The 72,089-nt window shown below is 39.5% G+C and overlaps 5 protein-coding genes across 5 annotated transcripts; 4 read left to right on the forward strand and 1 right to left on the reverse strand.

Annotated features, from left to right (window-relative positions):
- Window positions 1-9,623: 9,623 nt before the first annotated feature.
- LOC115501693 (olfactory receptor 1A1-like) lies at window positions 9,624-10,553 on the forward strand. Its single transcript, XM_030296845.1, has one exon. It carries the CDS (start codon window positions 9,624-9,626, stop codon window positions 10,551-10,553), a length of 930 nt encoding a protein of 309 aa, XP_030152705.1.
- An 11,492-nt stretch (window positions 10,554-22,045) lies between these two features.
- LOC115501450 (olfactory receptor 1A1) lies at window positions 22,046-22,975 on the forward strand. The gene has a single exon (XM_030296529.1). It carries the CDS (start codon window positions 22,046-22,048, stop codon window positions 22,973-22,975), a length of 930 nt encoding a protein of 309 aa, XP_030152389.1.
- A 14,157-nt stretch (window positions 22,976-37,132) lies between these two features.
- LOC115501437 (olfactory receptor 1G1-like) lies at window positions 37,133-38,188 on the forward strand. The gene has a single exon (XM_030296517.1). It carries the CDS (start codon window positions 37,133-37,135, stop codon window positions 38,186-38,188), a length of 1,056 nt encoding a protein of 351 aa, XP_030152377.1.
- An 11,002-nt stretch (window positions 38,189-49,190) lies between these two features.
- LOC115501487 (olfactory receptor 1D2-like) lies at window positions 49,191-50,171 on the forward strand. Its single transcript, XM_030296568.1, has one exon. The coding sequence runs from the start codon at window positions 49,230-49,232 to the stop codon at window positions 50,169-50,171; it is 942 nt and encodes a 313-aa protein (XP_030152428.1). The 5' UTR covers window positions 49,191-49,229.
- A 4,108-nt stretch (window positions 50,172-54,279) lies between these two features.
- LOC115501354 (olfactory receptor-like protein DTMT) lies at window positions 54,280-55,228 on the reverse strand. The gene is given in 2 exon segments (XM_030296401.1): window positions 54,280-54,787; window positions 54,789-55,228. Coding segments are annotated over 2 exon segments (948 nt in total).
- Window positions 55,229-72,089: the final 16,861 nt, after the last annotated feature.

The raw sequence follows: 72,089 nt of genomic DNA on the forward strand, positions 1-72,089 counted from the left end.
ATCGGAAGCAGGCTCCAGGCTCTGAATGGTCAGCACAGAGCCCAATGTGGGGCTCGAACCCATGAACCACGAAATCATGGCCTGAGCTGAAGTTGGATGCCTAACCGACTGAGCCACCCAGGTGCCCCTATTTTTTATATTTAAATCTTTATTGAACCTAAAAAGCATTTTGACATATGGTGAGTTGGTACAAAGCTCATTTTCTATCCAGTTAACTAGACTGTTGTTCTACTGACATTTATTGAATCATTTCCTCATAAATTTCAAATGCTATCTTCAATATTTTCAAGTTTTTATGTATGGAACTATTCCTTTACTTCTCTTTTGTTTCATTGATTGCTCAGGTCCTTGTACTGATACCATATGGTCAATTATTTGAAAAATAAAAATAGCAAACAAAATAAAAATAAAACAAGGAATGCTTGCTTTAAAAGATACTAAGATGTGAGGTGCGTGGGTGGCTGAGTCGGTTAGCGTCCAACTTCAGCTCAGGTCATGAGTTTGAGCCCCGTATGGGTCTCTGCTGTCAGCACAGAGCCCACTTCAGATTCTCTATCCCCCTTTCTCTCTCTCCCTCCCCCGCTCATTCTCTCTCTCTCTCTTTTTCTCTCTCAAAATAAGTATATAAATTTAAAAATAAATAAATAAGTAAGTAAAAATACTAAGATGCATTATAAATCTAAAATATTTTTGGTTGTTCTTATATTCTCCTAGAGTGCCTTAAACTCATGATAAAATAGTTTTTTAAATCTATAAATTAAGAATTACATCTTTACCTTTAATATTCTCATTCAGGAACATGGTATTCTTTTTATTTGTTAAAGTTTTATGTTTCTCAGTTGATTTTTGCAATTTTCTTCATAAGGATTAATAGTATATGAAGTGTATATCATTATGTAATATGTGATTATGGACTTTAAAAAAAGAATAGTTGTTAAGAGAGTACATTTCCAGAGTCCTCATCACAAGGAGAAAGTTTTTCCTTGCTTTCTTCTTCGTTTTTGTTATATCTCTGTAAGAAGATGTTAGCTAAACCTATTGTAGAGATTTTACAATATATGTAAATCCTACCATCATGCTGTATGCTTTAAACTTACACAGTAATGTATATCAATTAATTCTCAATAAGACTGGAAAAAATTTTAATAATTAAAAATTGAATTTTTAAAAAATTGAAAAGATTAGGCAGATATAAAGTGAGATATTAGAGGGTTATCTCAGCTCAAACAAAAATGAAAGTGGACTCATTACTACCAATTTTATAGAGATAAAAAAGGATAGTAAGAGAGGATTATGCACAATTATATGCACAAATTTCTAGAAACACATAACCTACTAAGACTAAATTATGAAGAAACAAACAATCTAAATAGACCTATAACAAGTAAGGGCATTAAATCAGTAGTGAAAAATTTTCCAACAAAGAAAACCTGTGGACCTGAGGGCTTCACTGGTGAATTTTAACAAACATTTAAAGAAGAACTAATACCAATCATTCTCAAACTTTTCCAAGAATATGAAGAGGAGAGGAATTTCCTAACATTCTGTGAGAATACCAAAACAACCAAAGACACTACAAGAAAAAAAAAGAAAACTTCATACCAATATCCCTTATGAACAATGATCTAAAAATCCTCAACAAAACAGTAGCAAACAGAGTTCTGCAGCACATTAAAAGGTTTAGACACCATGACCAAGTGGAATTTACTCCTAAAATGCCAGGATCATTCCACACAGAAAAATTGATCTCCCTCTCTCCCACACCCCCAGGCCCTGATAAACGATCCTCTACTCTCTGTTACTATGACTGTGACTTTCCTGTAATACACATAGAAATGAGATCATTCACTATTTGTCTCTATGTCTGGCTAATTTCACTGAGATCCCTTAGGTTCACTATTGTTATGTAAATGGAAGAATTGGCTTCTTTCTTGTGACTGAATAATATTCCATTAAATGCAGTGTATATGTGTGTGTGTGTGTGTGTATATATACACACACGATATATATATGTTGGAACACCCAACAGGATGTTCCAATTGGTGCCAGGAGCCCATATGCCAACAAAGTGTCTAGAAAAGGTCAGCTCAGAGCTTGGACCCTGGAGACACATTCTCTAAGAAACCCTCTTGCCCATACTTCCTTCTAGAAAAGAACTCTGGGAAAGATTACTCTTGAGAACCACTGTCTCCTCAGGGCACAGCCATAGGAGTGTGTAATGAGTCTCAACAATTACTCTGACTACGGCCAGGATGAAGACCTGAGGGAGTCACGTTTCAAGAGATGTTATAATCTGGTAAAGAATTCCTAATTTTCTCTATTCTATGACCACCTTGCTTCCTGAGGAGGAAGCTAGAGTTCCCGTCTTCATGGCCCATCTAGAACAGTCATCCCTTCTGCTCTATCATTAGGAAACTCGAGGCTCTTTTGTCCAAACCATCCAAGTCCTAACTCCTTCACCTCAAGTACAGAGGACCAGAGACCCACTCTTCAGGCCTACTACTGACCTTTTCTGCAGCATGCCTGCCTCCCCAGGGAGGAATGTTCACAAGTGTTTCAGCAGCTGGCTGTGAACTTCCCACTTGTGGAAGAGGAGTGAAGGCCACAGGACCAAAACCCCTTTGACAGCATCTGAGCTGACTCCTCAATAGGAGGTGTGAATGTTGTGGAAAAGGGTCTTTATGACAGTGACAAATCAAGGATAGATAGCCAGCAACTGCACTACCTGCATTAGCTCCTTTGATCCTCACATAACCTCCAAAGGTAAGGTATTTTTGTCATTTTATCAGGTGAAAAATGGTGAGTTGAATTGCCTAAAGTCACACAGAGATGTAGTAGCAAAATTAGGACTCAAACCTTGGCTCCAGAACCCAAGTTCTCAAGGTCAGATGGCTAAAAAAAGCAAAGAGAAAAACAGCGACGCTTTCTCTCTGATAATTCTCCTTGGGCTTACTCCAAGAAAACAGGATGAGGAAGGGGCATTTGTTTGGTTATATTAGTTCTGCACTCTCTCCATCTCCTGAATTTATAGTGTGTATGTGCACTCATTATCACCAAGAAAAGCTACAAACCCTCCTTTTACTCCCACATACAATGGTGCATACTCATTGGCCCCTTCAGGAAATTATGTTATTTCATTGGCAAAGTAGCAAAGAGTTGAACTTTGAGGAGTCTCAAAGCACTTAGAGGATGTCCAGTTAGCATGTTTGCTGCTTCCAATGACCAGGGAAAGCATTTGGCCTCTTCTGTGCCTTCTAGACTCTCTTCACACCATTTTACTCATGTTACAGGCATTTCAGAGCACAAACATTTTCCAGAAAGGTGGTTTTAGTGACCCAACATTGCCCTCAACTCTGAGTTACTTCCTGTGAACTCAAGGCTCTTATTCTGCTTCTAGCATTCATGCTTTTGTACCTCCTAGCTCCTCGCCCTGGGGCCAAAAGTTTCTGTTACCTTTTTCTCCAAGAATTTTGCAGAAATCATTCTGCATTCTCTCCATGATGACACCCTGACATCCAGTTCTGAGTATCTCTATCCTCAGTCCCTGTGCTCAGAAACTTCTCTGCTCTAGTTCCCTGTTTCTCCAGTTCTCCCATTGATTATACCAACCACTTCTCTTCTGGTGTTACTTGCTCTTATGTTTTTTAGTCATTTTTCATTTTATTATGTTGTGGTTTTCCTTGTACCAGATTATCATTCAAAATGTTGTCTTGTTTATCATTTAATGTATATATTCAAATACTTATGTTTATATTAAACAAAAGTTTGCATTTCTCCAGTATCAGAAACAGTGCGATTCACATCCACTATACTAATTCTTAGTATCTAATGAATAAATTATAAAGTCCTTGCATTGGTTAGAATGCTCCACAATATAAACCCGAACTTCTTTCTGTATTGAACACTCCCTGTCTTGTGCCTGTATTCTCAGCTCCTGACAAAAATGTGTAACATATTTCTTCCTAAACCATTTGTTCTTGAGTTTTTCTCCATGATAAGGAACTTCAAGTTCATCAGTTGGATGATGGGTAGTCAATGAGTGGTTTCAGAGACAGACACAATCACATTTGCATTTTATAAATATAATTTTGATTTCAGTAAGCAGATGTCTATATACACAAGCAGGATGAGCATCATAATGGCCCCTGGATTCCCTTTCCAGTAGAAATAACTTCCATTTATTCTCAACCTCTTCACAAGGAACACATCTTATCTCCTCCATTCACTGAAAAATGGACTTGAGCCACCCCGTGCTATGGCCACCCTCTCGACCCAATTACCATCGAACATGCAAAAACTCATTTTAAATCAAAATTATTTATTACTGTTAAAACATCAGAATAATTAAGAATAACCTAACAAAAGTTCACCATCTGTATTTAGCAAATGTAATAACTTGGTCTATATGCTACAAAATTTTCTTAAAGCTTATTTATTTATTTTGAGAAAAGAGAGAGAGAGAGAGAGAGAGAGAATCTCAAGCAGCCTCTGTGCTGCCATGAACTGTGAGATCGTAACCTGAGCCAAGACCAAGAGTCAGACGCTTAATGGACTGAGCCACCCAGGCACCCCTATGCTACAAAACTTTTAATGAAAAAAGTATTACAGAAATAATTGAAACCTTTCTTTGTTCCCATCCAAAATTCATTTTTGTCCCTCTCACTCCAGAGATAACTACAATTCTAGACTTGTTAGTATATTCCAATTAGGACTTATACTTTCACCATGTATTAAATTGCGCACATAATGTGTGATACAGAATATATCATTCAGTGACTTCCTTTTTTCCAGCCTATTTTTAAAAATTTGTCAGGTGAATTCGTTCACTTTTACTGAGGCACAGAATTTATTCATAAGAAAATTGCATAATTTTCTTATCTACTCCTCCATGGGTAGGCCATTTCCAAGTTTTCTATTGACAATACATCCTCATGGATGTCTTCAGGAACACAAATGCCAGACTTTTTCTAGGGTCTAATCTAGAAGTGGAATTGCTAAATCACATGTGTATGAATTCCAGCTTTCCTAGAGGTTGGCTAATTGTTCTCCAATGGCAATATTAATCTTCCCATTTCTTCCCAACACTTGAAGTTGTCATAGTTTTACACATCCCAAGATTAAAGATGTTAAATTGTCTTTTAATTCAGTTAAACATCTTTTATTTTCTTTCTTGGCCATACCAGCTTCCTCCTCTATGGCTGGCCTGTTCCAGCCTTTTTGCCCATTACTTCTTACAGTATTTTTGGTCCTTTTCTTATCAGTGTATAGGAAACCTCTGTCATTCTGAATATTAATCCTTTCTTAATTATGTGTGCAGCAAATACCTGTTTGCAGTCCATGACTTGCCTTTCCCCCTTTCTTATAAATCTCTTTTTCATATAAATGCTTTAAATTTAAAATAGTCAACTTGAATAAATTTTCTTATGTTTTATATGCTTTGTGCCTGGTTTTAAAAAATCAATTCTTGGGGCACCCGGGTGGCTCAATCGGTTGGGCATTTGACTTTGGCTCAGGTCATGATCTCGCAGTCTGTGAGTTCAAGCCCTGCTTCGGGCTCTGTGCTGACAACTTAGAGCCTAGAGCTTGCTTCAGATTCTGTCTCCCTTTCTCTCTGCCCCTCCCCAGCTCGCACTCTGTTTCTCTCTCAAAAATAAAATAAAAACATAAAAAAATAAAATAAAAATAAAAAAACCAATTATTTTCCCCAAATCATAAACATATTTTCCTCTAAATATTTTTCCAGCTCTATTGAGATATGATTGACATACTACATTGTCTAAGTTTGAGCATAGCATGTTGATTTGATATGTTTACATATTCCTCTAAATACTTTGAAGTTTAGCTTTTTACAATTAATCTTTAGGAATTATTTTCAGTACTGTCTTCATTATATGGGTATCCCCATATACAAAATGGTCAGTCCATCCTTTCTCTGCCCATTTCTAAATCAACCTATGTTATATCCTAACTCCTAATAAACACTTGACCTATGTCTGGACTTTCTAGTCTGGCACATAGGTCTATTTTTCATTCCCTACACAAATACTACTCTTTGAATTATAATAGTAAATCATTTGATGACTGATATGGTAATTAATACCTTCTTATTCTATATACTCAAATTATATTTGCTCTTCATGCTTCCTTATTTTTCTGCATGCTAAATTCAAGTTTAACAGAAATCTGTGGTATTTTGATTAGGATTGCATCCTATTCATAGATTAATCAGAAGAGAACTGACATGTTTCTCATAGTTAAGTCTTGCCATTAACATTGCTTATCTTTCCATTTTCTTTAGGTATTCCTTTTTTGTTCTTCATAGTATTATAACTTTTTTCACTAGTTGGACTTCTTTTTTAGGATTATCTAGATTCCTTAATATTTTCTATTGCTGATTGTGAATGAGGAATCTTTTTTAAAATTATAAATTTAATTTATTACTATTTAAAAATAAGTAGAGGCGCCTGGGTGTCTCAGTCGGTTGAGCATCTGACTTTGGCTCACGTCACAATCTCATAGTTCATGGGTTTGAGCCTTGCATCGGGCTCTGTGCTGACAGCTCAGAGCCTGGAGCCTACTTCAGGTTCTGTGTCTCCCGCTCTCTGTGTCTCTGCTCCTCCCCTGCTCACACTCTGTCTCTCTCTCTCAAAAATAAACATTTTTTTAATTACAAAAAAATATGTATAGTATTGATTGTGTTTAATGTTGGTTTATACCAAGCAAACTTGTTGATAACTCTAGAGGTTCCCTTGGGAATCCTTGATTGATCCAGAGATTTCCATGGGTTTTCTTTGCAGACAATCAAATATGACATCACTGTAGTGTTTTATGCACAGGACTCAAATTAGCTCTCTACATTATGTTTATCTGTGACTGCATCTCCTGAACCAAAAGGGAATTAACACACCAGAATCCAGCCGTTGGGGCCTTATTTGTGGTTGGAAACCTGAAGGGGCTATAGTGGTTTCAACTATGACTTATAACACTTGTTCTGCGTTTTCTTCTTATTTCTCATACCTAACTATTCCCATTTATTCCCTTTAGATTTGGATATATACTTTTTTTTTTAAACTTATCTAGAATTTCTATGTGTTTTAACTGGAATGGGACTTGTCAACATTAGCTTAATCCTCCATGTTGCCAAAAGCCCCACCTCTGAAACGTTATAGGCCACATGAAATACCATAGTCTCTTAGCCCTTTAGCTTCATTGAAACCTCTGAACCCTTGTATATTATGTGTGAAGGTAGGGAAAGGCATTTCAAAAGAGAAAACCAACAAAGACTTTTTTAAGTACATCATATTTTGGGAACAATTAATGAGAACAGCTTTCCCTGTACCTAGCATATAATTCACACAGGCACTATAGGAGACATTAAGAATTAGTGGTTAAATTAAATATCGATTGAATTGGGTCACCTGAGTGGCTCAGTTGGTTGCCTGACTCTTGATTTCAGCTCAGGTCATAACCTCACATTTCGTGGGATCAAGCCCCACATCAGGCTCTGTGCTATTAGCACAGAGCCTGCTTGGGATTCTCTCTCATTCTCTCTCTGCCCCTACCTCCCCTCATGCTTGCTTTCACTCTCTCTCTCTCAAAATAAATAAATAAACTTTAAAAAAGATAGATAGATAGATTGATTGATTGACTTAATTCATTAATGGAGTAGAGTGCTCTTTAGAAAATTTAGTGATTTATTTAGGATATCTTGAACCACAATAACAAAGAGATCACAAAACATATAATGGTTTCAATGGAATAAAAGTTTATTTCTCTCCTACATAATAGTTCCTGTATGTTTCCTTGGTTCTCCACTGAATGTAGAGAACTAAGAACACAGGTTCATCCCACTGTGTGATACCACCAACCCATTCAGCCTACTGGCCATTTCCATCTAGTTGGAGGAAGTCCAGAACTGGAATGCATGGATTGTGATGCATTGGCTAAAATTCAGTCACATGAACCCACCTCAGTGCAAGGGAGAGTGGGAAATATAGTTTAATTTTGTGTCTATGAAGATGTGAACAACAAGGATTTGAACAAGAAACTAGTAGTCTCTGCCATCATCAGTATGCCTCAGTGCAAGCGACTCAAAGAACAGAGAATCTGTACTCAAGTAATTAAGACAGCATTACAAAGTTTCAGGTAGAAAATGATGACTATCTAAGCTGAAGCACTGAAAGTATACGTAGAAAAATTGAGTTATGTAAGAATTATTTCAAATGAAAAGTCAACAAGATGTAGAAGTGAGAGATAAACTGAGTGAGTGTGCTTCTGAATCTCCCATATGTGAGGAACCCCAAAAATAAACCTTGATTTAACCCAAGAAATATTGAGTGCACACAGTGAACAACTTTCTATAATGACCTCTCTAGGGTTATTGACATAAGCAAAGTATGATTTTCCTCCTCAGATAAGCTTGCAAACCACTTAGGTTGTAATGTGCAGAGTATAGTGTTTGGACAGACATGTTTGCAGGATAGCTGAGTGTAGAAATATGGGAAAGAGAGATCAAGCCTACAGGTATGGATCTGACAGTTTACTTACTAAGCAGTAGTTGAAATGAGTATGGAGTTGGATGGCTCAACAAAAGAAATAATAAAGGAAGAGAAGAGAAAAGCTTTGTGATTATCGATATTAGAGAATTTTCTAAAGAGATACATTCTTTCAAAAGAGGGGACGAAATTCTTCTCTGAAAATGGACAGTTGGGGAGAAAACTCACTAGGCTTGTTATTTCTAGGAGTGAAACCCCGTGATTCTGGTGATTTACAATCATCCAATGTCAGCATAGACACCTGCTACTTCCTGGGCTCTAGGATCACTATTAGTTTGGCCATTGGAACAATTCCTAATTTCATGGCTGGTCCTTGTAACAACACAAAGATTCCAAAATGCTTTACTTCCTTTGTCATGTGTAATTAAAAAAAAAAGCGGGGGCGCCTGGGTGGCTCAGTCTGTTAAGCGTCCGACTTCAGCGCAGGTCACGATCTCACACTCTGTGAGTTCGAGCCCCGCGTCGGGCTCTGGGCTGATGGCTCAGAGCCTGGAGCCTGCTTCTGATTCTTGTCTCCCTCTCTCTCTCTGCCCCTCCCCTGTTCATGCTCTGTCTCTCTCTGTCTCAAAAATAAATAAATGTTAAAAATTTTTTTAAAAATAAAAATAAAAATAAATGCGTGTGATTTTTGGCTTTTCCATTACATAAAGTCCCTGAGAGTGGACTATGTCTTACATGTTGAAGAAGTGGGTTTAAAAGTGTATTTTGCACATATTTGTGTTTTTCCATAAGCTTAGCAAAGTATCTAGCACATACAATATAAAAAGTTTTTGTGAAGTGATTAAATCCTAGGTGTTTGAGTGATGGTTCTGGGATAGAGGAGTATTGGTATCTTTGATTCACACAGTTCTCACTTCTTAAACATGAGTGTCAAGGGCTAAATGTTGATCGGTACCACTGAACAAAAAGGATATTTTCCCACAAATGTGGGCTGTCTCTGGGTTTAGTAAATTCATCATTAAGATTACTGGTCACTTAATCAAAACTGGTGGGTAAGAAAGATCATTACATTCGTGGCAACTCCAAAATAATTCTGAATTCGTCTTCCTCTTTCTTAACAAAGGAGCCATGAGGGAAAACAACCAGTCCTCTACCCTGGAATTCATCCTCCTGGGAGTTACTGGTCAGCAGGTACAGGAAGACTTCTTCTTCATCCTCTTCCTGTTCATTTACCCCATCACATTGATTGGAAACCTGTTCATCATCTTGGCCATTCACTCTGACATTCACCTTCACATCCCCATGTACTTTTTCCTTGCCAACCTCTCCTTTGTTGACATCTTATTCTCCTCTGTAACCATCCCCAAGATGCTAGCCAACCATCTCTTGCACAGTAAAGCCATCTCCTTTGGAGGATGCCTAGCACAGTTGTATTTTATGATTGCCTTAGGTAACACAGATAGCTATATCCTGGCTGCGATGGCATATGATCGTGCCGTGGCCATCAGCCGCCCACTTCATTACACAACAATTATGAGCCCACGGACTTGTGTCTTGCTAGTTGTTGTGTCCTGGGTGGTTGGAAATGCCAATGCCTTCACGCACACTCTGCTCACATCTAGTCTGTCCTTCTGTGGCAATAAAGAAGTAGCCAACTTCTACTGTGACACTATCCCTTTGCTCAAGCTTGCCTGTTCTGACATCCGTTTTAATGTGAAGGTGATGTACCTAGGGGCTGGTGTTTTCTCTGTACCCTTACTATTCATCATCATCTCCTATATTCAGGTCTTTTCCACAGTCCTGAGGTTTCCATCCACCAAGGGTGTGCTCAAAGCCTTCTCTACCTGTGGTTCCCACCTCACTGTTGTTACTCTATATTATGGGACAGTCATGGGCATGTATTTCCGCCCTCTGTCTAGTTACAGCCTAAAGGATGCAGTGGTAACTGTTATGTACATGACAGTGATCCCAATGTTAAATCCTTTCATTTATAGCCTGAGAAATCAGGACATGAAGGCTGCCCTGGGGAAACTCTTCAGAAAAAGACACTCCTCATAACCAATGTGAAGTCATATTGGACAGTCAATTAGAGTCACCAATTAGGTGCATTTGGAAATCTAGCTCCAATGTCTTACTCCACCAAGAAGCCACCTTTGTCCTTCCCACATGGAAATTCCTCTTCTCTGAAATCTTATGATACATCTTATAAAATTATCACTTTGTACACATTATTGTCCTTTTAGCAGCACAGGAATATTTGGGTCATGTCCCAGATAAGCTACAATGATCAGAGTAAAATTGAGAAAGTCTGAAGCTCTGCTTCTATGGGAACATGAACATGAACATGAACATGAACATGAACATATTAGGAATAATACTATCTGCCCCACCATGGTCACAGGGTGTGAGGATCACAATAGTCCATGATTTAAAAGCTATAAATCACTGGGGCACCTGGGTAGCTCCGTTGGTTAAGCGTCCAACTTCCGCTCAGGTCATGGTCTCATGGTTTGTGGGCTTGAGTCCCCCATCAGGGTCTCTGCTGTCAGCACAGGGCCCGCTTCCGATCCTCTGACCCACTCTCTCTCTGTCCCTCCCCTACTGGTTTTTCTCTCTCTCTCTCTCTCTCTCTCAAAATAAATTAATAAACTTAAAAAAAGTTTATAAATCACTATTCAAATGTCGGGTTTTTTTACTATTATGCTAATTGCCCCTACTATGCTTGTAAGCCTCTGAGGGAAAGAACGGTCTTAAAATACCACTGTACCTCTTTCACAGTCTTGTTCATATAAAGCATATACTGATTATACAAAGCTTATAATTATTCTTGGTGGAAAGTGAGATGAACAAATGAAAATATTGCTGTCAGAATTATGATCTGATAATAGAAATAATCAGACTAGACATTATTTACCCATCTGGTAAAATCTTTAAAGGAAATGACCTGGGTAGATGTTTTTGTTCTTATTGTGTTATTGATTAAACTAGACTGTGTCTAAAGAGCATAAGATTTTTCCTAAAATCATGCCAAAATGACACTCATTGAGTTCTTGTATTTTAACATAAAAAAATTCTGATTTAATTAATTATAGCATGAAATAAAGTTATCATAAAATTGTTCATCACTATTAATAATCAGGGTGCCAAATAAATGAAGAAAAAAGAGCAATATCAAAATATGTGACTTTTTTCTCCAGTACGGCCCAGGGAAGATGAGACTTTGATTCTGGATGATCAGCCCTGATATGTGTAGGTGATAGTTCCTAAACAGATAGTTAATCCAACAGGTCCTAAATAACCAATAAGGAACTCTCTTACCTATGATTTGATCCTGTTCATGAGGAAATTATAAATTTTTTTCAAAATATTAATAATTTATAAATGATTGTCCTTAAATATCGTATCTCCAAACAGGATAACTTTTTGAAGAGGTGAAATGAGTGTATCTTAGAACAGTGTGCAAGTTGTTTTATGATCTACTATTTTTAACTGCCAGTAAAAATATAAAATTATTGTTTTCTATAGATAATTCACATTGTCAGCTATTTATCCATGTTGGAAGAATTTGGATGTTGGAAGATGATGTTATTCACTGTTTAATGCTCTCTGGGTCTCTAAAACACCGAGGGTTAGAACTATCCTAATTATCTTCTTTTCAACCAAAAAGATTTTGATTACAAATGCATATGAATCTGTGTGAATGGCCGACCAAATCACAGAGGAAATGGAGGTATTTTATGTAGGGCATTTCAAGGTTGGCCAAGGAAAATGTTATACAAATTTGCTGTACTGTTGTACAAATTTATTGTCTCTACCCATGAGAATGTGAAGATTTGGGATCTGTTTTGTTCACTGTTGTATATTCAGAACTTAGACAGTGCTGGCATATAGTAATTACTTAATAAATTTGTGTGAAATGAATAAATGAACCCTGCAATATTATTTTTAAACAATGACTGCAACAAGGTTAATTTTGTTGTTATATGTAAGCTCAAATAGCGTGAGGTGTTTCAAATATTTCCCATAGTGAAATATTAAGTGCCAAAGAGGAGAGTATAAAAAAGGCCTAAGAATGTAGGTTCTTAGGAGAGCTCCATACCATTTAGCTGCTCTATATCAGGCTCATGTTATTCCTCCGTTTAACTTGGACATGGAAGTTAGCCTCCTCTACTGTATCCTACAGTAATCATAAGAATCTATGTGTATGATTATTATACAAATAAAAATTATTGTACCTGTATGTCAAGTCATTGTTTCAGCTGTTTCCCTTTGATCCTGTCAAACATGCTGTCCTAGAATAATTTTAACACTATAATTTAAATTTCTTCGTGTACCAATGTTCAGGTACATGTACAATGGATCAATTGACTAAGTCTGGAAAAGACTACAGTCTATGGCTGGTATGTCAGCTTGGGTCAGTTCAGGCCTATTCAGAAAACACAAATCACATCTGATTTTTTTTAGTGTTTATTTTTGAGAGAGAGAGAGAGAGAGAATGAGCAGGAGGGAGGGGCAGAGAGAGAGAGGGAGATAGAAGATATGAAGCAGGCTCTGCACTGACAGCAGAGAGCTCAGTGCAAGGCTCAAACTCACAGATCATGAGATACGACCTGAGCTGAAGTCAGACACCTAATTGACTGAGCCACCAATATGGCCCATATATGGTACTTTTTAAATTTTCTTTTATGTTTATTTATTTTTGAGAGAGAGAGAGTGTGAGCAGGGAAGGGGAAAGAGGGAGAGAGATACAGAATCTGAAGCAGGCTCCAGGCTCTGAGCTGTCAGCACAGAGCCTGACACGGGGCTCAAACCCAGGAACCACGAGATCATGACCTGAGCCAAAGGTGGATGCCTAACCAACTGAGCCACCCAGGTGTTTCCCACCCCCACCCCACCCCACCCCCATAATCTGGTATTTTTAAACCCAGAAGATTTAATACAGGGAAGTAGATATATAGGTGTGTCCTGAAAAAGACTGTAGGAGAAAGAGATGGATGTGAAGGTAGCCCGGAGATTAACCACAAGAATAAATCACTTCCCCTAGGTACAAAAGGGAAAGGTGATGTTACCAGAACCTAGGAACTCAGAAGAGGGATGACCACATGTCTGAGGGATGACCTCAAAAGCTCACGTCTCTGAGGGGAGCTGCCAAACAGCTGCCACTAGGTCTTCACCTGCTGAGATGACCCGGACCTTCATTCCTGAGGGGTCTCAGTCCACAATAGTACTGCCTTTATTATTATTATTATTATTATTATGCTGTAATTCCTTTTAATCTCTATTATTTGGCATGGAAACACAAAAATCACCCCATACATAGTTCTAGACATGGTCCTCCTTGCCCCCCCCCCCCGCCCATTGTGTGAAGGCAACAAAATGTCCTTAGTAATTGGCTTAGTCTCTCCAGCCAGTAGAAAAATTTCTTTTCCTGAATGGCTCACAGAAATATTTTACTGAATCGGAGCAACATAACAGTAATATTTAAAAATGTAAATCCCTTCCCTATATAGCCTCAGGATGGGGCTTGCCATTAGAAAAACCAAGAGATTACAGGATTGTGACTTCCAACCCTTCCCACAAGCCTCTGGGGAAGGGAGAGTTTGCTGGAGGTGAGCTCCACAAACACTCTCAAAGAACCAGTTTAGAAGACTTTCCAGGTTTGTGAAAGTTCCCATGGTCCTCAGTGGTAGCACATCCCACCTCCATGGGGTACTGCCCTCAGGACACAACTGGACCTCAACATATGTTCCTCTAAATCTGACTGCTAACTACTGTATCCTATATCCTATAAAGGATAGACCTAGGTAAAAAAAAAAAAAACAAACAAACAAACAAACACAAAAGTAAATCCCTAAAAATTATTATTGATAGTATTTTGTAAGGTTATAAATAACTAAGCAAAAAAACTGTCTGGGAATAGATATACGCAATAAAAATGTATTAAGAAAAAAAAGGCAGAGAATTCTGGAAAGATGGTGGAGTAGGGGTATCCTCATCTCACCTCGTCCCACAGACACACCTAGATAATAGCCACATCAAAGCGACCAACCCAGAAAATTACTTGAAGACTGGCAAAACAGACTTTCCACAGTTCACCTTAGAGATGAGGATACATTAAGAAGGGTAGAAGGGTGGAGATGGGGACAGGAACCAAACTCCCAGCAAGACTAACCACAAACAGGAAGGGCACCACAAACACAGAGAAGAGAGAAGAACAGACATCAGGGACCCCAGACATGGAAGTTGCACTAGATAGATGAGTTCCCATAATATTTGGCTTTGAAAACTAGTAAAGTTTAACTTCCCAGAGTTTTTACAGTTAGTGGGGCTTAAAAAGGGGTACTTTAAAAATCAGCAGGCCTAGTTATGGGAAACCTGGAAGGTAATAGGAAACTGAGTCCCCACCCTTAAAGACCCAGCATAACAAACCACCACACCAAGATGCAGCATAGAAGCAGTAGCTTGAAAACAGGTGGGCAATATGTGAGGGAAATTTATTTACTAATCTCAAAACATGCTGGAGGGGCAGACACCTTTAGGAGACTTCTTCAAAAACAAAAGACCTGATAGGCATCATTTATTTCCCCTTTCCCCAGTCTAGAGACACATACACTTGCAGGAACCAGTGCAAACACCCTTAACCTACCTTGGTAACACTCTGTGCCCTGCCCTTCTGTTCTGTAAATCTACCCAAACCAAAGCATGCCATTTGGCAAGCATCCTTCCAAAGGGGTTTCTACTGTGACACATCCTGCAAGCAGATCCAGGAGGGACAAGCAACAGTCCAAAGTGACTTCTTCCCTGGGGAAAGGGGAAGAAAACCACACACACCAGTTTGCCTGCAGCCGCAGCAGATGGAATGGGGTAAACACATGATCTGACTGTCAGCCCTGCCCACCAACAAAATCTTTTCAAGGGTCAGCACTGGAAGAGGGCCCTCCAGTTTGTGTTGACTGTAGCCCCAGCAGAAAGATTGGGGGCAGACATTTGATCTGACTGCAGACCCTGCTCACCAACTAAAGCCTCTTAAGGGACAACACAGGAAGAGAACTACACAGTTCAGTTTGCCTGCCACCTGGCACATGCACTGAGGACAGGCATCTGGTATGACTGCTGACACTGCCCAACTATAAGCCCACAGAGGTCCCAAACTGGCCCCTTAACGGCACAGGAACAAAACCCTGCCCACAAGAGACAAAGTTGGCCATTGCAGCTGACTGGACTGAAGGCAACCCTGACTCAGCCACAATAGTAAGGTGAAAACAACCTACATAGGGGACACCCCTGAAGTGCCTGGTTCTGGTAAACAGGGAACATTGTGCTACAGACCACCACGTGATCTGTTCTTCAGAAGGCCACTATTTTCAAGATCAGTAGACATAGCTGACTTTTCTAATACTCAGAAACAAACACAGAGAGTTAGATGAAATGAGGAGAAAAAGGAATGGGTCCCAAATGAAAGAAGAGGACAAAACCACAGCAAAGAGCTAAATGAAATGGATATAAGCAATATGCTTGGTAACAAATTCAAAGTAATAGTCATAAAGGTACTCACTGGACATGAGAAAAGAGTGGAGGCTCTCAGTGAGACCATCAACAAAAAGATATAAAATATAAAAAAATGATCTATCAGAGATAAAGGACTCAATAACTGAAGTTGAAATTTCACTGGAGGAAACCAAGAGCACATTACAGAGGCAGAAAAATGGATCAGTGAGCTGAAAGAATAATGGAAAGCAACCAACCTGAAGAGCAAAAAGAAAAAAGAATAATAGAATAATGAGAACAGGTTAAGGGAACTCTGAAGTATCATCAAGCATAATAATATTTACATTACAGGGATCCCAGAAGGAAAAGGGGAGAATAAAATTTATTTTAAAAGTAATAACTGAAAACCTCCCTAATCTGGGGAAGAAAACAAACATCCAGATCCAGGAGGCACAGAGAGGCTCCAACAAAATCAACCAGAATATGCCAAGATACATAATAATAAATATGGCAAAAAGTATTGATAGAGAGAATTTTAAAAGCAGCAAGAGAAAACAGTTGAATACAAGGGAAACCTCATAAAGCTATAAGCTGATTTCTCAGCAGAAACCTTGCAGGCCAGAAGGAAATGGCATGATACATTTGAAGTGCCAAAAGGAAAAAAAACATGCAACCAAAAATACCCTACCCAGTAAGGCTATCATTCAGAATAGAAGGAGAGATAGTTTCCAAGGCAAATCAATGTTAAAGGCATTCCTCTCCACCAAATCAGTGTTAAAAGAAATGTTAAAGGGAATTCTTTGAATGATAAGGAAAGGCCATTTTCAACACTAAGAAAATTATGAAAGGAAAAATTTCACAGGTAAAACCAAACATAATGAAAGTATTAGACTGATCACTTATAAAACCAGTATGGAACAAAAATAAACTCAAAGTGGATGTAAGACCTAAATGTAAGACAAGAAACCATCGAAGTCCTAGAGGACAAAACAGGCAACAACATCTTTGACCTCGGATACAGCAACTTCTTACTAGACATGTCTCTGGAGGCAAGGGAAACAAAAACAAAGTGAACTATTGGGACCTCATCAAGAATCTACACAGTGAAGGAAACAATGAACAAAACTAAAAGACAACAGACAGAATGGGCAAAGATACTTGCAAATGACCTATCAGATAAAGGGTTAGTATCCAAAATCTATAAAGAACGTACCAAACTTGGGGCATTCGGGTGGCTTAGTTGTTTAAGCGTCTGACTTCAGCTCAGATCATGAGCTCATGGTTCATGAGCTCAAGCTGCACATTGGGCTCTGTGCTGACAGCTCAGACCTGGAGCCTGCTTCGGATTCTGTGTTTCCCTCGCTCTCGCTCTCTCTCTCTCTCTGCCCCTCTTCCACTCATGCTCTGTCTCTCAGTCTCTCAAAAATAGATGAATATATATATATATATTCATTATATATATATATATATATATATATATATATATATACAGAGAGAGAGAGAGAGAGAGGAACTTATCAAACTCAACACCCCAAAAAAATTAATCCAGTGAAGAACTGGGCAGAAGAGATGAATAGACAACTTTCCAAAGAAGACATCTAGATGACTAACAGATACATGAAAAGATGCTCAATGTCACTCATCATCAAAGAAATAAAAATCAAAACCACGATGAGATACCATCTCACACCTGGCAGAATGACTACAATTGACAACTCAGGAAACAACAGATGTTGGTTAGGATGCAGAGATACGGGAACCCTTGTGCACTGCTGGTGGGAATGCAAACTTGTGCAACCAGTTTGGAAAACAGTATGGAAGTTCCTCAAAAATTTAAAAACAGAGCTACCCTACAACCCCACAATTGCACTACTAGGTATTTATCCTAAGAATACAATAATGCTGATTCAAAGGGGTACATGCATCCCAATGTTTATAGGAGGACTATCAACAAAAGCCAAATTATGGAAGAAACCCAAATGTCCACCAAATGATGTATGCATAAAGGAGAGGACACACACACACACACACACACACACACACACACACATTGAAATTTTACTCACGATCAAAAAAGAATGAAATATTGCCATTTGTAACAACGTGGATGGAAGTAGATATTTGGTTGGTTTGCAAATATCATATTACACTAAGTGAAATAAGTCAGTCAGAGAAATATATGATTCCACTCACATGTGGAATTTAAGAAACAAAACAGATAAGCATAGGGGATGGGAAGGAAAAAACATGATAAAAACACAGAGGAAGGTAAACCTTAAGAGACTCTTAAGTACAGAAAATGAACTGAGGTTTTCTACGAGGGTGTTGGGTGGGGTGATGGACTAAATGGATGATGGACATTAAGGAGGGCACTTGTTGGGATGAGCACTGAGCATTGTATGTAAGTGATGAATCATTAAATTCTATTCCTGAAACCATTATTACACTATATGTTAACTAACTTGGATTTAAATAATTAGAAATAAATAAATTAAATTAAATTAAATTAAATTAAACATAAGAATGATCTCCCATCAATAGCATAAATTTACAACCTAAGGAACTTAGAAAAAGAACACGCTAAAACCCAAAACTAGCAGAAGAAAGAAAATATAAAGATTAGAGAAAAATGAAATGGAGAATAGAAAAACATTAGAGGAAATCATAAACCCAAAAGTTAGTTTTTCAAAACCATCAACAAAATTGACAAAAAATTATCTGGATAGACTAAAGATAAAAAAGACTTAAATTACTAAAATCAGAAATTAAAGTGGGGACATTATTACCAATTCTATAGTTAAAAAAGGATAATAAGAGCATTATGAATGGTTATGTGCACAAATTCCTAGAAATGCACAACCTACCAAAACTAAATCATGAAGAAACAAACAATACGAATAGACCTATAACTAGTAAGGACATTAAATCAGTAATGAAAAATTTCCAACAAAGAAAATCCCTGGACCTACAGGCTTCACTGGTGAATTTTAACAAACATTTAAAGGGAACTAGTACCAATCCTTCTCAAACTTTTCCAAATATTGAAGAGGAAAAGAAATTCCTAACTCATTCTGTGAGGATACCAAATCAACCAAAGGCACTACAAGAAAAAAAAAAAAGAAAATTTCATACCAATATCCCTTATGAACAATGATCTAAAAATCCTCAACAAAACAGTAGCAAACAGAGTTCTGCAGCATATTAAAAGGTTTAGACACCATGACCAAGTGGAATTTACTCTTAAAATGCAAGGATCATTCCACACAGAAAAATTGATCTCCCTCTCTCCCACACCCCCAGGCCCTGATAAACCATCCTCTACTCTCTGTTACTATGACTGTGACTTTCCTATAATACACATAGAAGTGAGATCATTCACTATTTGTCTCTGCGTCTGGCTAATTTCACTGAGATCCCTTAGCTTCACTATTATTATGTAAATGGAAGAATTGGCTTCTTTCTTGTGACTGAATCATATTCCATTAAATGCATTGTATATGTGTGTGTATGTATACGTATGTATACATATATATAATATATATAATAGTCTCATAAAATGAGACTGAAGATATCTTTTCAATACCCTGTTTCATTTCCTTTGGATATATACCCAGAAGTTAATGAAATTGCTGGATCATATGGTAGTTCCATTTTTAATTGCTTGTGGAATCTCCATACTGTTTTCTATAGTGGCTGCACCAATTTACATTCTCACCAACAGTCCATACAAGTTTCCATTTCTCTACACCTACACCCTTGCCAACTTTATTACCGCACGTCTTCTTGATAATAGCCATTCCAACAGGTGTGAAGTGATATCTTATTGTGGTTTTCATTTGCATTTCCCTGGTGATTGATGACATTGATCATCTTTTCCTGTACCTGTTGGTCATTTGGGTGTCTTCTTGGAAAATGTCTATTTAGTTCTGCTGCCTATTTTTTCATTCAATTTGTTTGTATGTGTGTTTGTTTCATGAGTTCTTTAAATATTTTGGTTATAAACCCCTTATCAAATATATGGTTTGCAAATATCTTCTCCCTTTCCATAGGTTATTGTTTCACTTTGTTGATTATTTCTTTTACTCAGTTGTACCACAGTCTTTGCAGCACCCAACAGGATGTTCTAATTGGTGCCAGGAGCCCGTATGCCAACAAAGTGTTTAGAAGAGGTCAGCTCAGAGCTTGGACCCTGGAGACACATTCTCTAGGAAACCCTCTTGCCCATACTTCCTTCTAGAAAGGAACTCTGGGAAAGATTACTCTTGAGAACCACTGTCTCCTCAGGGCACAGCCATAGGAGTGTGTAATGAGTCTCAACAATTACTCTGACTATGGCCAGGATGAAGACCTGAGGGAGTCACGTTTCAAGAGATGTTATAACCTGGTAAAGAATTCCTAATTTTCTCTATTCTATGACCACCTTGCTTCCTGAGGAGGAAGCTAGAGTTCCCGTCTTCATGGCCCATCTAGAACAGTCATCCCTTCTGCTCTATCATTAGGAAACTCGAGGCTCTTTTGTCCAAACCATCCAAGTCCTAGCTCCTTCACCTCAAGTGCAGAGGACCAGAGACCCACTCTTCAGGCCTACTACTGACCCTTTCTGCAGCATGCCTGCCTCCCCAGGGAGGAATGTTCACAAGTGCTTCAGCAGCTGGCTGTGAACTTCCCACTTGTGGAAGAGGAGTGAAGGCCACAGGACCAAAACCCATTTGACAGCATCTGAGCTGACGCCTCAATAGGAGGTGTGAATGTTGTGGAAAAGGGTCTTTATGACAGTGACAAATCAAGGATAGATAGCCAGCAACTGCACTACCTGCATTAGCTCCTTTGAGCCTCGCAAAACCTCCAAAGGTAAGTAGAATTATTTTTGTCACTTTATCAAATGAAGAATGATGAATTGAATACTTAAGTTGACATAGAGTTGTAGTAGCAAAATTAGGACTCAAACCTTGGCTGCAGATCCCAAGTTCTCAAGATCAGCATCAACTATGGCTAACTGTTACTATGACTATGACTTTCCTAAAATACACATCGAAGTGAGATTATTCACTGTTTGTCTCTGTGTCTGGCTTATTTCATGTAATGAGAAGAGAGAGAGAGAGAATACAATATCCCTTCATCTCTTGGTGGACACTTATGTTGTTTCCATAGCTCAGTACGGTGAATAATGCTGCCATAAAAATGAGACTGAAGAAATCTTTTCAATACCCCATTTCATTTCCTTTGGCTATACACCCAGAAGTGAGAAAAATAATAATAAAGGAAGGGAAGTGAAAAGCTTTGTGATTATGGATATTAGAGAGTTTTTTAAAGAGATATACCTTGTAAAAGGACATGGTGAAATTCTTCTCTGAAAATGAGGTGCTTGGGGAGGAAATTCACTAGGCTTGTTGTTGCTAGGACAAAAACCCAGTGATCCTGGTGATTTACAATAATCCAATGTCAGCATAGACACCTGTTACTTCCTGGGTTCTAGGATCTCTATTAGTTTGGTCATTGGAACAATTTCTAATTTCATGGCTGGCCCTTGTAATGACACATCTTTTGTACTGGAGTATTTTATCAAGATTTCTAAGTGCTTTCCATTCCTTGTAGTGTGAAATTTTTTAAATGTGCTATTTTTGGCTTTCCTATTACATTGTAAAGTTCCTGAGAGCACAGACTTTGTCTTACATGTCGAATAAGTGAACTAAAAAATTGTATTTTTCACATATTTGTGCTTTTTTCCATTAGTCTAGCAAAATATCCAGCACATACAGTGTAAAGGCATTTGTGAATTTATTGAATCCTAGGTGTTTGAGTGATGGTTCTGAGATGGGGGAGGATGGCCACTTTTGATTCACAGATTGTTCACTTCTTAGACATGAGTGTCAAGAGTTAATTGTTGATCAGTTTCACTAATCAACAAGGATATTTCCCCAAAATGTTGGCTATCTCTGGATTTAGTAAACACATCGTAGAGATTGATAGTCACTTGAATCAAAACTGATGGATAAAGAAGATCATTACATAAAATCCATTAATAATTCTGGATTCTTCTCCCCTTTCTTAACAAAGGAACCATGAAAGAAGACAACCAATCTTCTACCCTGGAATTCATCCTCCTGGGAGTTACTGGTCAGCAGGTACAGGAAGACTTCTTCTTCATCTTCTTCCTGTTCATTTACCCCATCACATTGACTGGAAACCTGCTCATCATCTTGGCTATTCGCTCTGACATTCGCCTTCACAACCCCATGTATTTTTTCCTTGCCAACCTCTCCTCCGTTGACATCTTATTCTCCTCTGTAACCATCCCCAAGATGCTAGCCAACCATGTCTTGCACAGCAAATCCATCTCCTTTGGGGGATGTCTAACACAAATGTATTTTATGATTGCCTTGGGTAACACAGATAGCTATATCCTGGCTGTGATGGCATATGATCGTGCCATGGCCATCAGCCGCCCACTTCATTACACAACAATTATGAGCCCACAGACTTGTGTCCTTCTAGTTGTTGGATCTTGGGTGGTTGGAAACGCCAATGCCCTCCCCCATACTCTGCTCACAGCTAGTCTGTCCTTCTGTGGCAACAAGGAGGTAGCCAACTTCTACTGTGACATTACCCCTTTGCTTAAGCTGTCCTGTTCTGACATCCACTTCAATGTGAAGATGATGTACGTAGGGGTTGGTATTTTCTCTGTGCCATTACTATGCATCATCATCTCCTATGTCCGGGTCTTTTCCACAGTTTTATGGGTTCCTTCCACTAAGGGCATGCTCAAAGCCTTCTCCACCTGTGGCTCCCACCTCACTGTTGTTTCTCTGTATTATGGGACAGTCATGGGCATGTATTTCCGCCCTCTGTCTAGTTACAGCCTAAAGGATGCAATCATGACTGTTATGTACATGGCAGTGACTCCAATGCTAAATCCTTTCATTTATAGTCTGAGAAACAGAGACATGAAGGCTGCCCTGAGGATACTATTCAGCAAGAGAATTTCCTCATAACCAATGTGAGGTCATATTGAGGAATGCAGTCATCAATTAGGATGCACTTGGAAGTCCATCCCTTAATGTTCATCCCCTCCAAGAAGCAACCTTTGATCTTTCCAGCTACAAAATCCCCTTCTCTGAAATCTAGTAAGTTTATGACACACTTTATTGAAATCATCACTTTGTACCAATTATTGTCCTTTTGCCAGCACAGAAATTTTGGGTTCACGTCCTAGATAAGCTACTGATAATCAGAGTAAAGTTGAAAATATCTGACGCTCTGTTTCTATATCAACATATTAGGAATAATAATATCTGCTCCACCATGGTCACAGAGCATGAGGATTGCAAAAGTCCATGACTTGAAGGCTAAACATCACTATTCAAATGTCAGTTTTTCTTGGATATATGTTAATCACCCCTACAATGCTTACAAGCCTCTAAAGGCAAGAACTATCTTAAAACATCACTGTACCTCTCTCCCAGTCTTGTTCATGTAAAGTGTATCCAATGATTCTTGGTGGAAAATCAGATGAGCAAATGAAAATATCAGTCTCTGTACTGTAATCTGGTAATGTCAGACATAATTTGGACTAGACATTATTTACCCATCCAGTAAAATCTTTAAAGGCAATGACACAGCAGGTATTTTTGTTCTTGTTGTATTATTGATTAAACTAGACTGTTTCTAAAGAGCAGATGATGCTCCTTAAAATCATACCAAAATCATACTCATTGATAGTTATTGCATTTTAAAGTAATAAATATTCTAACTTAATTAATTACATCATGAAATAAAGTTACTGTGACAACAGATTGGAGTGCCAAATAAATGAAGAAAAAAAGAGCAGTATTGAAACTGATGTGATCTTGTTTCTCCAGTATGGCCCAGGGAAGATAAGACTGATTCTGCTTGCTCAGCCCTGATATGTAGGTGATATTTCCTAAACAGAGATAGTTAATCCAACAGGTCCTAAATAACCAATGAGGAACTCCTCTACCTATGATTTGATCCTGTTCATGAGGAAATTATAAAATTTTTTCAAAATATTAATAATTTATAAATGATTGTCCTTAAATATCATATTTCCAAACAGGATAACATTTTGAAGAGGTGAAATGACTGTATCTTGGAACAGTGTGCAAGTTGCTTTATGGTCTAGTATTTTTAACTGCCAGTAAAAATATAAAATTATTGTTTTCTATAGATAATTCACATTGTCAGCTATTTGTCCATGTTGGAAGAATTTGGATGTCAAAAGATGATGTTACTCACCTTTTAATGCTCTCTGGGTCTCTAAAACACCAAGGATGCGAACTATCCCAATTATCTTCTTTTCAACCAAAAAGATTTTGATTACAAATGCATATGAATCTGTGTGAATGGCTAACCAAATCACAGAGGAAATGGAGGTATTTTATGTAGGGAATTTCAAGGTTGGCCAAGGAAAAGGTTATACAAATTTATTGTTTGTTTCTACCCATGAGAATGTGAAGATTTGGGATCTGTTTTGTTCACTGTTGTATATTCAGAACTTAGACAGTGCTGGCATATAGTAATTACTTAATAAATTTGTGTGAGATGAATAAATGAAACTTGCAATCTTATTTTTAAACAATGACTGCAACAAGGTTAATTTTGTTGTTATGGGTAAGTTCAGATAGCATATGTTTCAAATATTTCCCCTAGTGAAATATTAAGTGCCAAAGAGGAGAGTATAAAAGAAGGCCTGAGAGGGGTGCCTGGGTGGCTCAGTCGGTTGAGCGTCCGGCTTCAGCTCAGGAGCCCTGTGTCGGGCTCTGTGCTAACAGCTCAGAGCCAGGAGCCTGCTTCGGATTCTGTGTCTCCCTCTTGCTGACCCTCCCCCACTCATGCTCTGTCTCTGTCTCAGAAATAAACATTAAAAAAAATTTTTTTAATAAAAAAATAAAAAATAAAAGAAGGCCTGAGAATGTAAAGCTCTTAGGAGAACTCCATACCATTTAACTGCTCTGTATCTGTCTCATGTTATTCCTCTGTTTAACTTGGACAAGGGAAGTTAGCCTCCTCTACTGTATCCTACAGTAATCATAAGAATCTATGTGTATGATTATAATACAAAAAAAAATCACTGATTATAATATAAATAAAAATCACTACACTGGTATGTCAAGTCATTGTCTCACTCATTTCCCTTTGATTTGGTCCTGGAATAATTTTAACACAATAATTTAAATTGCTTCACATACCAATGTCCAGGGATTGACTAAGTCTGGAAAAGACTACAGTCTATGACTGGTGTTTCAGTTTGGGTCACATCTAGTATTTTTAAACCCAGAAGATTTAATACAGGGAAGTAGATATATAGGTGTGTCCTGAAAAAGACTGTAGGAGAAAGAGATGGATGTGAAGGTAGCCTGGAGATTAACCACAAGAATAAATCACTTCCCCTAGGTACAAAAGGGAAAGGTGATGTTACCAGAACCTAGGAACTCAGAAGAGGGATGACCACATGTCTGAGGGATGACCTCAGAAGCTCACGTCTCTGAGGGGAGCTGCCAAACAGCTGCCACTAGGTCTTCACCTGCTGAGATGACCTGGACCTTCATTCCTGAGGGGTCTCAGTCCACAATAGTACTGCCTTGATGATGATGATGATGATGAAGATAATGTAATTATTATTACACCATACATACAGTATATTACAGCAACATAACAATAATATTTAAAAATGTAAATCCCGGGGTGCCAGGATGGCTCAGTCAGCTGAGTGATTAATTCTTAATTTCGGCTCAGGTCATTATCCGAGGGTCATGGGATCAAGCCCCATGTCGGGATCTGTGCTGAACATGGAGCCTGCTTAAGATTCTCTTTTTCGTCCCCTTCTGCTCCTCCCCCACGCGCTCTCTCTCTCTCTCTCTCTCTAACAAGCAAACAAACAAAAAAAAAAACAAACAAAAACAAGGCAAAGATAAGTGTAGGATTCAGTATGAGAGGAAATTCAAAAGGGGAGAGTCAGGAGACTGTAACTGGAGATACCATGTAGTTAGACATGAGTTATTACTAAAGACCTAACTACCAGGTTGCATGGTGTAGGAGTGTTTATGGTACTGTGTATACAGATAGATGATTGATAGATAGATAGATAGATAGATAGATAATAGGAACATAGATGGTAGGTGTAGATAGATAATAAAAGCTCTACATGTAGCAATGGTGAGAGTTTGTGTGGAACTAAGATTGGATAGACAGAGAGCAGTAAGGGAACAGAGAGGATTGGTGAGACCAGGAGGTTAATTAAACAGCTCAGAGCAATCTAAAGAAACAGTGAAGATATAGAAGAGGATCTACAGTTGACCCTTGAACAAACAGGGGTTTAAACTGCATGGGTCCACTTATACACAGATTTTTTATAGTACAGTACTGTCAATGTATTTTCTCTTCCTTATGATTCCCTTAACAAACATTTTCCTTTCTCGAGCTTACTTTATTGTAAGAATACAGTATATAATACATATAGTATACAAGATGTGTGTTAATAGATTATTTATGTTATTGGTAAGGCTTCCAGTCAATAGTAGACTATTAATAGTTAAGTTTTAGGGGAATCAAAAGCTATTTGCAGATTTTTGACTGTGTAGGGGGTTGATGCCCCTAACCCCAGCTGTTCAAGGGTCAAGTGCAAATGCAAAGGTAATGAAAATATGAACAATAGAATATGGTAATTATTATGTAAGTAGTAAGATATCTTCAAGGTTTTGAGGTTTCCGTAAAAAGTCAGTGATATGTTTAATGAAAATTGTTAACAAGAGAGTCATTTAAGAAAAATTAGTTCCACTTAGGTATGTTTTCAAGGGTTCTTTTGGGACATTTTCATGGAAGTATTCAATTAAATAGTAGAATGAAAGATACGAAACTTTGAAGTAAAATTAATAGCACATAGACCACTGTAAAGTGATAAGTAAAGTTATGGAAATAGATTAAATCATCTAAGAGTATAAGATTCCAGCCTGAGTGTCTTGCATTATTGTGTCACATATTATTGTGTTTTTTAATTTTCCAAATAGCCCTGTGGCATGAAAGAAAATAGCCCTCCTTTACAGATAAGAAAGCTGTATCTCCGAAAGGTGAAGTGATTTATTCAATGTCTTTCAATTAGTAAGATGCAGGTCTAGTAAGATGGGATTTGAGCCCAGTTTCCTTATGACAATGCTCTTCCCTCAGCTCCACAGCTGATCCACTTAGGAGCTATACAATTCTGAGGGATGTCTAAGTACGTCAGGATGTGTGCACCAGCAGGAGCCATGGCTAGAACTTTGACAAGCTCATGGATTGGAAGAATAAATATTGTCAAAATGTCAATACTACCCAAAGCTATCTACACATTCAATGCAATCCCAATCAAAATTGCACCAGCATTCTTCTCAAAACTAGAACAAGCAATCCTAAAATTCATATGGAACCACAAAAGGCCCCGAATAGCCAAAATAATTTTGAACAAGAAGACCAAAGCAGGAGGCATCACAATCCCAGACTTTAGCCTCTACTACAAAGCTGTCATCATCAAGACAGCATGGTATTGGCACAAAAACAGACACATAGACCAATGGAATAGAATAGAAACCCCAGAACTAGACCCACAAACGTATGGCCAACTCATCTTTGACAAAGCAGGAAAGAACATCCAATGGAAAAAAGACAGTCTCTTTAACAAATGGTGCTGGGAGAACTGGACAGCAACATGCAGAAGGTTGAAACTAGACCACTTTCTCACACCATTCACAAAAATAAACTCAAAATGGATAAAGGACCTGAATGTGAGACAGGAAACCATCAAAACCTTAGAGGAGAAAGCAGGAAAAGACCTCTCTGACCTCAGCCGTAGTAATCTCTTACTCGACACATCCCCAAAGGCAAGGGAATTAAAAGCAAAAGTGAATTACTGGGACCTTATGAAGATAAAAAGCTTCTGCACAGCAAAGGAAACAACCAACAAAACTAAAAGGCAACCAACGGAATGGGAAAAGATATTTGCAAATGACATATCGGACAAAGGGCTAGTATCCAAAATCTATAAAGAGCTCACCAAACTCCACACCCGAAAAACAAATAACCCAGTGAAGAAATGGGCAGAAAACATGAATAGACACTTCTCTAAAGAAGACATCCGGATGGCCAACAGGCACATGAAAAGATGTTCAACGTCGCTCCTTATCAGGGAAATACAAATCAAAACCACACTCACGCCAGTCAGAGTGGCCAAAATGAACAAATCAGGAGACTATAGATGCTGGTGAGGATGTGGAGAAACGGGAACCCTCTTGCACTGTTGGTGGGAATGCAAATTGGTGCAGCCGCTCTGGAAAGCAGTGTGGAGGTTCCTCAGAAAATTAAAAATAGACCTACCCTATGACCCAGCAATAGCACTGCTAGGAATTTATCCAAGGGATACAGGAGTGCTGATGCATAGGGGCACTTGTACCCCAATGTTCATAGCAGCACTCTCAACAATAGCCAAATTATGGAAAGAGCCTAAATGTCCATCAACTGATGAATGGATAAAGAAATTGTGGTTTATATACACAATGGAGTACTACATGGCAATGAGAAAGAATGAAATATGGCCTTTTGTAGCAACGTGGATGGAACTGGAGAGTGTGATGCTAAGTGAAATAAGCCATACAGAGAAAGACAGATACCATATGTTTTCACTCTTAGGTGGATCCTGAGAAACTTAACAGAAACCCATGGGGGAGGGGAAGGAAAAAAAAAAAGAGGAAAAAAAGAGGTTAGAGTGGGAGAGAGCCAAAGCATAAGAGACTGTTAAAAACTGAGAACAAACTGAGGGTTGATGGGGGGTGGGAGGGAGGGGAGGGTGGGTGATGGGTATTGAGGAGGGCACCTTTTGGGATGAGCACTGGGTGTTGTATGGAAACCAACTTGACAATAAATTTCATATATTAAAAAAAAAAAAGAACTTTGACAAGCAGAGAGAACTCTCTACTCTTGGTAGAGCATGAGCTATAGTGCAGAGATGGGAAACATGGGCTCATAGAAGTTATCACTTTGAAACAAAAGAGAGAAATGATCCTTCAATGTTTCTTTCTTTTTTTCTTCCTTTTTTTAATTTGAGAGAGAGAGCTTGAGCAGGGGAGAAGGGAAGAGGGGCAGAGGAAGAGAGAAAGAAAAATCTCAAGCAGGCTCCATGCTCAGCATGGAGCCCAACACGGGACTCGATCCCACAACCCTGGGTCCATGACCTGAGCTGAAATCAAGAGTCAGACACTCAACCAACTGAACCACCCAGGCATCCCTGATCCTTCACTGTCTCTATCCTCACTACTTTCAGTCAGTCAGTCCAAAATATCCAGTCCAGACTGAAGATGCCAAAGAACTCCACAAGTAGCCCATGACAGTGTTTAAGAAAAAAAAAAGTCCCAAATGGCGTCACTTAGAGTTCCCACACTGATGCCTAATACATAATCTAACTACAGTTTCAACTGCCCCACAAATGTAGTCTTAATTGGTCAGTCAGAAATTTTTCAGTCAGCACCAATGAGGCTGCTACATGGGCCCTAGCCATCCCCCAAAGAAAAATGAGGTCATCTGCATGATAAGACCCCTAGCCTTTCTCCCCTAGCAAACAGCCCTGCATCAAACAATCCTTTTCTTTTGCTAATAGCTTTCTTGCCCCATCCTCCTTCTATAAAAACCTTCCATTTTGTACAACTCCTTGGAGTACCTCTTTACTTGCTAGATGGGGTCTTGCAGATTCGTTAATCATTTAGTAAAGCCAGTTATATCTTCAAATTTACCTGGTTGAATTTTGTTATTTAACACTAGTGACATAAACCACAGCTGTCATACTGCATTCCTCCTCTGGTTTTCCAGGAAGTCATGGGAAAGTTTAAAGTATGTGGCATTGGGCTATGGGTTTAGGAAAACTCAAAGCAGATCAAGTATTTCTTCTCTAAAATTACTCCTTCTCTATTCCTGAAGAAAGGAATAGTGAGACCCATGTGTCCTCTGAGGACAGTTGCTCATTGTCTAGAGTTAATGAGCAGCACTGGGGCTGTAGTCTCTGATGGTTGCAGCAAGCCTTGAAAGATCTCCATGTGTTGCTGGCAAGTAAAATGCTAGGATCGTGCTCAGACCACAGAGGTGAATGGCAGGTCCTTAATGCCTTAGCCTCTCCCAGATCAGCTATGGCAAGGACACAACACTGAATTCTTAATCCTTTGGGGTTTGGGGTTCTTCACAGAATTAATTATCTTCAACTTAATGGGTCTTGAGATTGGTCCAACCTACAGCTAAGAAAAGCAGAATTTTAATTCCAAGGATGCTAATAAAGTTACTAGAACACATTTCTCATGGGTCCTATGAACAAGTAAAAGGGACAGACATTAGCAGCAAATTCTGAAATCAATAGAAAAGGGATGCTATGTGGTGGTTATTAGGCTCCATGTGGTGTTCTGTGAATGCAGCATCCCAGGATGACATATGTTGGCATAGTCATAGTCAACCTGGAAATCTTGTCCCTTTTTCTCAGAATGGACAAAAATTAAAAGGTTTCTAATATTGTGAGACAAAAAGGAGAAAATTGAGCAGATGCAGTGATGGCAAGAATCATTCAACACATCCAGAGCATGAAGCAAATTTCCTTTTGGTGCCTCTACCAGATGTTCCTGTCTCCCTCTTCTGACCACCCACAATGGGAAAGATGTATGCAAACCAGATGAAAGCCTGCTGGTAACACCCTCAGAGATTGTCAAGAACAACCAGGTAAGACCTAAGGGACTCCATTCTGCTTCTTTTCTCCCCCTTTCTTCTGCGCCCATCCCACACTGCGGTCAACTGGTTGTGCGTCTCTCACAAACAGCCCTGTAACAACAGTGATGATACTGCGTTAGAGGCAGATCCCCAGGTCCTTAGACTCTTACAGACAGTGGGAGTCATTGTGCTATAAGCAGAACAGAGCACAGGAACCAGCAGTGACTTGTCTCCAAATAATTCCGTGATGATCCCATGCACTCAACCTCTAGCCTCTGCAGGAGACACAAATGCACTCACACACCCACATACATGCACGAATACACAAACACACACATTCATGTCCACACACCACATTAAAGCATTAAACGGATATGGCTCCAACCAAACAAGTTTTTCTGCTATTTACAGAATCTCTAGCAAAGAGAGGCTGCATTATTCTGCATTATCTTTCATTTTATACATTTTATGAGCCCATTGTTTGGTTTTGGAGAAGGGAAATGTCAATTAATTTATTTTTCAATAAGTAGTACATTCACATGGTTTAAACTTTGAAATGAGCTAAAAAGTGTACATGAAAATCTCTCCCTCTCCTATGTCTCATCCACCCAATTCCCATACCTCTAATAAGTAATAACTATTATTGGTTTCCTGCTTATTCTTCTGGATTTTTTAATAAACACACTAGCCAACAAAATATAGATTATCCTGGGAGCTGGGATTAAATCGTTATATTTAGGAATAATATGGGAATAGAAGCTGGACATCATAGGAGTTGGATCAGGACTTGCTGATCAACCAACTACCATCTGATTCCCTGTTTCTAACCTTGTAACTTTTACTTCTTTCCACCCTGGATATTCCTTTCCTCACCTGTGGGGAGCACAGATTCTCTAAATTTCATTTCCATTTTCCAATGTGAACTTCTGTCCAGAGGGCTTCCAAGTTAAGTTCAAATTATAATCAATCAATCATAGAAAATGTATGTGTTAAAAAAAGTACACAGCTAATATGAGCTAATATGAGAACAAATTTGTTTCGAGTCGCAGGAGTTATATTTTATAACAAGCCTGGAGAAATGCCCACTGGCCCCATGTGACAAGGAAAGACTATATTCTGAATGAGTTTTACGTTTGGATGAAGTGTTGGGTCTTATACAGTAAGAGATAGCCCCAGAGTTGGGGGTAAACTATAGCAAACATGGAAAGAAAAGAAAAAGCCCAGTCTCAGATCTGTGACTTAGGGAGCTAAGGGGAAAAGTGATGGGGGAGTTAGGGCCTAGGTTTCTGTTTCTGCTGAGGCAGAAACCATCAAGAGACAAGACTGACAGGAGTGGAGATTCTGAGGCCCTTTCGATCTGCCTTAAGCCAATGAGCAACTTCTGTCCTGAGTGAGGGAGAGGTGAGGTCAGCTCCAAGCAGTGGAAAAAGCAACAGGTATGGGGGCCAGGGAACACAGAAGTTGCTGTGGTTAGAAGGGGCCAACCACTGCCGCTATGCACAAATATGCACTGAGCCCCACTACTCCCCCCCACTACACGGAGAACTCTAAGGGTGTGGTGAATAAAGAATCTAGTAAACATAGGCCCTGAGAAGTGTGGGAACTCTCGGGAAAGAGTGGAGGGAACACCAGCTGTCAGGATCACATTTTGGCCAATGGCACACAAGCAGACGACCTTGCAGATGTCACCTGCGAGCAGACAAATTCTGGTGACTTAAGACCATGAGTGGAGTGGAAGAACAGGTCTTGGAATTAAACACTGAGGCTAGGTCCAGTCTCTGCCCCTTCTGGATGTGACTTAAGGGTTATTCATTTTTCTTAGGGGGAGGGTGTTGTCTCTTACCTAGTTATTAAAATTAATGATTGTGCTTTTAAGAATATACTTTCGGGGCGCCTGGGTGGCGCAGTCGGTTAAGCGTCCGACTTCAGCCGGGTCACGATCTCGCGGTCCGTGAGTTCGAGCCCCGCGTCAGGCTCTGGGCTGATGGCTCAGAGCCTGGAGCCTGTTTCCGATTCTGTGTCTCCCTCTCTCTCTGCCCCTCCCCCATTCATGCTCTGTCTCTCTCTGTCCCAAAAATAAATAAACGTTGAAAAAAAAAATTTAAAAAAAAAAAAAAAAAAGAATATACTTTCTAGGGGCGCCTGGGTGGCGCAGTCGGTTAAGCATCCGACTTCAGCCAGGTCACGATCTCGCGGTCCGTGAGTTCGAGCCCCGCGTCAGGCTCTGGGCTGATGGCTCGGAGCCTGGAGCCTGTTTCCGATTCTGTGTCTCCCTCTCTCTCTGCCCCTCCCCCATTCATGCTCTGTCTCTCTCTGTCCCAAAAAGAAATAAACGTTGAAAAAAAAAAAAAAGAATATACTTTCTATAATATATGCTGAAAATAGCTCCCCACGTTTTGCTTGCCTTTTTTACTCTGCATGTGACCTTTTTCTTTAATAGGAGAATTTTTAATTTTAATTTGATTCAACCTATTTTCTTTTCCTTTATTGTTGCTTCCATTGCTTTTTACCTAGGCCACCCTTGTCCCAAGATCAAACAACTATCGTGCTGTATGTTCTGCTGGTTGCCTTAAGTTGTATCTATGTAAAATGCTTTAACAACCTGACATGTTTTCAGTCAACACTGTGAGGTGTGAATCTAAATTCACTGACCCCATAGAGTCAACAAGCCTACTCCCAGTCCATCTGTCCAATCCCCCTTTCCTTTCTTGCCAGTCGGCACTGCCACATTTAGCAGACCAAAATCTGACCTTTACGGTGCCATTTCTGGGCTTTCTATTTTCCCCTTTGATGGATATTTGTAATGGGGGGGGGAGCAGCATGCAACATGCCCCGCAGTACCTGCATAAAAGAGAAAGAGAGTGTGGTGGGGAATATCCATGGTCAGGGAGGTGCCACCAATGCCAGCTGAACAGTAATTCCGGTGGGTGGCGCCAGGGCTGACAAATTCATAGGACAAACTTCACTTCGGAGGGAAAATGAAGCCTGGTGGGAAACTGTTTCTGTGATGTAATTCCTCTGATAAAACAGTGTTCCATTCCCAGAATTTTACCTAGAAAGAGCACATTTGCTTTGTTTGACATCTTTATGTTTCTGTAACCATGTTTCCTACATATTCCCATGGCCAAAACTTTATCAACTCAAAGCTATGTATGAAACTACTAATAAAAATATGCAGGCTGTTCCCTCCACCTGATATTACTTCTATCCAATCTCCCTGTCAACTCTTTCTATTCCTTGAAATATAGACATAGATATAGATATAGATATAGATATAGATATAGTTTACAGCATACAGATCTATTATATTATAGATTATGTAAGATATATATTTGGTTTATTGTCCAATTGGTTTCCATACAACACCCAGTGCTCATCCCAACAGGTGCCCTCCTCAATGCCCGTCAGCCACTTTCCCCTCTCCCCCACCCCCCATCAACCCTCAGTTTGTTCTCAGTATTTAAGAGTCTCTTATGGTTTGCCTCCTTCCCTCTCTGATCCTCTATTGTTCAGGATCCACATATGAGTGAAAACATATGGTATCTGTCTTTCTCTGCCTGGCTTATTTCACTTAGCATAATACTCTCCAGTTCCATCCACATTGTTGCAAATGGCAGGATTTCATTCTTTCTCGTTGCCAAGTAGTATCCCATTGTATATATAAACCACATCTTCTTTATCCATTCATCAGTTGATGGACATTTAGGCTCTTCCCATAATTTGGCCATTGTTGAAAGTGCTGCTATAAACATTGGAGTACAAGTGCCCCTATGCATCAGCACTTCTTTGAGACTTATTCATTCACATGATAGATATTACTGAGTACCTATCTTGTATCAGGCTCAGGGCTAATGCTACATTTCCAAGATGAACAAGATAGACATTTTCTTGGGCTACTCACAAAGATACAGTAGAATGGAGAACACAGACAAGTAAATAGTTGGTCACAGTCCAGAGTGACACATGCTGTGATGGGGGAGGCACAGGGCCAGAAGGGGCGTGAACCTGAGTTTGCCGTCAAGAGAATAAGTCAGGAAAGTCTTCCTCAAAAAAGACTAATGAATAGATAAAGAAGATGTTATGTGTGTGTGTGTGTGTGTGTGGCCATCAAAAGAATGAAACCTTGCCATTTGCAACAATGTAGATGGAGCTAGAGTGTATTACATTAAGCTAACTGAGTCTGAGAAAGACAATATCATAAGATTTCACTCATATGTGGAATTTACAAAACAAAACAGATGAACATATGGGAAGGAAAAAGGGGGGGAGGGAGCAAACCATAAGAGACTTTTAACTATGAGAACAAACTGAGGGTTGATGGAGGGAGGTGGGTGGGGTGTGGGCTAAATGGGTAATGGGTGTTGAGGAGGGCACTTGTGAGGATTGCTGGACACTATATGTAAGTGATGAATCACTAAAATATATGCCTGAAACCAAGTTTACCATATATTTTAACTAGAACTTAAATTAAAACTTGAAAAGAAAAAAAAAATGACATCTAAGCTGAAACCCGAGGGAAGACTATTCCAGCACAAGAAAATAAGATGGGCGAAAGCCCAAAGGTGAAAAAGTATCTAGATCTTCTAAATAATTGTAAGTATAAGTGGGGCATAGGATGTAGAATGGAGAGGAAGGTCCATGAATCAGGGGAGACATCAAGGGTCTTCAGGCCCTATGAAGATGTGTAGAGTTTATCCTGAAAGGAATGAGAAACCCCTGAAGGATTTTTCAGGTGGAGTGACAAAATCAGATATGGTTTGTAGAAAGCCCATTCTCTCTGGAGTGAAACCAGAGGGCAGGTGGGTATGCCTGTAGGCAAGAATGACTGCCCATATTTAAGTGATAAATGAGTATCGTGAATGAAGGTAGTGGCAGCTGGGACTGAGGACAGTGGGTAAATAAAGAGAAATGGGTAAATTTTAGTTACATCGACAAAGTAAAATCACCAGGATTTGGTAGTATTGGATGCATGTGAGGAGGAAGAAAAATGGGTCTATAATGGCACCCAGATTTCTCACCAGACCAGCTGGTGGCGATAATGATTTCAGCATTAGATATGCTTTTCACCAATTCCACATCCTTTTTTCCAATAGCCATGCTTTTCAAGATATTGGGGAAATATGCTAAAGATTTACTTGACCTGTGAAATCTTTGGATGGATTAATGTCACAATGTCCACATGAATACCACAAGAGTTTTGTGAAGAAACAACTTCAACCTAGCTTCAAAGTATATGTATTGGTATACAGTTATGGTATTGTTGCTCAAATTATATGTTTAAATGAATGGCTTTAAGATGCAGCTGTAACACATGATTGATCCTGCTACTGCTACATGCAAACACTTCATAACATACTATGATTTGTGTGTGTGTGTGTGTGTGTGTATGCATGTTATACTTTGGTTGCTCTTCAAATACAGCAAGCTGAAGAAAAAAGATAAATCCCTCATTCACTCAAATAAGAGCTGGTCACATGTCCACACCTAGATGTCAATTTGGCTAGGGAAGTAGTCTTAGCTAGCAAGCCACTTTCGAGAACGACTTCATATTAAGGATTAAAGGGACGTATGAATTTTGTCAGTATGATATCTATTTTGCCACAGCCCATGCTCAAGTCTCTTCCCACAAGGTGCTGGTAATTGCCTCTTCAGAACTCCTTAAATAGCTAGAACATTAGTTCCAGACTTGATATGACTCCTCCATACCAGTGAACACCAAGTAATTTTTTGTAAATTCAACAAATTTATTGATCACTTATTATGTGTCAGCAAGCATGTATTAGTCTAAGGGTGTAAAGGTGAATAGTGTTTGCATCATGATGTCCAAGAACTTACAGTCTGGCAGAGGGGATGGCCAGGTTGTAACGGTTTTAGGTTTTGTGGGGGTCACGTATGGCCTTTGTTGCATCTGCCTCTTTAAGGTTTGTGGGGGGGGTTTACCACCCTTAAAAACGTAAACTACATTCTTAGCTTGAGGTCCATGCCCAAAAAAAATGTGTGAGGAGGATCTGGCTCTGGTTTTCTGGTTTGCTGACTCCTGGTCTAGTTAACACAGTCGGAGAAAGGCAAGACTGGGAAAAGTGCACAGAAATCGGCGACAATGATTGACTAAAATCTCCTCACTGCTTAAGAACAAGCAAAGGCAAGCTTTTGTTTATATTTGATGAGTTTTGTAAACAGTTCATTATGTAGGTCAAAGCTTTATATCATGAATTTTAAAAAGTATGTTACTTAAAATATTAAAAAAGTATATGTATTGGATTCGTGCTTATATAATAAAACTTTTTAAAAAGAAACCTCTCCCCCCCCCACCGTTGCAGACAAATCTTTGGTATCCCATGGCAGAAAGCACAGGCATTTGCAAATATTCAGTTGAAACTGCCATTTTTGTGCATCGTAAGCAGTTAAATATTGGATATTTCATGATTCCATCTTACACTAGAAGATCAACGTTGGAATACTGCATCATTTTCAAAGTCCACAAACCAGGGCTTACCAATTTCATTCAATTAATCCATCTTTCTGCTTACCGACAAATGGAGTGGGAAAACCTGACCAGCATCTCAGCATTTGTCCTCCTGGGGCTTTCCAAGCAGCCAGAGCAGCAGGAAGTCCTCTTTGGGCTCTTTCTGTTCACGTACCTGGTCACAGTGGGCGGCAACCTCCTCATCATTCTGGCCATCATTGCCGATGCCCACCTCCACACGCCCATGTACTTCTTCCTGGCCAACCTCTCTCTTGCTGATGCCTGCTTTGTGTCCACCACAGTCCCCAAGATGCTGGCAAACATATGGATCCAGAATCAGGCCATCTCCTATGCAGGGTGTCTATCGCAACTGTATTTTTTCATGCTGTTTGTGATGCTGGAGGCATTCCTCTTGGCCGTCATGGCCTACGACCGCTATGTGGCCATATGCTACCCGCTCCATTACGTCATGGTCATGAGCCCTGGGCTCTGTGTCTTCCTAGTTTCTGCATCCTGGATTATGAATGCCCTCCACTCCCTCCTACACACACTCTTGATGAACAATCTGTCCTTCTGTGCCGAACGCAAGATCCCACACTTCTTCTGTGACATCAACCCACTTCTGAGTCTGTCCTGCACGGATCCCTTCATTAATGAGCTGGTGATTTTCACTGTTGGGGGCCTTGCAGGACTGGTTTGTGTGCTTTGCCTGATAATCTCTTATGCACATATTTTCTCGACCATCCTGAAGATCCCCTCAATTCAGGGGAAGCAGAAAGCCTTTTCCACCTGCAGCTCTCATCTCTCTGTGGTTTCTCTATTCTTTGGGACTTCCTTTTGTGTTTACTTCAGTCCCCCCTCGACCCGCTCAGCACAGAAGGGCACAGTTGCATCAGTGATGTACACAGTAGTAACCCCAGTGCTGAATCCCTTTATCTATAGCTTGAGGAACAGAGACATCAAGTCTTCCTTGAGAAAGCTAATTTGGGTTAGCAAAATCCCTTCCCCTTAGCAGTGGTGACTTCACATCCAATATGGGGATCTCCACTTAACGGCATTCACCATATAAGCACTAAAGATGAGAGAAAATGGAGACCTCACTTTCAGGACCTGTGATCTGAACTTGAAATCTTCATGCCTAACCTACAGGACTTTCTCCAAACATACCCATCATCAGGCCAATATCATTCATTAACTTAATTTCTTACAATCATAATGCCCTAAAATCACAGCGATTCAGATTTATAATATAATAAAGGATGTACTTGAATACTTTTGAAACAACTCGTGACCAAAATAAGGAAATACTGGTTGCGCTATTGTATGTGTCCAAGAATAAGCTTCAGGGAAAGATAACTTTCCCCCACCATCACTGTGACCTTGGTGACTTGGATTCCTACCAACAGTGTTTTTGACACTGGGAATCCCCATATCTGTGAAGTCCCCATGCTGAGATAATAGAACCCGGGACTGGAAAGGAAGGGTTTGACAGGGTGGAGTCCTTAGGTAGACCTACTGTAACATTTTACCAGGCATCCGAGACCCCCATCCCTCTTAACATCTTAAATTATGAAAATTGTTACTTTCATGAAGATTTAATTTTTATCTTTGGGGAACGTTTTTCCAAGTCAATTTCATCTTTGCAATACCAATGCTTACCATTTGGCACAACGCCTGGCACCATTAATATGTGCTAAACCCCAATGCCATGGTTGCACTCATAAAGTTAGGGATCAGGAAAGAATGATCTTATGGACAGTTCATAGTCTCTTAGCTGAATGATTGAAACCCCCTCCTAGATATTCCTCAGTCCCTAATCTCTCCCCATTCCATCTATTCTGCACACCACAATCATATTAACCTTCATTGAATATGACTACCACCCTATTAGAAATCTCCAGGGGCCTTATACTGCCTGCAGAATAAAGTTCAAACTTATTTATTGTAGCATTCAGGACCACCTTCACCAGTTCATAACAAATATGGTTTGCAGCCCACACTGTTCTATATTGCTCCCAAGATCAACTCAGGCCAATATTTTCATAACTTACTGATTACTGTTGAAGTTTACCAAAAAGGACTTGGAGAGCTAAGTCACCAAGAGTTTTGACAAATACATGTATAATAAGGTACACCCTAACCAATTAGACGCCATAAGAAAATAAAAAGCTACCATGGGGTACTATTTTTTATTCTTGCCTATTTCCCTTTAGGTATCTTGCTGCATGCTTAATGACATAGGTTGTGTTTACTGTAGATAATATCTCCTCCAGTAGAAGTCAATTTCTGATGGCCAGCTCCCTTGATCCCCATTTGTCTTACAGTAAGCTTACATACTATCTTCTGACAATAAAAGTTAGTACAGCAAAGTGGTAAACATTGGCTCTACAGTTAGATAGATAGACTGCAGCAAGTTCAAATCTTAGCTCTGCTGCTTGTAAGCTGTGTGACCCTGGGAAATTACTTAACCTTTCAAAGCAGATATAAACTACCTTATTGTGTTGTCAGGAAGTTTAAATACGGTAATGTATGTTAAAGCATTGTTTGTGATATTTAAGTGAGATATTCATATAAGTATATAAAGGGTGAATGCCTAGTACATGGTTTTGTTTGTTTGTTGTTGTTGTTGTTGCTGTTGTTTTAGTAGGCTCCACGCCCAACATGGGGCTTGAATGTGATGACTCTGAGATTAAGAGTCACACGCTCTAGTGACTGAGCCAACCAGGTGCCCCTAGGATATATAGTATGTTGTCAATAAATGTTAACTGCCGTGGCAGTAGTCCTTATTAAAATTAAAGCTGAGCAGCAGTAGTTAATGCAAATTCACTCACAAGAACTTAAGGGGTCACCCATGGCCTGCTCTGTGAAACTAGATGGGATCCTGTATTTCAACCATCCTTTTTAAGAACATTTTGGGTTTAATGTAGAATCACCTACTTGCTGGGATTCATGTGCAGGGATGATTTCAGTCTACCTTTGAAACCATGCTTACCAGCTACTTAAACTTAGAGTAAAATTTTACCAGCTAACTTAAAATACATAAGTTTGTACTATCTCATATGCTCTCCTAATTCATTGACAGACGTGCGTCTTCCACTGCTTAAATATTCACCAATATTTTTAGTTCCAGCTTTTAACTTAAATTATGTTACTCTTCCATATTTATATTTTGTCTGTGAATGTCTTTGTAACAACACAGTTTACACATTTGTCATAATTATACCTTCTGAGGTACGTCAATACACCCTCACACCATAGTTTTGTCAAATGTTGCCCTACTATGCTGTTTGAGGATTAATTCAAAATTTTGAATATTAAAAAATATCATTTCCACAAGCATTACTTTCTCATATGATTTACTCTCTTAGCCTACATTCTTAAAAATAAATCCATCCACGTGCACATATGGATAGTTTTAAAGTTCTGTCCTATACTGCCCATTTGCCATGAAACTATAACTGTTTACCCATCATCCCACCAATAATGTTTCACTATTGTTATTCATTTTACTAGCTTGGTAAATATGTAATAACATAGTATAATTGTGGGTATGGATTATTATTCTTCTGTAAGTATTGAAATCTGAGAATTATTTAATAAAAGGCAATAAACGCTTGGGAATAAATCTAGCAAAGATGTGAAAGACTTCTACTCTGAAGACTACCCCACCTTATTATTTGTTTGAAGTAAATAGGTGTCTCTTAGCCCTCTGTATGCCTTCTTTGGAAAATGTCATCATGTCCTCTGCCCACTTTTTAACTGGATTATTTGTTTTTGGATATTAAGTTTTAAACTTCTTTATATATTTTGATACTAACCCTTTATCAGGTATGCCATTTACAAACATCTTCTCCTATTCATATATTGTTTCCTTCACTGTGTGGAAGCTTTTTATTTATGTATTGAATATTTTTGATATTCAAATATTGAATATTGAATATTGAACTTATTTTTTTAAGTTTATTGATTTACTTTGAGAGAGACAGAGACAGCATGAGCAGGGGAGGGCCAGAGTGAGGGGGAGAGAGAGAATCCCAAGCAGGCTCCACACTGTCAGCACAGATCCTGATGCGGGGCTCAAACTCACAAAATCGTGAGATCATGACCCGAGCCAAAACTGAGAGTCAGACACTTGACGGACTGAGCCACCCAGGCGCCCCAGAAGCTTTTTATTTTGATGAAGTCCCAATAGTTTATTTTGTTTTTGTTTCCCTTGCGTCAGGAGACATATCTACAAAAAAGTTACTATGGTCAATGTCAAAGAGGTTACTGCCTGCATTTTCTTCTAGAATTTGATGGTTTCCTGTCTCCCATTTAGGTCTAATGAACATAGGGCAGAAATAAAAGAGAGGCAAACCAAAAAACAGACTCTTAACTATAGAGAACAAACTGATGGTTGCTGGAGGGGAGGTGGGCAGGGGGATGGGTTAAATAGGTGATGGGTATTAAGGAAGGCACTTGTGATAACCACTGGGTGTTGTGTGTAAGTGATGAATCACTAAATTCTACACTTGAAATAAATATTACACTGTATGTCAACTAACAGGAATTTAAATAAAATTTGGAGAAAGAAAAAAATAATAGTTAAAAGAATAATAAATAAAAATAAAGTGAGCCAAAAAAAAAAAAAAATGGAGAAACACAGCATGTTTAAGATTCAGTTGGAGGGGCGCCTGGGTGGCTCAGTCAGCTGAGCGTCCGACTTCGGCTCAGGTCATGATCTCGCAGTCTACGAGTTTGAGTCCCGTGTAGGGCTCTGTGCTGAGAGCTCAGAGCCTGGAGCCTCCTTCAAATTCTGTCTCCCTCTCTCTCTGCCCCTCCCCCGCTCGTGCTCTGTCTCTCTCTCCGTGTCAAAAATAAATAAAAACATTTAAAAAAAATTTTTTTAAAGATTTAGTTGGATATCCACACTTGTGGGAAAAAATATATCTTGACTTCTACCTCACCAGATATTATAATCCATTCTAGATTACTAACAGATCTAAATGATAAAGTCAAAACAACAAATCACTTCACATAAAGTATAGATGCCCAGGAAGTATGTGTAGCTGCACTATTCACAGTAGCCAGAAATAGAGACTACTAGAACTCATCAAGGTAGAATGGATTTCTTTCAATGGCATAGTCACACAACAGAGCATTTTACAGCAATGAGCAATCTACAACCACGTGCAGCAATATGGATGAACGTCACATACAATGCTGAGTAAAAGAAACGGACACAAAAGAGTACAACTACGTGCTTTCACTTACATAAAGTACAAATACGGGCAAAACTAAATTATGCTATTAGGAGTGGTTACTCTTTGCAGAAACAGTGACTGCAAGAGAGCATGAGGCGTGCAAAGTGCTGACAATGTGTTTTTTTATGCAAGTTCTGGTTTTTCATATTTTGTCAGTTTGTCAAAATTCCTACAGAAATTTTCAAATATTGGTAAATAAGACTCATTTCCCAAGACCCTTCCTAACAGATACAAACATTGGAGCAATTATCCAGGTTCATCTCAACAAGCTGTCATGGGATCGCCTCCCCAAGGCCTCTCCAAAACAGATAGGTAGGCCTGGTGCTCTCCCAGTACACCCCCTTCCTTCATGAACCTGAGACACAGGCTTCAATTCCCAGATGCCGAATTGTCATCAGGGCGTCCACGGCCTTCCATAATGTCTCCTCTTTTACAGGGACTGAAGGTCCAGGCACCAATATCCTCCTTCCCACTTTAGCCAACGGGACAAATTGCCAAGTCCTACTCAGAAAGCAATGTTTTAGGGTCCTTTATGTCTTGATCGAATTGATATCCTACGTGAGAGGAAACGAGGCAGCAGAACCAGAAAATTCTGAGAGCAGCACAGGACAGTGGGTAAGGTCTGCATGTCACAGGTTCATGTTCTCTGTTTTTCCCTCCTTTCTTATCTTCCCTCTTCTCTATTTTTCTCTCACAAACAGACTCACAAACTTTGACAGAATCTTCATAGAATCAAACCTCTTAGTGTTTAAAGGTAACTAATAACCCCTCCAATCTTTTCAGTGCTCTCCAGTTTTCAAAGTGCTGTCATAAGCTCTGTTGCATGTCATTCCCGAGCCTGCAAGGAAGGCTTCACGGGTGGGACAGAGAGGCTCGGGGAGGTTGCATGCCCTCCTCAAGGTCCTGCAGCTGGGGAGCAACAGAAGAGGTACCAAAGGCCAGTTTTCCAACATCAAGGAGGGACTACTTTTCCATACCACCCCTACACCCTTCCCCTCCCTGCAGAGCTATCCTGGAAAGGGGTTTCTGTCTCTGAGGTCAGCTGACCATACAAGTGAGAACCCACAGACTCAGAACAGCATTTCTGCACAATCAGAATCACCAGATGATTGCTAAAAAGGACTTGGTTCTCAAACCAGAACCAGTCTTTCCAGGAAGGGGACCGAAAAGCAGCTGTTTGTTTTAAAGTATCACAGGAGATTCTGATGCAGACTCAAGTGTCCGGGGGAACTTTCCTTCAGCGCTAGAAAGCAAAAATAGTATTCCCTCTGGGTGTCCTCTGACTTTCCCCTGCGCTCCTCCCTGCTTCCTTCCTTCCCCCCTGTGGGGCAGATATCCCAGAGGGCCCCAAATCCAGGCAAATAGGCTGTGGAGGGACATTGTTTCTGATGAGGTCTAAGGAGATGGGAGGCCTTTGTCTCCACGGCAGAAACAGAGGGGGTAGCTGGTGTGCTCAGGGTTGGGGTCACTCAGGGAGTTACCACTGTGCTCTTTTTCATTTTAGGCCATTTGGGGGTTCTTGGAGGGATCTCTGGAATGAGCCCATCAGTTTCCCATTATCGGTCAACCGTTTTTCTAAGAGGAAAGCAGTCTTTCTTTTGCTAGCCCCAAGTTTCCAGGCTTTCTACCTTCTCCCACTTCTAGGCTAACAAAGCAAACATGTGACTTGAACTCCTGGTCAAAGCCTCGTCCCTGCCACCAAATCACTCCATGACCTTGGGCAGATCTTTTCAGCGAAAACTCTCCCTTAAGTACTAGGAGAACAAACTATCTCATTCATGGTATTGAACCATAGGTGAATTATATGGTAATAAACCACAGATATGGGAAGTTGTATATACGGAAAGTCTCTAGAGCCTGTGCTAAGAGTACTTCCATTTTCACGCAAATGCCGAAGGACCACCGTATGATTACTCTATGGTTTGGAATCTTAGAGTTAAAAGAGATCTTAACCTTCACCTACTTCCACAAAAGCTGAATCAGCTCTGAAACAACCACTCCACCTGCATGATAATGTCTAAATGCCTTCTGTGATAGGGAATCCACTCCCCCTTCCCCCCCCAACCCCTGCACCCCACCCCTCTTCACTGGCAGAGCACTAGCTTCTCTGGGAGATAGCCTGGCTCTTCTCTTTGTCTCTGGTTTACTCCCTAGCTGCTGACTTGGACAAATAACACCCCGTGTATGGGAAGCCCAAGACGATACATTCTGGCACTCATTTCTCCCCCATGTAGACAGCACCGAGGGGCTGGCCACTAACAAGTCTGCCTGTGAGTCACTCTCTGCAGACATAGGTGGGCTGAGACTGCTCTGTTTGAGGTGGGGGGAGAGCCAGGCCCAGGATGGGGAAGAGACTAGGGCCCCTGATGCCTCTTTGTCCTGAGAGCAGGGTTTCCTACTGGAGGAGGTAGGAGATAGAAGTTTGAGAAAATTGTTCAGAATAGAGCTCCCTTTACAATCACTTCCAGTTAGGCTGAAGAAGTGCTTCCATGTACAGCATTTCATCTCTTTCTCCAAACCTCCATTCGGGTGGGCATTATTCGTCTTCTTCCAAGTGTGGCAAACTGCTTGGGATGTGGGCTTTGGAGACAGAAGAAGGGGGCTCGCATTTCCACTTGATCAGTTCCTGGTTGTAACTTGGTAAACTCATTAACCTAAGTCTTAGCCACCTTATCAAGAAATTGGAATATTAGAGTCAATTTGTGATTTTGTGTGTGAACTAAATACAAAATTTTACAACACGTTTTCTAGCCAGTGCTCAGTAGGAGGTAGTTGTTGGCTCATACGTGTTAAGCTAGCACTTGGACCCAAACTTCTGACTCAAAATATCCTCCCGCTGTACCACCCACACTGGATATGTGGGGATCCGATTTTGTGAAGATAACAAATCTGTTCATTTGCTAAATGCTGGGCCTTCTCCCTTACCCTTCAACTGGAGCTCCAAGCTATTTTAATCCCCTGGGTTACTCCCTGTCCGCACATCTGCATGTGCTTGTTTAGCTGCTTCTTTGAATTCATCGTATTCCAGATTGAAATTCCAGAACAGGCCCACTTACCCTGGCACGCTGGTTGATTTTTCGAACAACTGCATTTTATCTGTAGTGTTACTGAAAAGCTCTTGGCGCCGATCACTATACTTCATTCATTCATTTCAAATGCATGGAATGCCTAATACTCCATACAGTTCAGTTCCACCTTCATACGTTGAGCCTGTGCTGTGTCTGGTGCCATGCAAGGCCCTGGGATACAATGATGAAAATGTCCCTGTTCTTGAGGCACTCACAGTCTTGTGGGAAACAGACATTTAAGCAAAATGTAGGATAGGGCAACTATAAAAGCACAAAGACCAGAAGGTAATAATGTTTCCTACATGTCTCATGTCTTGTCGTGCCTCTATTCCTCCTTTAACTGATTTCTTTTCCATTAAATGAATAGTGTCTAATGTAGAATTTTAATTTCTGTAATGATTTTGAAGCCATGTTCTTTGAGAGTTGGATTTTTTTTTAGTGGCTGCTCTAGGGTCTCCTATATACACCTTAACATATGAGAAGCAGCTTCAGATCTGTACTAGCTTAATTCTAGTGATCTATAGAAACAATTCTTGTGGAGATCTATTCCCTTTCCCCTCTTTTTTGTACTATTATTGTTATAGGTATAACATCTATTAATGTTAGATGTGGTATCTATATATAGAGAGAGAGATATGTAACCCAGTATATATATAAGCATATATATACACATATTTATATAAGCATATAACCCAACAATATATTGTCATAATTATGAATTTACCTTTCTATAGTCATTTCCTTAGTCAATACAGCTTTGATCCCACTGACATCCCTTGTCCTGTTATTGACAATATGTTGTATATCTATGCACTATAAGCTTGACAATATACTATTACCTATTATTTCATATACTTGGTTCATAAATCAGTTAAGACAAGAAAGGAGAAAATAAGCACTTAAGCTGTATTGTATATTTACCTAACTGCCTTTACCGCTATTCTTTGTTGCTTGTGTGTGTGCAAATTACCAACTGGGGTCATTTACTTTCAGCTCAAAAACCTCCTTCAGTATTTTTTGTAAGTAAGGCAGGACTGGTAAGAACAAATTCTCTCAGTTTTGTTGACCTGAGAAATATTTTATACTGTCTTCATTTTGAAAAAGAGCTTTACTGGACATGGGATTCTTGTTTTATGGGATTTGGGGGTTTTATTGTTTTGTTTTAACTTTAAATATATTATCCCAGTGCCTTCTGGCCCCCATTGTTTCTGCTAGGTCAACTGTTAATGTCATCAGAATTTCTGTATAAATAGATATTTGTTTCTTTCAGCTTTCAGGATTTCTCCTTGTCTTCACCTTTCAGATTTTTTATGGTGGTGAGTCTGTTTGTGGGTCTCTCTCTGTTTATCCTACTCGGAATTTGTTGAGCTTCTAGATGTGTAAGTATTTTTCAATAAATTTGGGAAGTTTTCACTAATTATGTCTTCAAACATTTTTCTGCTCCTCCCTTTTGCTCTCTCTCCTCTTTCCAGTACTCCCGCCACGTATATGTTGGTGTGCTTAATGGTGTCCCACATTTCCCTGAGGCTCTCTTCATTTTTCTTCATTTTCTCTCTTTTTTCAGCTTGCATCAATCTATCTATAGGATTACTAATTCTTCTGCCATTCGAACTCACTGTTGAGCCCCTCCAGGGACTTTTTTGTTTTAATTATGACACTTTTCAACTCCACAATTTCCCTGTGATTATGTTTTAAAATTCCTTCCTCCTATTGATAGTCTTGATTTGATAGGCATTGTCATAATACCTTCTTTTACTCCTTTATTGTTTTTAATTTTTTAATGAGTATTTATTTTTGAGAGAGAGAGAGAGAGAGAGCATGAGCAGGGGAGGGGGAGAGAAAGAGGGAGACACAGAATCCGAAGCAGGCTCCAGGGTCTGAGCTGTCAGCACAGGGCCCGACGTGGGGCTGGAACTCAGGAACGGTGTGATCATGACTTGAGACGAAGTTGGACACTTAACTGACTGAGCCACCCAGACGCCCCTTCTTTTACTTCTTTAAACACATTTTCCTTTAGTTCTATGGACATGTGTTTTTTTTGAAGTTGCCTTTTAATTTTTTTTAAGTTTTATTTTAATTCCATTTAGTAAACATACAGTGTATTATTAGTTTCAGGTATACAATATAGTGATTCAACATTTCCATACCACCCCTGGTGCTCACCACAAGTGCATTCCTTAATCCCCATCACCTATTTCAACCATCGCCCCATCTACCTCCCCTTTGCTTATCAGCAGTTCTCTATAATTAAGGGTCTGTCTTCTAATTTGTCTCTTTCTCTCTCTCTTCTTTTCCTTTTGCTCATTTGTCTGGTTTCTTAAATTCCACATATGAGTGAAATCATATAGTATTTGTCTTTCTCTGACTGACTTATTTCACTTAGCATATATTCTCTAGCTCCATCCACATGGTTGCAAATGGCAAGATTTCATTCTTTTTTATGGAGGAATAATATTCCATTGCGTATATATATATATATATATATATACACGCCACATCTTCTTTAACTATTCATCAGTCAATGACACTATTCATCTTTCATTCTAGCCTTAATACACTCTTTTATTTTTAGAGTCCTGGATATTTCACAGAGCAAGTGTCTCCTCACTCTGTTTTTTTCTACATTTTCTTAGCTTATTTTCATGCTTATTTGTAGATGACATTTAGATTATCTTTTATTTCTTAAAAATTTTATGTTTCAATACATTAAATTTTATGTTAGAATTTTATGTTTCAATACATTAAATTTAGATTAATTCAAGGGAATATGCACCAGTGCCACAAATTTATCTTTCTGCTTGGTACCATGGTATATCTATTCTTAAATGTACACATCATGCCTCACCGGAGATGGTGAAGGTCCAGTCTGATTCCTGTTAACATCTCAATGCATAGATCTGTTTGGTGATAGTGTGGATGCAATTGTTTCACCTCAGCTTCTATCCTACTTCTGATGATTGTCTACATGTAATGACAATAGGCAATGTTTCTTGACTGCTCACTGCAGACAAGCGCTCTGTGTTAAGCACATTGTGACTTAATTTTCACATGAAGAAATGGGCTATTAAAGAGCACGAATGATTTACCAGACAACTGACCGGTGGTAGCACTTGGGCTGGAATTCAAGTGTTCTGACAATGCAATCTTACTAACTACATGAGATGACTACGCGAGTGCCATTAGTTTGGGGTCCACGTATTGTGTGATTGTCCAGTCCAATGTAAACCCTTTTTATTCCTAATGGCCTATCCATTGATTGTCTTAGATTTCCCAGATAAATTCTCATTTTAGCAAATAATTACTTTTCTTTCTCTTTTCCAATACTCTTACTTACTCTTTTTTGTTCTCTTGTGTAATGCCCATTTTTATAATGTATATAAAATATCATTGAAACACCTATGCAATATGCACTACATATCATCTTTAAGCACTGCAAGAGTATTTAAGACAATAGGATTTCATATATGACATAGACATAATTCCTAGAACATTGAGTATGCCAAATTAGCAGTTGCTGGAATGATTAAGGTTCATAAACATTTTCCATGTTCTGTTTCTGTGTCTGTTATTTCTTTCTTGTTTAAAAAAAGTATAAAGTTGAGTCTATTTTAATGATTTTTTATAAAATTAAGATAATTTTAGTGCTAAGAAAATAATTTATTTTGCTCATCTGAATGTACTTATTCAATAGAGGACACTTAGCAGACATTTGGTGGTACTGATATTGTAGACAGTTGGGGAAATGGATGGAGGCAACCAGACTAGAATCTCTGACTTCCTACTCCTGGGGATTTCAGAGAGTCCTGAGCAGCAGCAAGTCCTGTTCTGGATGTTCTTATCCATGTACCTGGTCACAGTTGTGGGAAATGTGCTCATCATCCTGGCCATCAGCTTTGATCCCCGCTTGCACACTCCCATGTACTTCTTCCTGGCCAACCTCTCCTTCACCGACCTTTTCTTTGTCACCAACACAATCCCCAAGATGTTGGTGAACCTTCAGTCCCAGAACAAAGCCATCTCCTATGCGGGGTGTCTGACACAGCTCTACTTCCTGGTCTCCTTGGTGACACTGGACAATCTCATCCTGGCTACAATGGCCTATGACCGCTATGTGGCCATCTGCCGCCCCCTCCACTATGTCACAGCCATGAGCCCTGCACTCTGTATTTTGCTCCTCACCTTGTGTTGGTCACTTTCTCTCCTCTATGGCCTCACCCTCACCCTCTTCATGACCAAGGTGACATTCTGTGGTTCCCAGAAGATCCACTACATCTTCTGTGAGATGTATGTTCTGCTGAGGTTGGCCTGTTCCAACACCCAGATCATTCACATAGTGCTGATTACCACAGGCATCTTTATCTTCCTCACCCCCTTTGGGTTCATGATGATATCCTACATTCGTATCGTCAGAACCATCCTCCAAATACCTTCAGCCTCTAGTAAATACAAAGCCTTCTCCACCTGTGCCTCTCATTTGGCTGTGGTCTCTCTTTTCTATGGGACACTTTGTATGGTATATCTGCAGCCTCTCCAATCCTACTCCATGAAGGATTCAGTAGCCACAGTGATGTATGCTGTGGTGACCCCCATGATGAACCCTTTCATCTACAGCCTGAGGAACAAGGACATGCATGGGGCTCTGGGAAGACTGCTTCTAGGTAAAGCCTTCCAGAAGGTGACATGAGGTAATTTTGGAGACTGAAATGGAGACTGGGAATTTTCTACCACATGCAAGGCATTATCTCATGGGAGACACAGGAGTGATTAGGACATAGCTCCAGCTCAGAATGAATTTATGTATCCGTGGTATGTATGTGTAACGCAAGATCCCCTGACCAAAAAACCTTCAAAATAAATAAGGTAACACTAACACTAATACCAGAATTTTGCAAATAAGAACCTTCAACTTATGTGGCCACGGCATCATATTGCCACCATGCTGTGGAATCCATGTAAATGGATAAACTCACCAACTAAAAGATATACAATGTCTGAATGGATAAAATAAATATTCCCAACTGTATGCTACCTATAAGACATAACACTAGAAGTTGAAAGATTGTCATAAAAATCCAAATCTATAGTTAATAGTTTAATAATTATGCTTAACAGAATGTCCTCCTAAGAATTGGACAATGCTTTGCTTAATAAATTGGATACACAAAATGTTGGGCATCTATACTAACAGAGATCAGACATGGGGCCAAACAGCTGGGAGGTATTGTGGTCCTGGGCCTACATTCCCACCCAAAAGCAACCTCCTGTGCTTGGTAGCACTTTGTCCTTTCAGACACGGCATAAACTCTCCAGTTCGTCAGCATGTATCATTGCCTTCTTGGCACTGCTTTTCTCAGAAGAAGGTAATATTTTCTGGATTCACTGCAGATACCAAAAATGGAAAAATAATTGTATTTTGGGGGGAAAAACCCGAGTGTTTCTTCCTGGAATATACTGTATCCCAACACGTTTAATTAGCAAGCAAAGAGCACCTGTGTCAAACCTATTTTACATTAAATGAATCTTACAATGATCAGTGTAGAAAAAAAGTTATGAGATGAAAAGTTTAAGAAGCAAAAAGAAGCCTGAAGTTTTTCATTCATTTTTCAATATGATTATAAAATCAACAATGATATTGTGCAATGCTGTTGTATTCAATGAAATAATTGGGCTTCACACTTTTTAGAGATTTTGAGTAGTAAATGATGGTCTTTGGGATTTAGCAAAAATTATGTGCTTCAAACAGAAAGCAGCATTCGTGCTTTGCCACATGAGAATATAAACATTAATAATACCACTGAATTCACTATATTTAATTGTGATGCTGATAAAAGGTTTGATCCTTCCAAAGAAACTTTGGAAAAGATTCCCTATTTGACACAATATCAAGAAATTAGTTATATATTTATTAGAGGAAAAAAAACTTCAAAATTTTAATGTTAGCTGGTCAAAATTAGTAAGTCTACTACAAACTGCACTCTGATAGTATTAGTGATAATATCAAACTTGTTTTTAAAAATTAAACCCAGGGTGTCTTGCTGACTCAGTTGGTAGAGTATGTGACTCTTGGTCTCAGGGTTGTGAGTTTGAGCCTCACGTTGGGTGTAGAGATTACTTAAAATAAATAAATAAAATTTAAAAAAAAATAAATCTGAAGTGACAATATTTTCCATGACACCTAACGTGAGTCATTTATTATAATATTTTTCAATGCTAAAATTTCAAAACTAAAAGGCTTAATAGAATAGTAATTATATCATAAACTGAATACGTTCCCATGAATTGAACCAGCTGGCCAGTGCTCCACTTTAAAAATTGACTAAACAATATGGTAGTCTTTGGCACTATGTGGAGGTCAGACATGGGACCAAAAAAGGTTTTGGAAATGTTTAAAGAAAATGAGTTACTCATGTTACACAATAATTTTTTAAAAACCTCTCCTATCACTCGTGAAGATTGGATTCAATACATGGGGTTATCTTGATATGCAAATCATGTCTGAATACATTGTGAATACTTCTCTGAAAATACAGTCACAAATAATTGCACAAATATATTATTCAACTGACTGATTCCTTTTGAAAAAACTGTACTTTGAAAAAATAATTTGGCAAAGAATAATGTGAACTACTCATCATAGTTAAAATACATTTACAGGAATGAAAATAATGACTGGTCTATATATACAAAATTAAGGAGCTGAATGATGAGTTCTTGTAAAATGTTCATTTATTCCCAATTTTATGACAATAAAATAACATTATATGTTATATGAACATATTAGTTTACCTTTCCCAATTAATACACTAAATGAAGAGCAAAAATTCAAGTTAATGGAACACTGTGCAATATAATACTGAAAAATATTATGACAACATTGGAATATTAGAATTCTACTTATGCCTCCAGAAAAGTGATCTTAATTATATAAATGTTTGTGCAAAGATTTGATCCATATTCAAAGTGCATGTGGTTGTGAACAGATCTTGTATTATTATTTTTTTTAATTTTTTTTCAACGTTTATTTTATTTTTTGGGGGGACAGAGAGAGACAGAGCATGAACGGGGGAGGGGCAGAGAGAGGGGGAGACACAGAATCGGAAACAGGCTCCAGGCTCCGAGCCATCAGCCCAGAGCCTGACGCGGGGCTCGAACTCACGGACCGCGAGATCGTGACCTGGCTGAAGTCGGACGCTTAACCGACTGCGCCACCCAGGCGCCCCCAGATCTTGTATTATTAAACAGGAAAAAAAAATCTAAATATCATTCCCAGTTAATGGACCCAATCCTAAATTCTCCACTAAACAATTCAAGATAAAACAAAGGACTTCACACTGACATCTTGGTCAGAAGAAAAGATGCCAGGTTTTGCTTCCAAATCAAAGGAGTTACAAAATACAATAATGTATTTAATAATTAAGTATTTCTATTTTCATTTATAATTTATTCAATATCAAAGTTAAAATATCATCTCCAGTGGCATATATTTTTGAGCTATGATAGAGGCATATTCCATATATTAATAAAATAAAAAATCTTTGATCATATTTCTGCAGTTGATTATTTATTTATTTATTTATTTGAGAGAGTGTGTGTGTATGTGTGAGAGGGTGAGAGAGAGAGAGGGAGAGAGAGAGAAACCCAAGCAGGCTCTGCATTGTCAGCACGGAGCCTGATGCAGGGCCCAAACTCACAAACCATGAGATCATGACCTGAGCCAAAATCAAGAGTCAGATGCTTAACCAACTGAGCCACGCAAGCATCCTTGCAGTAAGCGTCTGGCTTACTTAACACTCATGTACATTACCTGCTTGGCCACTGGAATATGGGCTTACAATTCTTGTTCTATACTTTATGATTATGTATTAGCATAATTCAATGAGAAAAATGAAGACATGAAAGAAATATGTGAAAGCATGATCTACTGACAAATGACTAAAACTGGACAGAATGCACCACTACAATGGAGGGAGTACAGTTTGGCAGTTTCAAGATGCAGTATAATGTAGTCATGAGGATCTTGGGCTACACACCAAACTGCCTGGGTTCCAATCTTAACTTCTTATGTGATGTTGGGCAGTAAATTAACCTTTCTATCATTTTACCTATAGAATGAGGATGACCATAGGACCAGCATCATAGAGGTGGTAGACTAATAGATTGGAAAAGTGCCTGACACATTCAAAAGCACGCAACAAGTGTTTGCTACTTATTCTCTTTTGTAAAGAACAATTTTTCTGATCTGGCTCAAAAAATAAAATTAAAATCAAAGGATAGAATGAGGTGAGCATATGGATGGAGAGAAGGAAATAAGAAGTGCTTTTATTCATAGTGGAGAGTGAGGTGTATAGAGAAGTTGAGAACTCCAGGATTCTCTGTGTTCTGTGAGAAAGAAAGGTTGGATTTTATTCTTTCTTCACTTGAGTGCATCACTGAGGATTTTTGAGCAGGAAGAAAAGCAATGATGACAGTGATGTTGGAAGAAGACAATTTCGGAATTGAAATGAATAATAGATGTTTTGCACAAAGGTATATAAGTCTTATTTTCAAACTTCAATTCCACCTGGCAAAAGGGAAATATGGATTCACATCAAACTGGTTTCCTGCCCCCAACTCTACCTGAAAGCAGCTAAGTAGTTACCACATTTTCATATTTGCCTTTAGCATAGGGTTTTTATCTGAACAGAAAATTTGATAGCTTTAAAATTAAGGGAGAAAAAACACTGATTTAGAGTCATATTCCATTATCAACATTACTATACCCACTGAATTAAATAATGTAAAAATCCAAATTGTTACCATTTTAGAGAGAAAGATACTTTCTTTTTCCAAAAGACTCTTCCCAGGGCTCCCTTCATGTCTCTGTTCCTCAGACTTTGGATGAAGGGATTCAGCATGGGGGTGACCACAGTGTACATCATGGCCAAGACAGTCTCCTCAACAGCAGAATTATTAGCTGATGGACACAAGTAGAGACCGATAACTGTCCCATAGAACAGAGACAGCACAGAGAGGTGGGAGCCACAGGTGGAGAAGGCCTTGCAGATGCCCCTGGCAGAAGGGACCCTGAGGATGGAGGACACGATCCGTGCATAAGACATGACAATGAGTAGGAATGGGATGACGAGAACAAGCCCTCCCATGATAAATATCACCAACTCATTGACTCGAGTGTCAGAGCAGGCCAGCTTCAGCAGAGCAGACATGTCACAGAAAAAGTGAGGGATTATGTTGTTGGCACAGAAGGACAGCTTGGCCATGAGCAGGGTGTGCAACATGGCATGGGCAGTAGTCAGCACCCAGGACCACCACCAAGGAGAGACAGAGGTTGGGGCTCATGATGGTGGTGTAGTGCAGAGGAAAACAGATGGCCACATAGTGACCATAGGCCATGACAACAATGAGGAAGCTCTCAAGAACTCCAAAAAACAAGTAACAATACATCTGGGCCAGGCAGCTGGCATAGGGGAGGGGCGGGACCTGGCTCTGCATGTTCTGCAGCAGTTTGGGCATTGTGACAGAGAAGAAGCAGAGGTCAGAGAAGGATTAATTGCTAAGAAACAAATACATGGGCACGTGGAGGTGGGAGTCCAGGCAAATGAGGACGACGATGAGAAGGTTCCCCAGGATGGTGGTAACATACACAGCCAGGAACAGAGCACAGAACAGATTCCACTGCTCTGGTTCGATGGGCAGGCCCAGAAGGAGGAACTCTGAGACGACAGTTTGGTTCCTCTCTGTCATTCTGTGACTCTATTATATTTATGAAGAAAATAACAGACCCTAAAATCCAAGTATAAGAAATAAATATATTTCCATTGCAAGTGGCCTATTGTCAAATGGTGGATGAGTGAGAATATAGGCACAGGTGGCAGCTGACTCTACTGAAAATACAAGCCTCCAATGGCCTCCAAGTCTCTAAATCGGATAACATATCACATTTAAAACTAATCGTCACTTCTTCCTTCTTAAAACTCTCCCATCTCTTGGCTGTGGTGACACTTCAGTTTCAAGTTTCCCCTATCTCCCTTGGAATGCCTTCACAGAGTCCTTAGAGAACGTCTCCTGTTCAGTCATCATTTGAATATTGGTGGTCCTCAGAATCCTCCTACACTTCCCCTAAATATGACAGTGAATCCCAAGTGTATTTATCCAGCCCACATAGCTCGTCTGGGCTATAGACCTGGGTGTTCAGCTCTCTGGTGGCCATCTTCCTGCATGGCTCACTGTTACTCTGAAACCAATCTTTGTGAAATTTAGTTTACTGTCTTCCTTGACCCAGAGGGGCTCCACTCCCAGTAGCTCTAGTTCAGTGACTGACAGTACCGCCTACAAGGTACTCGAGTCAAACCTGAGAGCCGTCCTTGACTCCTTCCTCTCTTCGTGCTCCTCACGCATTTACTGTATGTTACCAGTCTCCCTTTCTTCTCACTTCTCGTATACATATCCCACGTACATACACTTCTCGTATGTGGGCTACATATCCCACAGCCACCATTCAGGTCACTTTCCTCACCTGAACCATCATAACAAGTCTGGTCTCTCCACGTTTACTTTCACTCCTTTCCATCCCATTGACATTATCCAGAATCATTCTTTTTATAGGTCAAACCTGCTTGTGTCACTATTCTAATTGAAGAGTTTCTTCTTTCCATTAACATAAAGTCCAAACCAGTTTACATGACCCACAAGATCCTATTTCATCACATCAATTAACTCATGTCTAGTCCTCTCTCCACTCCAGGTATACCAAGTATTTCTCATTTTCTCAAAGGCATCCTGCTGTCACCCACCGTATGACATCACATTTTCCATTCCCTGACACATGCTCTCTCCACCTCATTCCATCCTGTCACCTAGTAATTCACCCTCCAGACCATTAAATAGCGATTATTTTCTCTTTGCTAGACTTTAAGGATAGGGGGAGGTTCTATCTTGTTCACAGCCAAACACTAGCATCTAGAACAATGTGATGAAAGAGAGACAGACAGAGACAGAGACAGACAGAAACAAAAGAAGGAAGGGAGGAAGGAAGGAAGGGAAAGAAATTTATGACAACCCAAGGGATTTCTTATTTGTTTCAGCATTCACCGAAAATAGTGGAGGTTGAAACATTCACTGACCTCGAGGCCTTCCAAATCATATCTCCCTTATCTAAATCTATCGTATTGATTTTCAGATACGGCACTACAGACTGTCCAGAATTCCTCCCCCGGGTCACAATATTACCCCATCTCAAGATATCCTGCTATATGGGTTACACTCATCTACCCAAACAACAGTGCTATCATTTTTTCCTTAAGATTTACCCCACACAGAAAAATAAGACATTTGCCCCACAAAATATCAGTATTGATTCAGGAAGAAAGGAGATGGAAGTGGAAGTTGAGAGATCATGGAAAAGCAAAAAGAATGAGGATCATTTCCAATCTCTTGGCTCTAGTTTCTGGTCTCCTCCAGACACCCTTCTCACAGTGTGAGTCAGGATTGACAAGAAAAACCAAGAGCATTTCAGGATGAGAAAAACATCTCCTAACCCTGAAGAGAGAGAAGAGTGCACTCACTGTAGGCTGTTCACCAAGGTCATGGGGCTAAAACAGGCATATGCATGTGTTTTCACACTTGGACACAGGAAAGATCTGTTACTACATATTAGTGGGGGGGAGGATCCATCTCTGACTCCTCAGGAATTCCTTTCTCTGAGAAACAAGTAGGGCCCATCTATTGTATAAAATACCTGATTAAGAGTCCAACTCAGTCAGATATTACTTACAAATGCTGCCATTGAAGAGCCATATGAACTTTACCTACCCCTCACATTCTACTTGCTTCACCTTTAAAATGTCAATACCACCTTCTCCCTGACTACCTCACAAAGCTACTGTAAAATGAAATCTCTTTTGAGAAAACTCTTTGTGAAACATAGAGGACTCTGGTGTGAAATACTTATGGATACTATTTTAAATAAAGAGATGGAATCTGGTGACACTAATCAAGCTATTTCTAGAATGTTGAGCAGGTTTTCTTAATTTTTAGACTGCCTGAAGAACAATCCCATAGAGTCACATCATAAAACCTCAGTAATATGAATGCTAAGGTTGGAAGAAGCCTAAGACATATACCCTCCAGCCTAACTTATCACGTATGTCTCAAGGAGACTTCAGGGCTTTGGCCCAAGACCCCTCGCTCTTTTATTCATTATAAACTCATAGAGATTCAGATTGTAGTCATCGCCTGAGTCTACACTGTCCTTTCTCACTTCTCTCATTCCGACTTCCTGGGCCTGCGGGACAATGGGTCCCAGTGGAACCTACATGGTGGGGGAAGACAGTAATAACAAACAAAGTAAATTTCAAACCTCCCTGGGACAAATCCCCTAGGAAGTATGAAGCAGGGACTTCTTAATTACTAACCATCTTTGGGTAGGGGAACAGGCAACAAAGAAAAGAGTTCATGCCCTGGTCCCACCAGGACCTCTGCCTTAGCTACCAGAGCCCAGAAGACCTCTTCCTTCTTTGACTTCATTATTTTCACTCTTGAAGTATTTGTCTCCAGAAGTGCTTAAGAGTGATAACCTTTTTTTTTTGTTTTGGATTATTGCTTCAGAAATATTATCTTTAAAACAGGAAAAGAAATGTTCTTTATTGACCAACTTATTCAATAATTGAGTCCCATAATTTCTGCCTGCTACATTTAGGAAAAGTGACCGTGAGCTATTTTCACACATCACTTGTCACTTAATGATGAAATCTAACCATCGTCTGTAAACACAGACAGTCACTCCCTCCTTAGTTTCCCAGCCATACCTAGCCACATTTGACAACTGTCTTGGATCTTGGATCTCTGTGAGGCAACTGGATGACAAGGGTAGATGGAAAGAAAATGGTGCTGTCAGCAAACTAAATAACATGTGTTATTTAAGATTGAAGAGTTAAAGAAAACATGGCATACCCAGGAAACTCAAGGAAGTTCAGTGTGACTGTCACATATTATTGGGGGAGAGAATGCAAGGGCTGGGGTGAGAGTCAGGCAGAGTCCTGGTCAGGCAAATCTTATAGAATGTGGCAAGCAAGGCCACCTTCATCCTCAGCAAAACATCTCTAAATGGCTTTAAAATGAGAGGTTCAAATTTCATTTTTAGGACAGTAACTCGGATTGAAGGACAGCACATTAGCATTAAAAATGAGGAAGGCATAGAAATCATTAGAAGGCTATTTCCATATCCCAAGGTGAGAAATAATGGTTACAGATGGTTTCAAAGTGGATATATTAGAGAAATGTGTCACCTATAAATATCAACTAAATGTTTCAACCAAACCAACATTTCTTGACACCAGTGTCTTTGGAAATAAAATAAACAAACCTGCTCCATGTAGTGGGTTGCAACCCACTACTGTCCATGTAATGGGTTGCAGCAAGCAATGTTCCTGGTGCACGGTCATTTAAAACAAAACACACACACACATACGGGGCATGTGTGGCTCAGTCGCTCAAACATCTGACTCTTGGTTTCAGCTCAGATCATGATCTCATGGGTTCCGGTTCAGGATCCACACTGACAGTGTGGAGCCTGCTTAGGATTCTCTCTCTGCCCCTCCCCATGTGCATGCATGGGTGCTCTTTCTCTCTCTCAAAAATAAATAAATAAACTTCAAAAACAAGTAAATTTTTTAATATTTTTATTTTATTTTATTTTATTTTTGAGAGGGAGGGAGACAGGGCATGAGTAGGAGAGGGAAGAGAGAGAGGGAGATGCAGTATCTGACGCAGGCTCCAGGCTCTGAGTTGTCAGCACAGAGCCTAATGCAGGGCTAGAACTCACAATCTGTGAGATCATCACCTGAGTCAAAGTTGGTTGCTTAACCAACTCAGCCATCCAGGCACCCCAAAAACAAATAAACCTTTAAATCATAAAAGCTATCATAGAGTTGCAGATGCAACAAGAACTACATAAATTAAAGCTTCAGAGAGAGACAGACTGTTCTGAGATGAGATGAGTACAACTGGCTAATTTTATGTTAGAGGCTATTTGCTGAGTCTGGGCACAGACTGAGGCAGAGGATATCTGCTAGGGAAATAGGAAGCATCGAAGATGGTAGCAGTTGTACAGTACTGGAGTAATAAGTTGGAAATTTGAGGATACATAAACACATTTGATGAGTCTGGTGCAGTGAAACTGGGAGTGAGGCCAAGTTTTCAAAAAGGCAGCATAAAGTGTCCTACAGTCTTTCAGGACTCGAAACCAAAGTCTCATCACAGGAAAAGGCCTTCTCCAAACACATGTCTGGCCTTTCTCTCAAGATTGTTTGTCAAAGCTTAACATTTTGTGGGGCAAGAAGCTAAAAAGCTAGGCAAAATAAAAAGTCTCTAAAGATAATCTTCCATTATCTTTTAGAACTGAGAAACTCATCATGTTCTCAATCAAAAACCTGAGACCACACACCCTAGCAGTAGTAAACTTAGTCTTTCTAAGTTTCCAACCCAGCCCTAAGTCAAAATCAATCTCTGGTTGTACTGAGTGATCAAACCACTCACCATACCTGCATAGCAAGATAGATAGATAGATAGATAACATGTTAGAAGATAACATCATCCAAAGCCACAGCAATCTTAATGGCAATAACGTCCAGCATACAATTAAAAAGACCAGAAATATGGAAGAGGCAAAATCCTGTGGCCAATAAGAGAGAGAAAAACAAAATTAAAGAGAAGGAGGAAGATAAAGGGAAAAACAGCAGGAAAGACAAGCTGATTTTATTGGTGGCAGACAAGGAATTTAAAATACAACAATTAAGGAGCAGCTGGGTGGCTCAGTTGGTTAAGTGTCTGACTATTGATTTTGGCTCAGGCCATGATCTCATCATGCATGATGAATAAGTATTTTCCAAACCAGTACAAGACATAAAGCTACAAGTTTAGGTTGCTTGGCTAATTGTATAAATTCAAACACAACTAAATCTACACATATAAGAACTTCTTAAAACCAAATACAAAGGAAAACCTTAAAGCAATTGGGGTTGAGAACAAGGGCACATTTCCTTCATAGGAGTAACAATTAGAATGGCACCTAACTTCCTAACAGAAATCATGAAGAACAAGTGCCACAGCGTCTTGGAATTGTTGCAATAATAGAGACTATATACAGCAAAAACATTCTTCAAAAATGAGTGGCATTTTCTGACAAACAAAATTGCAGGAATCTGTCACTACAGCCTCCACAAAGAAAATTTTTAAATACTAAATGAGGTGCTTGCAGACAAGATGGAAATAATCACAGACAAAAACTTAGAAATGCTACGTTGTAATAAGTCAGTTGTAATAAGTCAAGGATGCATGTTGTAATCTCTAGAGTAAAAAGAAAAATAAAACAATATATAAGTAAGAGGTTTATATAAGGATAAATAGATTTAAAATATTAGACTTGTGAATTTCAAAAGAAGACAAGAAAGGGAAGAAAAAGAATATAAAACAGATGGTCAACACAAACGTTTGGCCAACTAATCTTTGACAAAGCTGGAAAGAATATCCAGTGGAAAAAAAGTGGTCTCTTCAGCAAATGGTGCTGGAAAAACTGGACAGCGACATGCAGAAGAATGAAACTGGACCACTTTCTCACACCATTCACAAAATAAATTCAAAATGGATGAAAGACCTAAATGTGAGACAGGAAACCATCAAAATCCTACAGGAGAAAAAAAACAGGCAGCAACCTCTTTGACCTTGGGCACAGCAACCTCTTATGAGACATGTCTCCAGCGGCAAGGGAAATAAAAGCAAAAATGAACTATTGGGACCTCATCAAGATAAAAAGCTTCTGCACAGCAAAGGAAACAATCCACAAAACTAAAAAGCAATGGACAGAATGGGAGAAGATATTTGCAAATAGCATATCGGATGAAGTGTCAGTGTTCAAAATCTATAAGAACTTATCAAACTCAACAGCCAAAAACCAAATAGTCCAGTGAAGAAATGGGCAAAAGACATGAATAGACACTTCTCCAAAGAAAACATCCAGATGGCTAACAGACACATGAAAAGATGCTCAACATCACTCATCATCAGAGACATACAAATCAAAACTACAATGAGATACCACCTCATACCTGTCAGAATGTCTAAAATTAACAACTCAGGAAACAACAAATGTTGGCGAGGATGTGGAGAAAGGGGAACCCTCTTGCCCTGTTGGCGTGAATGCAAACTGGTGCAGCCACCCTGGAAAACAGTATGGAGCTTCCTTAAAAAATTAAAAATAAAACTACCCTACGACCCAGCAATTGCACTACTAGGTATTTATCCAAAGGATACAAAGAGCTGATTCGAAGGGGCACATGTACCCCAACATTTATAGCAGTGCTATCAACAGTAACCAAAATACACACACATACATACACACACTCACACACGCACACACACATGCACAATGGTATACTACTCAGCAATCAAAAAGAATGAAATCTTGCCATTTGCAACAATGTGGATAGAATTAGAGTGTACTGTGCTAAGCGAAATAAGTCAGGCAGAGTAACACAAATGTCATATGATTTCACCCATATATGAATTTAAGAAACACAACAGATGAACATAGTGGGAGGGAAGGAAAAATAAGATAAAAACAAAGAGAGAGGCAAACCATAAGAGACTCTTACATACCGACAATAGGCTGAGGGTTGATAAAGGGGAGGTAGGTGGAGGTTGGGCTAAATGGGTGATGAGCATTAAGAAGGGCATTTGTTGAGACGAGCACTGGGTATTATGTGCAAGTAATGAATCACTGGGTTCTACTCCTGAAACCAACAGTACACAGTATGTTAACTAACTTAAATAAATAAATTTTAAAAAAATAAAAAATAAAACAGCTGGGTCAAAAAAATTTCTGAAGTAAGATGGTGGATATAAATTCAAATATATCAGTAATTACATAAAACCTATGCGGTTAAATACTTCAAATGACAATTAAATTTTTCAAACAGAATAAAAAAATCAAAACGCAGCCATATGCTATTTACACCCTGCACACAATAATCAAAAGAAAATATATACCGTGGAGATATTTTTAAGGCAAGAAGTATTACTAGAGATAAAGAGTGATATTTTATAATTAAAAATAGGTTAACCTAGCAAGATGGTATCACTATTCTAAATCTGTATATGCCTAAAAGGATAGCTTCAGAATATAGGAAGCAAAAAAAAATGGTAGAACTAAAGTTAAAATTAATAAAAGGTACATAAAAATGTTAAATAAACACATGCGCAATCATTCCATTCTAGCATGAAAGCAATCATAGGCAATATGTAAATGAATACGCCTGACTATGCTTCAATAAAATTTATTTACAAAAACAAGTGGCAGGTAGATTTGACTCATGAGCTATGGTCTGTTGACCCCTAATGCAAAGCAAACATACACAAGATTTTTAAAGCTTCCCTCAAAGTTCAGTGAGGAAACAAAGGTCACTTATCAGCACACTTATTCATCATTGTACTGGAAAACCCATTTTCAATAAATGGCACTGAACCCGTTGGATACCCATACTTTGGAGAATGTACCTTGAACTCTCCCTCACCTGACAAAAAAAACAAGTCTAGATTGATAGGAGATCTAAATGTGAAATGTAAAACCATATATCCTTTAGAGGAAAATATAGAAGTATATTGGCAAAGATTCTTTTTAAAAAAAATTTTTAACATTTATTCATTTTTGACAAACAGAGACAGAGCGTGAGTGCAGGAGGGGCAGAGAGAGGGGGAGACACAGAATCCAAAGCAGGTTCCAGGCTCTGAGCTGTCAGCCCAGCTGAGTTGGTTTCTTCCTTGTAAACCAGATTTGTTTCCCAAGATCCTTGCATATAAACATTGGAGCGATTATCCAGGTTCATCTCAACAAACTGTCTTGGGACTGCCTCCCCTGTGTCTTTCCAAAACTGATAAATAGCCCTGATATGGCTCCAGTTCAGCCCCTTTTTTCACAAACCTTGTATCCAGGGTTCAGTTCTCAGAGGGTTCACAACCTCACTTTCTTCTCCTTTTGTGCAGGCACTGAAAATCCAGGCACCAATTCCCACCCTATTCAGAAATAATGCCTTACTGTCCTTTGTGTCCTGACAGAATTTTCATCCTGTAGAAGAAAACTGGAGGCAACGTACTACATAACTCTGAGACCAGCACAGAACAGTGGGTAAGGTCTGGCCATCTCAAACATTCCCTCTCTCTCTGTTTCCCTGTCTCTCTCTCTCTCTCTCACACACACACACACACACACACACACACACACCTTTCTTCTCTTCTCCATTTACCTCTCATGACCATACCCACATACTTTAAAAGTCTTCATATAATCTAATCCCTTAGTATTTAAAGGTAATACAACAATCCCTCCAACCTCTTAGCACTCCACAGTTTTCAAAGTGCTATCACATGCTGTCACATGTAATCCTCAAGCCTGCAAAAAGGGCTTAAGGGGTGGGATGAGGAGGTTCACAGCTCAAGCAGCTAGGGAGCAACCCAGGAGGTAAGAGAAGACAGTTTTCTTTTTTTGTTTTTAAACATTTATTTATTTTTGAGACAGAGAGAGCATGAACAGGGGAGGGTCAGAGAAAGAGGGAGACACAGAATCTGAAACAGGCTCCAGGCTCTGAGCTGTCAGCACAGAGCCCAACGCGGGGCTCGAACCCACGGACCGTGAGATCATGACCTGAGCCGAAGTCGGACGCTTAACCGACTGAGCCAGCCAGGCGACCCGAGAAGACAGTTTTCTAATGCTGAGTCTGGAGCCCTTGCCGGTACAGCCTCCCACCACCCATTCTCTCCCCTCTCCACCCAGCCACACTGCAGAGAGCCTTATGTTCTAAGGCCAACTGACCACACAAGCGTTCAGAAACCACGGACTCTTACAGACTCAGAACAGGATTCCCCAAAGTGCATGATCAGAATCACCAGGTGATTGTTAAAAATGGCTTGGTTCTCAAAACATAACGAGTCTTTCCAGGAAGGGGGCCAGAAAAGCAGCTTTTTGTTTTAAAGTATCACAGGTGATTCTGATGCACACTAAAATGCGGGGGACACTTGCCTTGAGGGCTCGAAAGCAGAGCCATCATAGCCTCTGGGTGTCCTCTGACTTTGGGAGGCAGTAGTTTCTGATGAGGTCTCGGGAGGTGGAAAACCTTTGTCTCCATGACAGAAACAGAGATGGTAGCCAGTGCTCAGAACGGAGACACTCAGGCCATTGCCATGGTGCTCTTTTTCATCCTGAGTTCACTTCGGGGGTCTTGGAGTGGTCTCTGGGATGAGCCCATCAGTTCCGATTTCCACTGAAACTCTTTGCTTTCCTGAGAGGCAAGCAGCCCCTTCGACTTGAAGCCTCACTTACACACTCTGAGAAATAAATGAGCTCAGTCATAGTGTAGAGACTTAACAGAACTGTATGAGTAATGAACGGATGTGGACACACAAAAAAGCATGTCCTAAGGATCACTCCTATTTTAACTCAAATGCCCAAGGACCAGCTCATGATTGCTCTGTAATTTGAAATCCTAGGGTTAAAAGAGAATTAACCATCGTCTACCTCCACTAAGTACTTGAGTAGACTGTGAAATCACAACTCAACCCGCTGTATTGTGAGCTTGTTTGAATGTCTTCCATGTCGGGGAATGACTTCCCCCCACCAGCCCCCTTTGCAGGTATGGCACTTACGTCATCTGGCAGATGGCCTGACTTGTCCTTCTGTCTCTCTTTTATTTGCTAGCTACTGACTTGACCAATCCACACCCCTTCGCATGTGAAGGCCATAATAATACAGTTCCTCACTGTTCTCTCCTCTGTGTACACAACACCAAGGGGCCAGCCACAAATAAGTCCCCCCTCAACAACCTGGGTCACTCCCTGCAGACACAGGCATGCTGAAGTTGCTCCTATGAGTGGGGTGAAGAGCCACGTCCAGGATGGAGACAAGAATGGGGCCACCTATCCCTCTTGGTTCTAAGAGCAGGATTTGCTACTGGAGCAGAGATGGGAGGCAGTCAGAACATAGGGAAATGATAAGGGGACTCCTTTTGAGATCCTCATTACAGCACTTCCCGTCTACACAGGGCTTTAAGTTGGGGAAGTGCTTCCACATCCAGTATTTGTGGGGTAGTCTCTAAACCCACAGTGAGGTAGGCATGTCTGCAGCACAGCATTTAGGATGTGGACTTTAGAAACACAAAAGGAGAGTCAAATCCCAATTCTATCGGTTACTAGTCGAGGAAATTGGGGACATTCATTAATCAACTGAATCTCAGTCATCTCATCCAGAAAAAGGGATAATGGAAACAAACAGTGCTATTTGCTGTGTGGACTAAATGCAGGGGCGGGTGGGGGGAGGTCAGGGGAGAGAGGTGTCATTCAACATAATGTCTGGCCAGATACTCAGTAAACGTTTGTTAAAAAACCACTTGTGGGTGTTAAATTGAGCTTTGGACCTAAATATATGACCCAGAATGTCCTTCCACTGCACTGTGGGTGCTAAACATCTGGGAATTCAAATGTTTTCACTGAGATAACAAATCTACTCACGTGCTAAAATGCTGGGCCTCTCTGGGCTGGCCTCACCTGCATCCTGGCACTCCAAATTACTTTACTCTCCTAGGTCACTCAGTTCCCACATCTACACTTGCTCCTTCTACTGCTACTACAAACTTATGTTCAGCCTGAACCTGCAAAACAGACCCGACACACCCATGGCACACTGGCTCATTATCCAAATGACTACATTTTTATCCATAGTGTTGCTTATTCATTGAGGCTCTTGGGCTTATGACTCTTCCCTATTCGTTAAGCTCAAATGCACAGAATGCCTAATATTCTATAGAGTTCAGCTCAACCCTCACTTCCTAATCCTTATGCCATACTTGGCCCTGTGAGAGGTCCTTTAGATACAGGAAGGAAAACGATACTGCCCCTGCTCTGACAGCTCTCACAAGTCTCCCAGGAGAACAGACAACTAAGCAAAATGTGGGATAGGGTGTCCTAAAAAAAATGTAAAGACCAGGAAATGATAGAGAGTTTAGAATGGTATCTCTGTGGCAGGAGAAGATGCCACCAGCAGGAGATGCTTGAGTGAGAGCTATGATGGATCTTGCCAGAAGAACAATGGAATCACAGAATAGAGAAAACGTTCACTTAAAATTCAGTGAAACAAAAGAACAGCTGGTGCGAAGGACAAAAGCAAAGCATTGTGAGTACTTAGAAAATACAAGCCATGAGCCATCACTGGAGTAGGGAGAGCGGTAGATCCACGAGGGATGAGGGATCCTGGCACTTTGACCACCTGGCCATAATCACGGGCTATTCCAGAGGAAATGGGGAGCTCTGCTACTGTAGAGAAGCCACATGGTAAGATCCGTAATTTAGAAAATGCATATTGTGCAGCAGGGAGGGTGCTCGGCCAGTGCAATGTACTTTACCTGCATTTCCTCGTTTCCTCCTCCCATGGACACTTAGGACTAGATACAACCAATATCACCTAAGCATAATTGATCATTTTTCTATATTACCAAGTAGGAATAAATTATATTTTAATTTAACAATTATCATAAACATACATATATGTGGAATACACACCTATCTATGAAGGCTTAATTGTGTGCCTTTAAATGTATGGATTGTGCAGTTTCTTTAACTGTGTCTCTAATGATGAGAGTTTCAATTGCTTCTTTTTTCTTTTTTACTACTTAAAAATTTTTAGTGTTTATTTATTTTGAGAGGGGGATCACACGCACTTGGGGGGTGGGGATAGGGGCAGAAAGAGAGGGAGAGAGAGAATCCCAAGCAGGCTCTGTGCTATTAGTGCAGAGCCCGACGTGGGGCCGGATCATGACCTGAGTCGAAATCAAAAGTTGGTCACTTTACCGACTGAGCTGCCCTTTTTTTATTATTTTTAACAAGGTCCTGATAAACATTTTATACATGCATGTGTATATTTCTATCTGATTATATTTTAAGATACATTCCTAAAACTGAGATTGCTCAGAGGAATCTCCCTTTTAAGAGCTTAAGACATGGAATTTCAGGTTTCCCTCTAGAAAGTTATAATCATTCATTTCATCAGATATAAAACTGCCTGTTCATCCCATCTTTTGATAAGTAGCAAAGCTCTATGTTTGTTCCTATGTTTATTGACTCTGACCTTTTTCTTTTGTGAGTCTTCTTTTGTTCATGTCTGTTGCTATTTTCCAATGAGGGTTGGTAATTTTATTATTGACTTAAAACAGTTCTTCCTCAGGATGCCTGGGTGGCTCACTTGGTTTAGCATCCAACTCTCGATTTCAGCTCAGGTCTGGATTTCAGGGTAGAGAGTTCAAGCCCCAGGTTGGACTCCACTTTGGACTCCGCACTGGGTGTGAAGCCTACTGAAAAAATAAATTATTTCTCTATAAAGCTTATTAAGCCTTTGTCTATCACATACGTGGCAAGCATTTTTCCTTTTTGGCATTTTTTGTTTATTTGTATTTTATTGCTGTATTATGGTGATGTGGAAAGCATTTTACTTTTATGAAAGTAAAATATGGCATAATTTTTCATAATTTTTGTTTCATAATTTTCACAATTTTTCATTGTTTTCTGCTATCAATGCCATTCTGATGAATGTGGTTTTTCTCTTGTTGTTCATGCTTTTGATGTCATATCTTAGAACCCTTCCCTAAATCCAAGATCACAAAATTTCTCTAGGTGTTCTCCTAAGAGTTTTATAGTTTTAACTCTTACGTTCAATTTCAAATTGATCCATTTCAAAGTAATTTTTATATATGGTGTGTGAGAAGAATACAACTTTGGCATGTGGCCGGTGGCCCAGCACTATTTGTTAAAAATATCTTTTCCCCTCTGTGTAATCTGCATTCCTTTGTCAAAAATCAGTTGACCATGGATACGTGGTTTTATTTCTGGACTCTCAATTCTCTTCCATTGATCTATATTTCTATCCTTATGCCAGTATCCCATTGTCTTCATTACTGTTGCTTTGTAGTAAGTCTTCAAACTGGGGAGTGTGAATTCTCCAAATTTGCTCTTGGTTTTCAAGATTGTTTTGGCTATCCCGAGTCCCTTGAAATTCCATCTGAATTTTGAATCAATTTGTACAATTTCTGCAAAGAAGTCAGCTGGGATTCCAACAGGAATTGCATTGAATCTGTAGATCTATTGGGGGACTATCACCATGTTAACCATATAAGGGTAGGTTATTGCTTTGAGATCTTCCTTCTTTCTTAATATAGGTATTTACAACAAAAGTATTCCTTCTAAGCACTACTTTAATGGCATCCCATAAATTTTGGTATGTTGTATCTTCATTTTCATTCATCTCAAAGTATTTTCTGATTTTGTTATTTTTTCTTTGACCTATTGGCTGTTTTGGAGCATGTTCTTTAATTTCCATAAATATGTGAATTTTCTCAACTTTCTTCAATTTATTCATTTCTAATTTCATTCCATTGCACTTAGAGGACATACTTGGTGTCATTTTTATCCTTTTAAAATTATTGAGGTTTGTTGTATGGCCTAGCATATGCTCTATCCTGGAGAGTGTCCCAATGGCACTTGAAATGAACCTTGTTCTGTTGTTGTTGGGCACTGTGTTCTACGTTTATTGTTAGGTATAGTTGATGCAGAGTATTGTTCAAGTCCTCTACTTCCTTGTTGAAATTCTGCTTAGTTGCTCAATCCACTACTGAAAGTGTAATGTTGAAATCTCCACTTACTCTTTTTGAATTATTTATTTCTCCTTTCATGTGTTTGTTTTCTAGTATATATTTCAGTGCATATGTGTTTATCATTGTTTTCTTACTGATCAATTTACCCTGTTAACCTTATAAAGTATCCCCCTTTGTCTCTAATAAACTTTAAAAAAAATTTTTTTAATGTTTATTTATCTTTGGAAGAGAGAGAGAGAGTGCGAGCAGGAGAGGGGAAAAGAGAGAAGGAGACACAGAATCTGAAGCAGACTTCCAGGCTGTGAAATGTCAGCACAGGGCCCGACAGGGAGCTCGAACTCACAAACCGTGAGATCATGACCTGAGCCGAAGTTGGACGCTTAACCAACTGAGCCACCCAGGTGCCCCTCTAATTACCTTTTTAAATTAAAGCCTACTTTTTTTTTTTTTTAATTTTTTTTTTCAACGTTTATTTATTTTTGGGACAGAGAGAGACAGAGCATGAACGGGGGAGGGGCAGAGAGAGAGGGAGACACAGAATCGGAAACAGGCTCCAGGCTCTGAGCCATCAGCCCAGAGCCCGACGCGGGGCTCGAACTCACGGACCGCGAGATCGTGACCTGGCTGAAGTCGGACGCTTAACCGACTGCGCCACCCAGGCGCCCCTTAAAGCCTACTTTTAATCTCTAAAATCTACTTTTATATTTAAAGATTAATGTATAGCCAGCCTATAGTTTTTCAGTGGTTGCTGCTTTCCCATCTTTTTATTTTCCACATTTCTTACTGAGTTTCCAAAGATGTTCCTGAATGTTTCTTCATTTGCTGTTTGCCCTTAGGACCATTTCCATTGGTTTTAAGTCCTTCTATTTAATATTTTCACATGTGTCATTTAGAAGTGGGTCAGTGGACCTCCTCATATTGTCATGCCAAAAGTCAATTGCCCACCATTATATTTTTAAATTTCATGATCTTATTTTTCACCCAAAAGGAAAATCTCTTAAAAGAGGGTCACTCTCTTTGACAGATGCAATATCCACCTGCAATTGGTACCATGAATTCATTTTTTTAACTTTTTTTTAATAAGTCTTTTCCATGAAAGGATTATTCACCTGAATACTTGGAATGACACAAAGCACTATTTTAATCTGTCTATTCATTTTCAAAGAGGCAGGTTGGGGTTTGCTACAGGTATTTTTAGAGGTGATGGAGTAGTGTCACCAAAATGAAATATTAATTTATGATTAATGTATAGTTAGGAGTTCCAAGAAATGTCACAGAAAAATAAGGAGAGCATTAAAGAATATTCTCATAAAATGAAGGGAGACATAATTTTAAGATTGGAAAGGACATTCTAAGTCAGATAAATCAGTGAAGGAAAAACATCCCTCACATCTCAAATAATAAGAACATCAAAATGTGAACAGTTATCTATCTCCAAACAGTGGAATTCAGTGTAATTACTGAATAGAAGTTGGTAAATTTTAATTTTAAGATCAAAGAAAATCATGCAGGCAGCAATACAAAGTTTTTCAACAAGAAAAGTATATAAGAAATGACAATGTTGACTTGGAGAAAGTCACCCATCAGGTTGTTGACAGACTAAAGATGAGGGAAACAAAAAAGCTGAAAATACATTCACCAAAATGTTACAGTGGTTGCAAGGCAGAAGTGGGGATGATGCTTGCTTTCTTTCAATTTAAAATTTTCTGTATTGCTTGAATTACTAATACTGGAAACTTTGAAAAATAATCAATAGATTGTAATGTATTAAAAGCTATTTGGGGGAAATGAATTCCATGGGGTTTATTTAAAAATTTACATCCTAAGGGGGTGCCTGGTGGCTCAGCAGATTAAGCATCCAACTCTTGATTTTGGCTCGGGTCATGATTCCATTGTTCATGAGTTTGAGCCCCGCGTTGGGCTCTATGCTAACAGGGCAGAGCCTGCTTGTGATTCTCTCTCTCTCCATCTCTCTCTGCCCCTCTTCCACTCATGCTTGCTCTCTCTCTCTCAAATTAAATAAACTTTAAAAATAAAAAATTTAAAAAGTGAATGGCATGTAAAAAAAGAAACTATAGATAAACCTCATTCATAAAAATGACTATAAAAGCCTAAATAAAATAATTGCAAATCAATTTCAGTATTTTATACTGGGAATGCATATGTGGTTCAATATTAATAAAGCTAACAGTGTAATGGGCACTGAAAAGCATTTGATTAAAAATGAAAATCCAGGGGCGCCTGGGTGGCGCAGTCGGTTAAGCGTCCGACTTCAGCCAGGTCACGATCTCGCGGTCCGGGAGTTCGAGCCCCGCGTCAGGCTCTGGGCTGATGGCTCAGAGCCTGGAGCCTGTTTCCGATTCTGTGTCTCCCTCTCTCTCTGCCCCTCCCCCGTTCATGTTCTGTCTCTCTCTGTCCCAAAAATAAAATAAAACGTTGAAAAAAAAATTAAAAAAAAAATGAAAATCCATAGCTAATTATTAAAACACTGTTGGTAAAATACAAACAGAAGAGTTGCTAAATAAATATACCCTCTTCTGCTTAATTTTTTAAGGCTTTTTACTGTATTTAGAATAAAATGTTAAAACCTTAACAAGTCTAAGGGCACCTGGGTGGCTCAGTCAGTTAAGCGTCCAACTTCAGCTCGGGTCATGATCTCCCCATTTGTGAGTTCAAACTCACAAACTCAGAGCCCCTGTCAGGCTCTGTGCTGACAGCTCGGAGTCTGGAGCCTACTTCGGATTCTGTGTCTCCCTCTCTCTCTGCCCCTTGCCCGTTCACTCGCTCTCTCTCTCTCTCTCTCTCTCAAAAATAAACATTAAAAAAAATTTTTTTTAACCTTATCAAGTCTCTGCAGGACCTGACACCTGCTTGCCTGCATAATCCCACATCCCACTACTCTGATCTTCAGTTGGGCCATA

The sequence above is a fragment of the Lynx canadensis genome, chromosome E1, assembly GCF_007474595.2.
Source record: "Lynx canadensis isolate LIC74 chromosome E1, mLynCan4.pri.v2, whole genome shotgun sequence".
NCBI lineage: Eukaryota > Metazoa > Chordata > Mammalia > Carnivora > Felidae > Lynx > Lynx canadensis.

Excerpts from the sequence above, each read along its gene's own strand:
- LOC115501487 (XM_030296568.1), top strand. The coding sequence starts at position 49,230 with ATGGATGGAGGCAACCAGACTAGAATCTCTGACTTCCTACTCCTGGGG.
- LOC115501437 (XM_030296517.1), top strand. The coding sequence starts at position 37,133 with ATGATTCCATCTTACACTAGAAGATCAACGTTGGAATACTGCATCATT.
- LOC115501450 (XM_030296529.1), top strand. The coding sequence starts at position 22,046 with ATGAAAGAAGACAACCAATCTTCTACCCTGGAATTCATCCTCCTGGGA.
- LOC115501693 (XM_030296845.1), top strand. The coding sequence starts at position 9,624 with ATGAGGGAAAACAACCAGTCCTCTACCCTGGAATTCATCCTCCTGGGA.